The sequence below is a fragment of the Silene latifolia genome, chromosome 5, assembly GCF_048544455.1.
Source record: "Silene latifolia isolate original U9 population chromosome 5, ASM4854445v1, whole genome shotgun sequence".
NCBI classification, from domain to species: Eukaryota; Viridiplantae; Streptophyta; class Magnoliopsida; order Caryophyllales; family Caryophyllaceae; genus Silene; species Silene latifolia.
Genome location: NC_133530.1, coordinates 86117776 through 86188821, shown reverse-complemented (window position 1 = coordinate 86188821; position 71046 = coordinate 86117776). Strand labels below are relative to the sequence as shown.

Below are 71046 nucleotides of genomic sequence, written 5' to 3'. Positions count from 1 at the left end.
GGAGCTCACAGGGGACTCCCAGCCGGTCAGTAGACCGGCTGCCGGTCCACCGGCTGGGAAAACATGCCAAAACTCAAATTACACAAAAACTTACAGGGAACTCCCAGCCGGTCAGTAGACCGGCTGCCGGTCCACCGGCTGGGACTACGGCCAACTTCAAAAATCAACTAAAACCTTCAGTGTACTCCCAGTAGGTTGGATGAGCCACGGCCGACCTACCAAGTGGGACTACTGAGCTTTCTAAAATGTGTTCAAATTTACGAGGATCTCCAAATGGCCAAGAGACCATTCACGGCCCAATCCTACTGGGACTACAAACACGCGGATTCAATGCAAAACACTTCCAAACCATTTGAAACCAACAAAAATCGTTTCTCATCAATTGTTTACGTATCCTAGCATGATTCTAACTCGGAAAAACAACATATTTGAGACGGAAATCCAACAATTACGAATTTAAAGCAATAAAGAATGAAACTTTCAATGAAACATGTGAGAAATTCATATGAGGATACAATCCAACCAAAATTCAAGTAGAACACAACAAAAATCAGATTTCAACATTTGAAAGGTTAAATTAACAAACAAAGCACATAAATTTTAACATAAAAGTCGAGTAACCCATCACCGTTACCTTTTTGCACTTCAATCTTCTAAAGACTCGTCAATGATGTAGCTATCCTCCTCCGGGTTGTCCAAGTTCTCCCCTAAACACAAAAAGAAAGGTATTAAGTCAAGAATCCACATCCTTGTAAGATGAGAATTTCGAAATAGAGGAAAAGATGGCAACTTTCTTACTTAGAAAGAAGGGAAATGAGAAAAGGAAGAGAATGGCGCGAAAAGGAACGAGATTGGTGAAGAATTGAGTGAGTTATGGTGATTTTAGGGTTGAGAGGAAAGGGTTTAACAATGGAGATGTGTTTGTTGGGAAATTTCAGAAATTAGAAGTGAGGGAGATGAAGTTGTGAGGGTTTAGTTGAGGTTTTGTGTAGAGAAAAGAGGGGGAAAAGGCCCATGAGTCATGTTAAGCCCAATAACTCGAAGTGAGTCGGTATCCACTAGGATTTTCGTCCCAAATCTACTATAACTCGAGACGGAGAATAATATTATTATTATCATTATTATCCGACCAAAATATTTATTTTGTATAACTTAAGTTTTAAAAATATAATATTTATAAAAATCATGTTTAATAATGAAATTAATTAAATTAACTAATTTAAAAATATAAATGAGACAATAGAACGGTTAATTAAATTATAATTTGTCAAAATGGAAAATTCGCGGGTGTTACAATCACCCCATCTTTTAAAAAGTTTCGTCCTCGAAACTTGAAAATAGAAATGAAAAGTCATATAAAAATAAAATCGGAGTTTTGAAATCGGTAACCAAAACATTAAAAGGTTACTTATCGTAAGAATCAAAATCCTTTCAAAAGTTTCAAATAAAATTTTAAAAGAACGATTCTCATCAAAGGAACAAGTGCTCTCGTTGCGCATTCAAAAACATCACATTCCAAATCGAAGATATGGTCAAAAGCAAATCATTTGTATAAATCGAAAATCAAAATACTTTCAAAGACATTGATGAAGAGTTTTCAAAAGTATAAGTCTCATTCATGGAACGAAATTGCTCTTGTCGTGCACACAAGAACGCTAACATTCCAAGTCAAAGACAAATTCAAGACTCACTCGTTGACAAGCGTAGAACAAGTTATTAAACGTTTCAAATAACGAGTTCTAACATCCGATCAACGTCAAAATCGAAAGAAAAAGGTAATTCACTCAAATTTTCTTTTGCCAAAGCCAAATTAGAGATAAAGGTTTCACTTTTAAATTCAAAAGGGAGTCAAATTTCCGAAAATATAATATTAAACTCTTGACAACGAAATCATAAGTAGATCAAAGTCAGTTAGAAATTGAGCAAAGTTAAAAGTAACTCGGGTCTAACAATTAAAAATCAATAAAAAGAAGTTATACTCGTAGAACAAAAGGAGAACTAAATCAAGTTCTCATTTTCAAACCTTTAAAATAGGGAGGGTTTTGTAAAAGTAACATAAACTTTTAACAATGGATCAAACTGGTAGCTTGAAATGTTTAGAAATAGTACGAAATGAAGAAAACTTTGACATCATGAAAACAAAGTACGCTAAGAGGGTTCAAACTTGACTAACAAAAGAGCTATGATGAACTTCCTAGGAGAAGAGTTGAAATCGAATCTACAAGGATATCAAAGATAGAGTTTCACAAGTTACGAGTATCACATTTAAAGGAGGAGCATGATGAAGCGAAGAAGAGAGGTATGAACGGAAACGCTTATGCTTAAGGAAGGAAGGAATTTAAACAACAAGGAAACGCCAGAAAGTGAAATCTCAAATGACAACACGATCCTAGACGGCTTCTAAAACTTCCTAATAAAGTAAATCTCACAACCATATTACCTCCAAGGATTACTCAATATAACTTACGTCACTCTACATCTAAGCTATTCCATAAAACAAGGTACTTCACCACCTTTGTGATTCCATAACTCTCAAATATAAATCATCTATAAACGATTTCCAAGAAAGATCAAAACTACTAAAACAGTTACACACCTAACCAACTATCGACTACTAGGAGTTCTCACTATGTGGAAATCCTCAATCAAAGGTCAAAATCTCAAGGTCTTTATACTTTCTAATACTCCAAACCAAACTCTTATCCACACCCGAATTCGCAAGCATAGATGATCACATTCCCCAAATCATAAAGACCACCAACCAAAAGTAAATAGGTTTGTCATACAATTTTTCCTACCCAACTCAACTCGAGTTCCACTAATCCAATTTTGACGAAATCAAGGTTCACAAAGAATCCTCAAAGAGCATCTCACTCACTCTACAACGTAGCCAACAAAGCCATCACTCCACTAAATAAGCAAGAGCAATAACTAGGTCAAGAAATGATAGAAAATTTCAAGGGGATACATGAACGTTGACGAGGTGTGAGATTAAAGGAGTCAAATAATAAAGATAACTAGTTAACACCAGTAAGAGATATTAGAATTAGGGAAGTATTCAAGGCAAGGAAATGACAAGTAAACTTTTATACTTAAGAATTAAATACAAGCAAGGTATGAACGAAGGGAAGGAAGATGATTAATGGTACGAAGGAGGATTTCAAGGCTTAACCCCTACGCTTCCTAAGACTTAAGGTTCTCTCTAACAAGGTCACGCCTATTAGGATATTGTACCTTTGTGACAAAACGACCAAATTCCAAAACGAGGGTCAAGGCAATTCCTCTCATTCCTTGTATGCAAGTCTCTCTTAAAGGATTACACCTCTATTACTGATCAAGGTAAAAATAAACGCTCGCTTAAGGGTTGATAAATTGGTTAGATTCCTCGTTCACCTATCCTATCACATATTAGGATTTCCTAAGGTAAATCTACCACTCAAGTATAACAGCATCTCTTTATCTCAAGTACTCGACATAACCTCAAAGTTTTAAAAACCAAAGTGTGCATTAACAAAGACTTCTCAACAAAATCCTCAAGGGACAACTAATATCAAATCACATCACCATTCTATACGGAATCATTAACATCTAAAAATGGGTTTTCTTCCAAAGCTCCTATCATAAATTTATCTCATGTTTACTCCTAAGGTGACGACGCTCAACCTACTAAGCTTTCAAATCCCAAACATAAACAACAAAGCCAAGTTCTATAACTTTAATCACATAGGCAACTCATTCCTAACACAAAGAATCCACCAATCAATTATACTCACTTGGTCAAGGCACTAGGTATAAGAATCACTAAGTATTTATCATCACATTACCTAAGTCTTTCTAACATCACGACCTCTCAAAACCGGGATTAAGGGTCAGACACAAACAAACTCCACAAAAGCCAACTTATCTGACCGAAGTTAACATTCCATAAGGCAAAAATGAAGGTATGCAAGAGGGGCATTATAAGGAGAAAAGGTACAAAGACAACTCCCAAGATATGGAATAAGAGTTGCGAAAGGCATAGAAGCGCAAAGACAAGGGAATATGACAAGGTTCTCGAAGAGAGGGAGGTATCTTCAAGACGGTAAAGACATTCTTCAAGAGAAAGAGATCCATCTGCAAGATGTTAAGTAAGGAGAAACAAAAACGAAGAATAGGTCGAGTGAGTACTAAACTAGTTCCCAAGGTTAAGCAAAAGAGAGCTTAGAAGGGAAGGATAAGCATCACGGGATAAAAGTAAGGGAAGGTGGATCGAGGATAGAAAACACACCCATAGCGGTGTCGGGAGGAACAACGGCTCCGACTTGATTCTCGACAAGAATGACTCTTCTTGGCTCGGCATCCGGAGCATGAGGGAGAGGAGGAAGGGTAGTCTTCTTCTCGGGGCAATTCTTGAAGAGGTGTTCGGGCTTCTTGCAATGGTAACACTTCAAGGGCATATCATAGCATCCAATCCCGGGGTGATAAGCTTGCCCACACTTGAAGCACTTGCGGTTCTCCTTAAGCCTATTAGTAGATGTAGGGACTTGTCCTTTCTGCTCTTGCACTATTGGCTCTTGTCCTCCATGGTCTTGTACTCTTTGTTCTTGGACTCTCGGCACCAACCTCTTCTTGTTAGGAGTTGACGAAGATGAGGACACAAAGGGTCTCTTGCCACGGCGGTTAGGGCGAGGATTAACTTGAGCATCGACATTTCGTTGATTCCGAAGAATCAAGGTAAGGGCTTCCATGATAGTATTCTCCACCTTGGTTGGTCGTACCATCTTCTCAAGATACCAAAAGAGTCAACCATGTTAGCACCTAACAAATAGCATGCACAAAGAGACTACCAACTTAGGTCCTTAGTTCTACCCATCTCTCATTCATTATTCAGGGTCAAGTTCCATTTAAATTCGGGGTACACGTGTGTGCGTCGGGAGCAACATATGCTCTGATACCAACTGTGAAACCCCTCGATAGGGCATCAAATTTAAAACGGAATATACGAGATTTTTGAAACATTTAAAAGCTTAAAGTGCGAAATCCACCATAAGTGAACAAACGAAAATGAAAAGAAAGATAATTAAGTTTTACAATTAAAAACGAAGTGCGTTGGGGAAAAGATATCCCACGAATAAACACCAGTTTAACGATAGGTGAGTCTAAGCAACTATAACTAAGGTCCAAGGTTCAACGTTCTCGCTAGCTCACACGTCTTCCCCCTAATCTGCATCAAAAACCTGTCATTCATGTAAACATGAACGCCACAGTCAGTGGGGAGTAACTCAGGGTTCTCCCAGCCACCATATGTTGAAATGCAAATAAGCAAGAACTTAATTAAACATATTGATCATACATTATACTTGAATAATAATAAACAAGGGAATATAAACGATAATCATAGTGAGATAGACATATTGCATTCTTAATGAGATAGGCATGGTACATCATATTAAACATGCATTTAAGGAAACTAAACATGGATATGAGATTAGGCATTGAATCATATGGAGAAGGTAAACATCGGATCAATTGAATAGAGAATACATGGATGGAAACCAATAGCCATTAATTTGAAAACCTCTTAACAACCATAGCACGGGATGTGGCTACTAATGTCACATTCATACTTATGGCTTGCATCTCACCATAAGAACGAATGGGAACATCAATCCCGGCGATCATATCGCAACTAGGGGCTTACATCTCACCACTAGTATCCGATAGGACCAAGACACTCACAACAATCATAGAGGACGTGCACTCTCGTATATAAGAACACGCCAATGACCGTAACAAGCAAGACATTTACAAAGGATTGACTCAAAACAAGACAAACCCCTAGACTCCAACCTCCTGGTAGGACGACGATCATAATACAGTCCTAGTCTAAATCTGGCGGACTCTCGGGATGGACGACACCCGGTCGACATACAATCCCAAATCGTATCCAAGACTCGATCCATGACACTAGCCGTGCCCCAAGGTCGAGTAACCCCAATCGGAACAATGGTACCTAGCCGTACCCCAAGGTCCGAAGAGGCGGAAGGAAGATAGCCCAACTCGGAAACAATGGCACCTAATCGTGACCCAATGTCCGAGGGCAAATAAATAAGGAATGTCGAGTAGTCGCACAATGTAAAACGTCACACTCCGATCACAAGTACGAGTAACAATAGTTTGCATGAACATAACATCAATAAGTCTTATATTAACCAAATACCAATAAGGAAGAAGATACATGCATAAACCATTGATCATTTAGAGGTTACAAGTGAAAAGGAGCTCACAGGGGGACTCCCCACCGGTCGAAGAGACTTCACGGCCCACCTATTTGGGACAACAAGCCAAAATCAGAAATTCAATAAAACATACAGTGCGCTCCCACGGTAGAAGTAGGCAGAGCCATTGCCGGTCCACCTGCTGGGAAAACATGCCAAAACTCAAATTACACAAAAATTTACAGGGAACTCCCAGCCGGTCAGTAGACCGGCTGCCGGTCCACCGGCTGGGACTACGGCCAACTTCAAAAATCAACTAAAACTTTCAGTGTACTCCCAGTAGGTTGGAGACCGGTGCCGTCGGTCGACCAAGCTAGGACTACGAGCTTTCTAAAATGTGTTCAAATTTACAGGATCTCCCCCGGTCAAAGATGGGCCACGGCCCACCTACTGGGACTACAAACACGCGGATTCAATGCAAAACACTTCCAAACCATTTGAAACCAACAAAAATCGTTTCTCATCAATTGTTTACGTATCCTAGCATGATTCTAACTCGGAAAAACAACATATTTGAGACGGAAATCCAACAATTACGAATTTAAAGCAATAAAGAATGAAACTTTCAATGAAACATGTGAGAAATTCATATGAGGATACAATCCAACCAAAATTCAAGTAGAACACAACAAAAATCAGATTTCAACATTTGAAAGGTTAAATTAACAAACAAAGAACATAAATTTTAACATAAAAGTCGAGTAACCCATCACCGTTACCTTTTTGCACTTCAATCTTCTAAAGACTCGTCAATGATGTAGCTATCCTCCTCTGGGTTGTCCAAGTTCTCCCTAAACACAAAAAAGAAAGGTATTAAGTCAAGAATCCACATCCTTGTAAGATGAGAATTTCGAAATAGAGGAAAAGATGGCAACTTTCTTACTTAGAAAGAAGGGAAATGAGAAAAGGAAGAGAATGGCGCGAAAAGGAACGAGATTGGTGAAGAATTGAGTGAGTTATGGTGATTTTAGGGTTGAGAGGAAAGGGTTTAACAATGGAGATGTGTTTGTTGGGAAATTTCAGAAATTAGAAGTGAGGGAGATGAAGTTGTGAGGGTTTAGTTGAGGTTTTGTGTAGAGAAAAGAGGGGGAAAAGGCCCATGAGTCATGTTAAGCCCAATAACTCGAAGTGAGTCGGTATCCACTAGGATTTTCGTCCCAAATCTACTATAACTCGAGACGGAGAATAATATTATTATTATCATTATTATCCGACCAAAATATTTATTTTGTATAACTTAAGTTTTAAAAATATAATATTTATAAAAATCATGTTTAATAATGAAATTAATTAAATTAACTAATTTAAAAATATAAATGAGACAATAGAACGGTTAATTAAATTATAATTTGTCAAAATGGAAAATTCGCGGGTGTTACACTTAAAGTATTTCATTTTTTTTTGGTAAACAATATCACACGTTTGTTTTAACAATATCACAAGTTTTAGTAAACAATATCACATTTAATTATAAAAAATATCACCTTTCATGACACAATATCAAATGACTTTGAGAAAAATATCACACTATTAGTTTAACAATATCACAAGATGTGGTAAACAATATTACACTACTGGCTTAACAATATCACAAGATGTGGTAAACAATATCATAAAACAATATCACCATTATTGTGTTAATAATATCAAATAATTTAGTTCTTTTAAAAAAAATATCAAATGATATGGTGAATAATATCAATAATATCACACTATGCTATTAACAATATCATATATTTATCTTTATTTGCTAGTTTCCAAACAGTTATAAGAAACAATATATATCTTCATAAGTATCACGTCATATTGTTCTAGAAGCATTACCGAACAATATCAAACTTCACACATCCCGGTATCACACTTTATCCAAAACAATATCACATTCACTAGGAATCTTGAAACCCTCAAACTTTTTGCTATTGAGAAACAATATCACAGCATATAAAATAAAATATCATTGCTGATTCTAAACAATATCACAAAATTACAACAACAATAATATTAATTTATAACGACTACAACAGATTACTATCCTTCCAAAATTACATCAATCAATGCATATTCAATTAAAGTTCTGTCAACACAATCTGAGTACACAGATTAGTTCCTTTCTCTTCCTCTACATTTACCAATTTCTTTTTATTATCCTTTTTGGCATCTTTTTCCAGCATAATCTTCAACTTTCACATGAGTCATATATATATAGGCAAGGTCAGGTGCGAACTAAAGTACGGTACGAACTGTACGAACTACCCCAGATACACATGTTATTACTACTGGATACACATGGTATTACTACTGGATACATGTGTATCTAGTAGTTATACGAAGTGTATCTAGGGTGGTATTTTGTGTATCTACTACTACCACCACCATCACCACCATCGCTGCCGCCACCACCACCGTCGCCGCAGCTACTGCTACCACCATCACCACTGCCCCCACCACCATCATGGCCACTCCCCACGACCACCATCACTGACCTCACATTTCCACCACTCCCCACGACCACCACCGACCTCGCCATTCGCCGCCGACAGACCCAACCCAACTAGCTGAAACTTGACACCACATAAAAAAGTTGATCAATAGTACTCCGTATAGAATTAAGTTAATGTTAGGAATCACAGAAGAATACCATACCATTTACATTTATTCGAATGTCAGTCAACTTGACACCACCACCGACCTTGCCCTCCACCGACTCTCGTCATTTCTATTTACATCTCCACCTACCACATAAAGCTGCCCACACGACCACCACAAGCCCCTTGGGAACTCCGACGAATTCCCTCGACCACGCTGACGCCTGCGAGGTGTAGATCTAGGTCGTTACTATCCAGTTTCAGCCTCTCTTCTACTCGGAAGGCCCGACCCCATGCTAATCACCATCATCCTGTATTTTCTCTCGTAGCCACGAAACCACCATACCCCAAGAAAACTACCAACACCGGAGAAGAAACCCAAGGCCGGAGTTCCGACAATGGCGGAAAGGTAAGGAAAATTGAGAGAGATTATGGTTGGTAATGAGAAAGGGGACGACCAAAGTAAAAGGGATGGTCAGAGTCATCGGTTGGCGTTAGTGGTTGTCGGAGTTTCTATGACGGCGCAGTTAGTTGGGGATAGGACGATAGCAATGAAGTTGGGGATGGGAATAATAGAGTAACTAGTTTTTGAACCCGTGCACTGCACGGGTGGAAACGGAAAGTATTATTAAAAGTAACAACTTACATATTTTTTGGATTTAGTAAATTATTAAATTTTAGAAAATTTCACTTTGTCTACTACCCATACACTTTTGATACTATGATTTTTTTTATTCGAAATACTATGATTTTTTTCTCGACTTTTGATAAGTTATTGACAAATAGTCGAAGTAGGCGACTGAGGTAACTTAGACTTGTCCAAATTGAGCGAATCGAATAACCCTACGATACCCAAATTCGGGACCAAAGCTTGATCTCGAACCCGAATTGTGTAAAACAATGGATAAGTAACTTCTTATATAAAACTCCGTTTGTCCCACTCATTTGATTGCTTATTCTATTTTGGGTTGTCTAAATCATTTGTGTGCCTTTATATTTTGGGAATACCTTTGATAAACAACTAGTTTTTGAACCCGTGCACTGCACGGGTGGAAACGGAAAGTATTATTAAAAGTAACAACTTACATATTTTTTGGATTTAGTAAATTATTAAATTTTAGAAAATTTCACTTTGTCTACTACCCATACACTTTTGATACTATGATTTTTTTTATTCGAAATACTATGATTTTTTCCTCGACTTTTGATAAGTTATTGACAAATAGTCGAAGTAGGCGACTGAGGTAACTTGACTTGTCCAAATTGAGCGAATCTGAATAACCCTACCTGATACCCAAATTCAGGACCAAAGCTTGATCTGAACCCGAATTGTGTAAAACAATGGATAAGTAACTTCTTATATGAAACTCCGTTTGTCCCACTCATTTGATTGCTTATTCTATTTTGGGTTGTCTAAATCATTTGTGTGCCTTTATATTTTGGGAATACCTTTGATAAGCAATTTGATACTCCACACTCAATTTGATTAACTTGTTATTTAATATTTGACCCCTCCTCTTTTCTTGCCATTTGTGTCCAAACCAAAGGCAAACGAATGAATGATCGAGACGAAAGAACTCAAGGGAGTATGAAACTTCATATTTTATTTACCGAATTGTTATTACCCAAACTGGAACTATTGCAATGCGACACATGTTATTTTCCTACCCCGTTGACGTATCAATGTTTACGTTCTCATATGCATTTAAGTAAAGATGTATAAAATGGTTTTCGTATTCTCGTTGGCATATCAATGTTTACGTTCTAAATTCTAATATCTCGTCTTAAACTTAAAACGGATCAAATAAAATACATAGGACAAAAGCATAATATCTAGGGATTAATAATAAGCTTGTCCGATCCATTCAAGTACGGTGTTATTTAACCCCATCTTAAGAAATACCAACTATGCATTTATAACGTGAAGTATCAAAATGGTGGTAAATACAACCATAACCGCTGTGAATGTCTACGTCATTGGTTAGTGTTGTATTGTCACTTGTGTAAAATTATATGGTACTTCTAGATATATATTTTTAAACCAACCTTAATTAGAGTAACTGCAAGTTAAAAGAAGTATTGTGAAGAGTATATTAGAGCACAAAAAAAGATGAATCAAAGGATGATTTATGTAACATATAAATTTATACGAATCCAATATTAACCTCTATCTAACTCGTCTCCAATAAATTGTTCAATCAATTTGTGTTAGCTACATACTTACATTTCTTGAAAGATACTCTCTTCGGCTAATTCATTTATTTTTGTACATTTGAATAAAAGACCTCTCACAAAGAATATCAAAGATAAATAAATGATTTTGAAGGAGGGAGTAATATGGAGTACTCCAGTCCAATCTACTCATTGGAATATTAGTGGGAAATGAATCCCTTTTTGTCTTTTAGACATTAATGAGGATAATCATAATTGGAATAATCATAATCCAAATCATTTTAAATGAATTTGGCCAAATTAATATGCCAATTTTCTAATTGGAATAATAACACGGGTGGTATGAAAAGTATCATTAAAAGTAAAAAACTAACGTATTTTCTTATTTAGTACGGCGTAAATAACTAAACTTTAGAAAAATTAATCACCCTTATTTGTCACACACTGTTTATAAGTTTATATATGTTGCTTAATTTTATTCGAAGTACTCATTTTTTTTTCCTTTCATTTTTTTACTTATGAGAGGTAAAAAATGAATATAAAATTAGTGTTGATTTCATATTTATTTATCACGCAATATACATTTAATTATACTCATTATTGTATTTAAGATTTTGAACTCACTCGGTTATTTTGATACATCGGGCGATAGTCATCTTAATTAAAAGTCTTAGTTATTGGTTATGATCAAATTAACAAAATTACATATCAAATAATAATATATTCAATTTAATTTGACTAACAAATGCCAAAATTTAAAAAATAAAACCACATGAATTGATCGAGTCTAAATTGTTACAAATAACCGATATTCAATAATCATAATTTATTAAAAGTTATTTCTTATATTAAAAATTCCAACAATTATCAACTCCGTAATTATTTAACATTGATTTGTAACTCACCTGACCAAATTTTTATACCAGACCATTTCTTTCAATGAATGAATGATGATGCTCAAACCTCCCTTAGATTCCACCTTTGTCTCGAGACGATGAAGTATCATGTCATAGTGTATATCTATAATTTATCTGTCAGCAAAAATGTTATGTCAATGAATAAAATTGATCGATGTTTCTGGTTCAAATGGTCAATAGACAATATATAAAGTAAACAAATGATTGAGATAAATAATATAAAAAAAAAAAAAATTAAATCTTCAAAAGCCATTATACGTACAATCATTTTGGCCTCAAACTCTACACTGAAACTACAACCCATACACTCGTAAATTATTCAACGAAGCAGCAATCGAATCGTCAAGTCCCTAGAAAATCGAATTATAAAATAGATATTAGACGAAATATTTTAAAATAGAGTATGTAGTATTAAAATCAAGAAAAATCATTTACCAAAGGGAAGAAGATAGGGGGTTGAGATATTCTAATAGTAGAAGGTAGGTTAATAGATTAATTATGATCAAACATTATATGCAAATTCCTTTACGCCTAAGATTGTAAATAGTTGACCACATCTTGTTCAACTGGGTACTCATTTTAATTTTGAGAAGATTGATTTTATACTTTCCATGAATGCGGGCTTAAATCTTGGATTTATTTATTATTTACATTTTTAAATAATTTTAACTAAAGATTTGTTATAACTGCTATAAATAGATTAAGTATTCAATGTAACTATTAAACTCGGAGTTGACACGTGGCAAAATTTCTCAGCAAATGACATGTGGCAGACTGGTTTCTGCTTTAATATAATATATGATGATGTAATGTGGTACCTTGGTTTATGCGTGAGAGTGTTTTGAGGACTTAATTGTGTCCATTGATTTATTTAATCCAACGCTTTTTGCTTAGTTCGTAAGTTCGCACGAGATCCTATTTCTATATATATATATATATATATATAGAGGCGGGATCCGGTGAGAACGATCACTCGGTGCAAACGGTGAGAACGACCTACAATAGTAATTTAATCAAAAAATCACGCGTGATTTCGAAAGGAGCTAGCACACAGCTAAACCCGACTGTTTGACCAAAAAACCCAAAAAATCTCTTTCTCTCTCTACTTTCTAAAACTTTTCCCCCAAATCTAATCAAATATTTTCCGCGAAAACACAAGAATTCCGCGAAAAAACACACAGACTATAGCCGCCAAAATCGTCGAAATTGATCGTAATCAATCGCGTTGATCATCTAATTGATGTACTGATATAATATTTTTCTGATTGTTTTGGTGTGATTGATGCATTAACAATCGATTTTGTGATTTCGATTGGCATTCCAGAATTATTTCAATCGTAGAAAATTATGGATGTTGAGGGTTCTAGCGATTTGGGGGAACATACTGATGCGATTGTTCCAGCTGCTAGCAATGATATCGTGCAGTCACCGTCTCATCTAGGTATGTATATCTGAAAATCAGATGAGATGAGTCTTTTATATTAATGCGTATTCATACTAATTTAAACATATGAAGACAAATTATTACGATTGCTGCACGTGTATCGTTAGCCTGATTGATATTATAAATTGATGAGTCTGATGGATATGAACAGTTATCTTACCGGTCTGGTTAGTGTATGTGATATTCAGTTTGTTTTAGAGTTGATTATTACACTTGCTGATCAAATTTCTTATGCACGCTATACAGTATTCCGTTTGTTTCAATATCATGAATATTAGTATAATTGATGTATCTGCCTTATATGTAAAACGTGCCTGGTAGAAGAACGAAACCGCCCTTTATAGACCAACGTTTATGAAAGACATGTATATTAGTATAGTTGATGCGTTTGTGTTTTGTCAGCAGCGTATCTAGAATTATAATTAAGGGATATACCGATTTGTGTCATAATAAACATTTGACTTTCTGCCTGTGACAAAATTATAAGACATGATTGATGTATCTTGACGTCTACATTAAGTAGACAGTAATGAAAAATACGAAATTTTAGCGATCAGGCACAACTTTCTGAGATAATTTCTGTGGTTTTTTGTTTTCTAATTGATTTCGTGCTTTTGACTAAATTAGCGTACCTGAAAATTATATTTGTTGTGCATTAATTATTTGAGCTTGCTGCTTATACCCTTATTGTTCTACTGTGTAGCGTGCATAGATGCAGGCTCACCAATCATTGAGACAAACCCGAAGGAAAGAATACCCGTATGTGCGCCAAAATTGAAGCCTGTTTTGGGTATGATCTTTGATAAACTAGATGATGGGCTAGAATTCTATAAGGTTTATGCTACTAACTCTGGTTTTAAAATGAGGAAGTTGACGCAACGAAACGTAGATGGGGTTGTCATGACTAAGTACTGTGTGTGCAGTAAAGCTGGAGAAAGTAAGCCTAGAGGGAAGGTAAAAAAGAGACAGAGAACTAGAATTTGATGTAATGCAAAAATTTTTTTCCGAAGAAATGAAAAAGGTCAATATGTAATTGTTGACTTTCATGAAGGACACACCCATCTCCTCTCAACACCAAACACCGTGGTGCATTTGACTGAGTCACGAGAATTAACCCTTATACATAAATCCATGATTGTTGAGAATTCTAAGGTGAATAAAGGGTCTGTGCAAAGCTTTAGGATGTTCAAAGAGTACGTGAAAGGGTATCAAAATGTAGGGGCATCACTTGAGGACTTCAAAAATTTTTGGAGGGATGTGAAAAAATTTATTAAAGGGTATGACGCGCAAATGATGATTGAAAATTTCATGCACAAAAAAGCCATGTGTAGTTCGTACTACTTTGATTTTGATGTTGACGATCGTGGTCGACTATCTAGGGTTTGTTGGTTTGATCCTATAGCTATAAAGAATTACAGTCTTTTTGGTGATATGACGTCTTTTGACACGACGTTTAATATGAACACGTATAAAATGATTATTGCCCCTTTCACGGGGGTTGATCATCACAAAAAATGCGTGTCATTTGGAGCAGGACTTATAAGGAAAGAGACTGATGAGGATTTCGTATGGTTGTTTCAGAATTTTCTAAGTGCAATGAGCAATAAGTATCCTGTATGCATAATTGCGATCGGGATAGGGGCATAAGATCGGGGTTAAAACAGTGTTCGGGGACAAAACTCAAGCCACGAGATATTGCATGTGGCATATCATGAAAAAGTTGCCAGACAAGATCGGAACTACGCTATATCGGGAAACTAACTTCATGAAAGAGTTGTGCTCTGTGTTTGGGCGAGAAGATATCGAACCGTCCGAGTTTGAGGAACGGTGGTGCTCGATTATATCTTCATACGGGTGACCGGCAATGAATGGTTAGATACCATGTTTGACAAAAGGGCTTTTTGGATCCCAAAGCATATTTCGAGGATTTATTTATGGGTGGACTAATGAGAACCACGTCAGTGTCCGAGTCCGAGAATAGCTTTTCGGAAATTTCATGAACCCACACTTAACTTTGGTTGAGTTTCTTATGAGGTATGAGAGTGCTATGGATGCTCAGCGATGGAAACAATCTAAATTAATAGCCGAGTCAAAAAACTCCTTCCCTGATCTAGAGACGCCTCACCCTTTGGAAAAACACGCTTCTGAGTTCTACACCCCAGTGATGTTTTCTGAATTTAAAAACGAGTGGGTGGCTGCTTGTTTCACCTGTGGTGTTAAAATATTAGGGGTTACTACCAGTGACAACATCCCCATTATTGATCGTGAAAAAGACAAGGTTTACTATGTTATCTTTATCTCTGACGAAATGAAAGTGAACGCACTGTAAAAAGTTCGAGAGACATGGAATTTTGTGCCGTCATGCGCTTTACGTGTTGAAAGAACAAGGCCTTGACAATGTTCCGTAACAAAGATCGTTAAGTCGGTGGAGCAAATTGGCAACATGTCACCGATTTGTAGTAATGTGCCACATACTTTAATTGAAGATTGTAACTCATTAGATGTTAGACGGCACAAAATTGGTACCTTATGGTCCGAGGTGTTCTCGTGTGTGACGCTCATTTGAACAAAAAGCGAGTATGTTGACGAATTGCTGGGAATTTTGAAAGATTTTAAAGATAAGATAAACGCACAAACCAAGACGTCGAGAATGTAGTAGTAGTAGTACCACGGGTGATAGGCTGAAAAAGAAGAATAGGGAACTTGAGATGCTCTTAGGAACAAAAAATACCAAAGGAAGTGGTTGTCTTACCTCCTATACAGTCAAAAACAAAAGGGTCTGGAAAAAGAATGATGTCCCAAAGGGAAAAAGCTACAAAAGAACAGAAGAAAGCGGCCAGGAAATGCAATGCTTGCGGAGAGTTAGGATTCCATGATAGTCGGAATTGTCCTGGGAGAGTATGATTCCATGATACAGGTACGCTATTAATTTTGGTGCATTCATTATTAGAGAATACTGGTGCAGATTGAATATGTTTAGTTGGTGCTTCATTAAGGGATATTATTGTTGTATCTAATCAAATTTGTAACCGTTAATGTTTTATAGCATTTGTTCGTTTCAGGAATTAACAACGGAAAAGAGTTGCGGATCACATACCCAAATATAATGAATAATGGCGGGAGGAATTGAGACTTCATTTTTGCTCTGTTATATGGGATTTTTGAACTTTTTTTTTTTTTGATCTTTTTTTTTTTTTTTTTTATAGCATTTGTTTTATAACACAACCTAATAGCGTATCCACATGGATTATATGTGCATCTGCAAAGAAATTTGAAAGTGTATCGTCGAGAATTGTGAATGGAAACACTTGTTATATCATATACAAGTGAAAGTTTATGGAAGGCTTGCGTTCTAGATATTAAAGAGCTAATGAATCTGCTCATTTTTTGATATGTGAATGGTAAAAAGTAAACTTTCAGATTTCTTCACAAAAAGCGTGACTATTAACACGACTGTTGCACATGTTTTTCATGAAAATCGTACATATTAGTATTAATTGTGAAAAAACGCAGCGTAACATATTAATAAACAAAGATTCGCGAACTTAAGTTACATAGACAAAATCCTAATATTGTATGACATCTAATTATCTATTACCTGATGATTTCATTAGACACGATTGATTTCAATAGTCACAAATGATATTGTATGACACTAAAAAAAAAAAAAAAAAGGTTGTTGGTGGGTTGTTAAAGAATATAGTATTGGTATGGTATCACAATTGATGTTGTGGTTATTAACACGATTGGTGCACATGTTAACACGATTGGTGCACATGTTATACATGATGAGCGTGTATATTAACACGATTGATGCACATGTTATACATGATAAGCGTACTTAGTAATGAAAGAGGTTGCCCGATTCCTAGCCCATTGCCACATAGACACCACCATTTGTCTAAACACAGACAGACGGAATGGGATGCATATCCTACATATTATCCACACAAAGTAGATGCCCTTCCATTACAAACGGTCAAAGCTATCAGGATTCCATATCCAACGGGATGCCACAAATGAAAACAACATGAACCAAAGGCGTTTCAAAAGACACCTTGTACTTAGAAAACCAGATACACAAATAACGTAAAGGTAGTTAATACAATGCAACAAAACCCCAATTACACCATCACAAAGTCCATAAGATGTACATGACGTTTACTAAGCCTACATGTCAGCCACAATCCTGCCAAACGCAAAGCCGCTCCCATGACTTTTAGTAAGCCTACATATCACACATGAGAAAAAAAACAATGTAAACCTTGCACTTGTACAGATGTGATCAGTTAAAACTAACGATAAAGACAAATGAAAAATGAGATTTATTTTGAATACCTTACGATTGTTCTCCTGCCAACGTAACAATTTGAGCGCGACGTCCTTCCTAAATCCAGCCAACGCCTTGAAGTTGCTTTTGTCTTCCCCGAGACTCGGTTGCGGCGACTTCTAACCATTTGAGGACATGAACGCCGCAATCAAACCTTCACCAAACAAAACTAGAATAAGTACCAACACAGGCGGCCTTACTTTATCATCCGTGCACAAAACACCCCATGTCCAAAGATACAAAAATCAAATAAAAACATGGGACATATCGCCGCGACGCACGTCATCGCATTAAATGTACCTAACAACAATCGACCTAGTGTGACATACTCGGTGATAAGTAAATAAAAAAAGATGAGTACTTACAGATTTTGTGGCGAGGAACAGTCAGAGTCGAAAACTTAGCTAGAGGCACCCCTACAAGATGCTTGTAGCCTTTGGACCGGCATAAGATCTGGAAGACATTAGTAACCTAAAACAAAATGATACATTGAACCTATTAGTCATGAATCCTCAAGGAAAGCATTATCTGAACGAAAACAATTATAATATTTTTAAGAATATACCACTTCCGCAACAAGTTCAGTGTCAGCCCGGATATCCTTAGGACGTAGTGAGTTCAGAATATAGTTCGTCTTCATCTCCAGATCACACACAATAAGAAACCAGTGTTCGTTATCAATGATGGGTATAAAAACCTGTTGACAAAAATAAAAGACGTATGGTATGAATGAAATGGGTTTGATCTTCATAAACGAAAAAAATACATACCCACAGGTTAGAAAAAACAGAACAATATACTTACAGCTTTCACACACACCCCATCTGTAGGCATATATGATGTTTTGATGTAATTGCGACCAAGATTTTTATCTCGTTGAGGATTGAGATGCTAGAATAGACAAACATATCGATTAGTAAGACAAACATTCAAATTGATAATATTAAGTGAATCACGGATGAGAAGGGTAACACTCACACGTGCAGTAGATGGGATATACAACAAATCTGGCTTTAGCATAGTTGAATAGATCCCGAACATATCGATCACCTAAATTGAAAAAACGAGTGTTGTTCTATACTACATAAAAATAGAAATAAACACGTACGAAAATCAAGTAGTCACCATACCATATCCGCAACCCACTTCCGGGGTCAAAGAGCACATGCCTTCCTTTGTTACTTGACCAAAGCTTGTCTCGACGACTACGTCACTACAAAAATAACGTATACACCAACGAAAAAAAGCTTATTATGTGCTACTTCTAACAACACAAATAAAGTTGACAAGGTAAACATACTAAAAAGGATGAAACATTACTCTTTAGCTGATTCTCCCGCACGTATAAGGAACACATAGTCTAACAGGTGCGTATCAGTATATTCCACTTCTTTTACAGCCGCTTGTTTCCTTTAAAAAACGAAAAAGGACAATATATTTAGTAAGGTTAACGATCACTTGCAAACAAAAAAGAAAACAAAAAAAAAAAAAAAAAAAAAAAAAAATGGGTGCTTGCCTGATTTGACGTTGAGACGCTCATGACCATCAACACTTGTTTTGATAATTCGTTACGAGGAGACGACAAAACCGCAAAGCAGTACTTCATCTTCTGTTTAAGAAGGATCTTGCCGATTCTGCACCCCGATCTAGATCTGGATGGTTCAATATGTGAAACAATTGTTAATGAGAAAGTTGTGATTGCTTATTTACTAAACGTACATAGCCAAAAAAAAGGACGTATCTTACATTTATGAACTGAGATTTGAGCAATTGGCGGGACCCCGTATATGTCTCCATGTAACACATCAGATAAATGCCATCATCAACGACGTCAATCACATGCGTTTTGGGGACGAGTTCTTCACATGAGAAAAATGGATCTGTCTTAAATCAGTATGATTTGGAGATCATGTCACATCGAACAAAATCCCTCGAAAAAGTCGATTACAATCGAAACGTCAACGAGTGAGAAAACTAAATTAAACGTTTGACAAAGTGAACTGGTATGCGCAAAAATCATATTCTCACCACCATGCGAACAGAATCAGAGAAGTCCACTGATTTAGGAAGCATAGGATGAATGACTTCAATCTTTCGGGACACCATGTTAACACAGACGGACGGCTCACGGAGTGTAAAGGGAACAAAGATCCGGTTTTGAAACACATATATTAACCTTAGTAGAAACCTAAAGAGGACAAAACTGACAAATGATACTAAAAATAAAAAAATACAGATGCTGAAAGCTCACCAATTTGACGTTCTCGTATTCGGTAATATCTTCACATTTAATACCCTGAATTTCAACATATTTAACAACCAAAATAAAGTCAGGTAGGACGATAACAAGAATATCTATATAGGAAAACATAACATTGATTAAAACTGAAGGTTAAAACAAACATAAATCAATCATAGGGAAACTTACATTATGAGTCACAAAAGCGTATAAACGCAAAGGGGATGAGGCAGCTTTTAACTCCTCTCGCTTGTTCAATAGATTAGCCCATGCATTTATCACATTTGTAGAAATCTTTATGTCTGAGATAAAGGACACTAAATCGTACCTTCTTAGCTGGAACAAACGATTCCGAACAATACCTCATTTGAAAATAACAAAACAATGAAAAAGAGACAAAAAAATATAGATACGTTCGATATATTAACGAATTACCCCACTAATCGATCACGATTAAACATTTAACTTGAGATTGAAATAGGTTGTAAAAAAAAGATTATAAATACCTTTCATCAGATCCTTCCTCAAAAACCAAGTCAGAAACATCTTTCTCCGGTTGGCTCAATTCAGAAAACATAGATATATTCCTTTGAATAAAAGGTGACTTGTATACGTTTGGAACAACTACACCTCTCTTGGTCTCTATGTCAGCAGCATGGTGGACTACGTGAACTGATTCAACGGGTTCATTAGGATAATCGGGAGAAGCAACAGGTGCATTAGGAGCAAAGCAGACGGAGGGGAAACAACGATTGCGATAGGGACAGTCCGGAGAAACCGGGGCTGCGATTTATCTTGAGATTGAAATAGATTGAAGGTCGGGAACCCGGGAGCAACTCGTCTTTTCTTTGGTATGGTACATCCACTTTGGATCCTTGTTGAACGCGTTACCCAACGCGATGGCCGCTGCCACAAAGGTAGGATCGTTCCAACAAGGGTCGTCATTGCTTCCTTCTGGTGTAGATGGAACACGACCGCCATGAACCTCAGAGGCTGACCTACCCCCTGTAGTAGACGTATCCAATAAAGTGTGTGAATCGCTCCCGAACCCGGGGGCAAAGCAGATTCATCGATGCGCTTGTCATTGCCACCAACAATCGGATCACCCCGTCCGCGATCCACTTTTGTCCCAACCTCATCTTCAGGTACACTAGGTGGTGTTAATCGGAAACCCCTAGTAGAGAGTCGCCATGGCGGACAGTGACAAACAACCGCAGAATTCGGCATTATACGCTAGCGTATTAATAGAATCTGCGAAATTTCGAAATGCGAGTAGCAAGGGCTTTATTTGTGCTTGCCGGCGTTTCAATGCAAGAACTGACGTGTGATCTGTTGGCATCGTGCCCATCACGTCCATTGTTGTCAGCCGCGTCATCTTCGTCATTACCAACAATATCATCATCCTCAGACACAACATCAAAGTCTTTGTTACGCACGGCTCTCCACATACCAGGACCAAAGCAACTGGGTGCTTCACCAACGTGAATCAATGAAACGAGAACCAAACCGATGAGCTTCCCTTTTTTCTTTAGATATTCGCAAAGAAATCGCTTCCTTCGTCCATGTACATAATGTTGGAAACACCCGCTTAACTGATCTAGCCTTAAAAAGTGTCCTATCGAGGTAAATGAAAATTAAAACCATGATAGGACCTTTATAGATCTTCTTGCAGCTCCCATTGGCCTCCTTCTCCTTATCATCTCTCCACTGTTCGACACTTGCAATTAAGTTTCTTCGGGTAAAATCGCACCATCTTAGTTTTGGAATCAAGGAGACATCGCTCAAACACTTGAGTATTCGCACACTTGGAACACTTCCCTTAATTCCCATAAGAAACGCAGACACAACATATACGATAAAATTTCTCTTGAAATCAACCCCACCTTGTCTCTGTTCAGCCATCTTATTCAATAGGTGGGTGTAGGTAACTTTGTCAACACCCTCAAACTGAGACTTCCATGCAGTAACCATCTCTACAAACACCTCGGTCTGATCAAAACGAGTGGCTTGCACTATTTCTACCTCACCCATAGGTAACCCTGTGGCAAGATGGACATCTTCATCCCGAATAGGCAACTGGTTGTTTAATAGGGAAGACGTGAATGGATCAAATCCAGGAGACAAGCCGTGTGCTAAGCGCCGGAAGCATATCCGTTTTAAGGCACAAAGGTATACCACCAAAGCCCATCTCTTGAATGTCCGAGATTTGATTGTCGGAGAGGCCACTATTGATGAAATTTAAAAGACCACTAGGACTCATCCTTGTTTTCAATACCAGGAAAATCTTGAAGGATCACATCCGACTTGTTGCATACTTGTGACGGGGACTTCTCGAGGTCCGCTTGTCCCTTCTCCTTTGGTGCCGACGTTCTGAACGTGTTCTCTTCATAATGACACCTGTTACCATAAAAAGTGTAGTTGTCAATGTAAACAATGTACCTAACCAACAACAAAATGCGTATGGACATATGTGATAAACTGAACCTATATCTCACGATGCAAAACACATAGTAGCCTCATTGAAAATGATCAAGCGAAACAAAAATAAGCCATGAAAAAGGTTTTTAAACAATATGCATAAGTACATTGATACACACAACATAAACTAAAAGACGTATCCAGCAACTCATTCAACGTACGTATAACCCGTATTGACGTACATGACTGGCACATAACCCAATAAATGAACAAAACTCACATCAACACACAAACAAACCATGAGAAAAAAACTCTCCCTACATACCAAGGGCATCACAGTTACGTTACAGCGGGAAAAAAATGAATTGCAAAACAAATGAAGATGTGGTCCCCCTCTTGAAAAGGGCACTGATGCATTCATTATTATTAAACTCATAAATAACGTACGTATGGGCTAAAAAGACGTGATTAACGAGTATTACAATGCACTTACACCCTAAACTACTCATTAAGTGTAAAACCCCATCTGAAACACACAACAAAATAAAAACAAATAAATAAATTAATGCAATCAGTCAAAAAAAGCATATACCGCACACACAAACTTATGCCAAGCATACAAAAAATGCCACCAATACGTAGGACATATCAGAAAGTCAAACAAACCACATGAGTGTACCTATGAACTGACAAAGTGTGACTGATAACAGTTGTGACGTACCTAGCTGATACGGAACCATCAACACGTATGAAAAAGACAGAAAACGCACACACAAGCCTAATTCGGAAGTAAACACAAGGACATAACGTGAAAAACACACATACAATTAGCTCAACAAGGAAAAACAGCAAATAAAAAGGTTGTAAACAACACAAATCTCAGAAATAAAAACTTCAAAACTACAATCATGATAAACTTAGAATGCTAACACAGAAAAAAAGGAGGGAAAAAAATGTAAAATCAAACAAATAAAGTAGGGAAAATATAATACCTAGTTGAGAATACACCAAGACGACAATGCTCTTAAATCGAAACAAAACAAAAACCTGCATGCAACCGAACGAAAGTAAGTATCAAATAAAATCAATGAATAAGCCGAACATAAACATAAATAAACCTAAAATTAATCATGACAGTCATAACAAATACCTAATTAACCAAATCTCAACCGTAAAGCAGATAAACCTGCATTAATGATTTCAAAAGACAACAACGAAGTTAGAATCAGCTTATCAAAGGATAATTCAGCTTAATAAAACAAAATACCGAAGAAATAGGCATTAACAACTACAAGGTGAAGATCAAAACATACCGAAATACTTGCGAATTGTATAGAAATAGAGCGATTAACTAGAGTAGAACGATAAAACGGCAGACGAATAATAATCGATCATTGTTATCAACAATTAATTCACCGCAAATTGACGAACAAGCGATTTGGGGAAAAATTAGGGTAAACTCGCATTAATGATTTCGAAAGACAAATACGAAGTTAGATACAGCTTATTAAAGGAAAACTCAGCTTAATAAAACAAGAAAACGAAGAAAAATACATTAGCAACTAAAAGTTGAAGATCAAATCATACCAAATTACTTGCGAAATTCATAGAAATTGAGCGATTAAAGGAATTAGAACGAGAAAACGGCAAACGAATGATAATCGTTCATCGTTATCAACAAATAATGCACCAGAAATTGATGATGAAATGATTTGGGGAAGAAATTAAAGTTTATGGTAATTTGGGGGGAAAAGGAAGAGAGAAGAACGAAACTGAAAAAATGAGAGGAGAGAGAAGGAAATGAAAAAATCTCACAAATTTATATGAACCGCGTAAAAATAGAAAAAATATAAAAACCGTAAACAATCTGTTATAAAATCCTACGATTGTAGGTCGTTCTCACCGTTTGCACCGAGTGATCGTTCTCACCGGATCCTAAATCTATATATATATATATATATATATATATATATATATATATATATATATATATATATATATATATATATATATATATATATATATATATATATATATATATTACTCCGTATATGAAATTAAACAATACGGCCCAATTTTAGATATGACATAATGAAGCCCAATTATAGAATAATTTTCATTTAGGCGGGAAAATATTAGAGATCTCTTATTCTTCTAGTATAAGGGGTCATGGATGTAAAAATAATTAATGACAACACTAGTGGAACCCGCGCACAAATGCGCGGTTTTTTAAATAATACTCCCTCCTATCCACTCTTTTCTTCCCTATTTCCTAAAACGGATTATTCAAGTTTTCTTCCCCTTTTCTTTTTGAGAAAGTTTTTATTAATATTATACTCTTACCTCTTTCCACTCACCAAACCCCACTATATACTTTATTAATATTTAATTCTAATTATTCCTACCTCTCTCCAATAACCAAACCCCACCCATCACCTTTATTAATATTTAATCATAATTATTCATATCTCTCTCCAATTACCAAACCCCACTCATATATTTATCAATATTATACTCCCCAACCTTAATCCCCGTGCCCACTTCAAAGGGGAAAAAACGATGGATAGGAGGGAGTAATATACAAAGACGTTAAATATTATAGCTTGGTAAGAGAATCAGAGCGAAAATTTGATAGTTTTCACACCAAATAAGATTGATATTTAACTGAAACTAATTATATAAATTATTACGTAATTATTAAAAATCCCTTATTTACTAAAAGAATAGGCGAAACTCCAAAATTTCCCACCTAAACATATTTCCCAAAATAAAGTTTAGTTATTTTTAGCATATTTTATAAGTATGGTGGGTTATAATACACATAATCTTTCAGATTTATATAGTTATGTCATTTAGTATTTTACATCAGTTAGGATTCTATGATATATAAAAAGAAGTTCTTTTTTTTTGTTTAAAGAATCATACGAAAAAAATTCATTGATTTTCTATGATAAAAAGTTGCGGCTAAAAATATATTATCAGTAAAATTTTATAAAATAACACCATTAATCTCTCGCTAATAAGAAAAACTTTCATTGAAATACTTATTTCATGATTAATATGATTTCGACTTTGATTTTTCAAATCAAAATATAACGATGAGAAACGTAAAAAAAAAAAAATTAGTTAATTTAAATTTCATAAATATATTACACTAAAAAAAGTAAAACTTTATATATATGGTGCATACATTGCACGGGAGCTAAATTAGTTGTTTAGTACAATCTAAGTTTTGAATGAACATTTTCAAGAATACCCAATGTTAATTCATATAACCTTTTACGAGTAGATAAAATAAGGGATGATACACAGGGCCGTCTCTGAGATTTTAGGGCCCCGTGCGAAAATTTAAATCGGGGCCCTATATAGTACTGCTCTAATTATAATTTAACTGATACTATATAATTTTAAGTTGATATACGTGAACTTATAACTTTTTTTAATCCCAAATTTTAAAAATCATCTTTTTTTATGTCATCTTAAAATTTGTTTTGAGGTTATGTGAAAGTCGATTTTCTTTTACCGTTCTCATCTGAAAGGATGTTATTGGCTATTCTTGGAGCAACTGGTTTTCATTTCCATTATAAAAGGGGACATATCATATTATCAACATCCAAATGAAAAAAAATCTTATTTTTATATTTTAAATTATTTATTAGAAAATAATAGTTTTTTATTAGTATTTATTAGTTGAAGACTTGAAGTGAGTATTAATTGGGTGTAGAAATACACATGGAGAATCCAGCAAAAAAAACAAATTAACATAAAAATAAGGTGGAATAAAGGAGTGTGCATAAAGGATATTGCTCAAATTATTAAAGTTCCAATCAGTAGGAATCGAGCACGTGATTCAATGCTACCTCAAAAGTTTCCTAGAAAAAATACCACTAAACCACACAGCACAGTATATGTTTGTATGTACTCTCAAAATACTCTTATATAAACTTTCTTTTTTTGTTGGGCTCGCAAAGACCAATTTTGGGCTAAAATTTTGGGGGCCCTGTGCAGCTGCACGGGCCGCACACCCTCAAAGACGGGCCTGATGATACACATACACATTGTGTATAGAATTCCATAACAAACCAATAGCAAGTGGACACGTGGCAAACCATAGTTAGTTAGGTTTGATTAATTTAGGGTTAGGTTAGTCATATAGCAAATGTAGTTAACTAATTAACTAGTTAACATCATTATGGTTAGTTTTTTTTTATATTTGATTTATTTTCTACATTTAGCATTTAGATTTAGTATTATCAACGAATTTAGGGATTAATTAAACGACTTTCAAAATTAGCCTAAATATTTGAAAATTATTCAATTTCGTCAAACATTTGCCCCTTATTTAATTCGATTTGTCTAACCCTAATTCAAACAACTTAATCAAATTGATGAACTCTAAGTCAATTAATCAAAATTTGATCAATCAATTGATGAACCCTAACTTAATTCATTAATCAATTCCTAATTCAATTCTATTAATAAAATTGATGAACCCTAGCTTATACAATTAATCAAAATCGTTCAAAATAGAGACTAACTCAAGATCGGTCTAAATTTAGCCCTAATTCGATTAATCAGAAAAATCGATCAATCAATTGATGATAAACCCTAATTCAATTCGTCAAATTGGATGAACCTTAATTTAATTCGATTTTTTTATCAGTAATGATGAATCCTAATTCAATTTTTGGGTGAATTACCGAATGTTAATTTGATGCAAAATCTAGGAACATACGTAAATTCACATGACCACCAACTTCTCTCACCAAAATGTGAAAGTTTTTAGCCCTAATTCCACACTAACCTATGCCCCTAATTAAATTTTTATGCGTGTTTGAGAACATGGTCTAAACAATTTAGCATCGTAATTAACGTCGGTTATTAATGCAAAATTCGAAACATAGAACATGGTCTAAACAATTTATCATGTTCATACTACAAGATAAAGAAAATTTACTCATGAGTGCACTAAATTTGTACAAAATCACAAAATGGTGATCAATGTGATTTAATTGCCTATTAAGAAAAAAAAACATTTTTGGAAATGTGTTATGTGTATCAATTCATGATAATAAAATAAATGTTCTACGTAAGTTGTAACTATAAATACACCATTTCTTAAGTTGAAAAAATCATCAACCAAAACAATAATACACAAATTAATTGAAACAATTAACACACAATTAAAAAAATGAAGGCTCCTTCTTCAATCATCTTACTTTCCTTTGTCCTTGTAATCTTCCTTTCATGTGCCTCAAGCATTGACGCAATTGTTGGTGGATGGAAACCCGTCAAAAGCGTCATTGATCCTCACCTAGTCGACATTGCTCGATTTGCGGTGCTAGAAAACAATAAGAAGATCGGGAAGTCATTGGAATTGGTGAAGATCAACAAGAGTGAATATCAAGTGGTTAATGGATTTCAATATCGTCTTATCGTTGACGCGAAAACCGAGGGTAAAACAAAATCTTATCAAGCAACTGTTGTTGAATCAGGGAAAAAGTTGGAGTTGATAAGCTTTATTGCTCTGCTACGTATTACTCCCTCCTATTCCCGATAATCTTCCCTATTCATGGGTGGCACGAAAATTAAGGGTGTTTGAATTAAATAAGTTAAAGTATTGTGGTGGGGTGAGATAATTGGAAAGAGGGAAGGTATTGTGGGGTATTATTGTGGGGGTGAGGTGATTAAAATAAGTATTGTTGTGGGGTAAGGTGATTAAAATAAGATAAAGTATGGGTATTGTGGGGTATTGTTGTGGGGTGAGTTGATTAAAATAAGTATAAAACTTTACTAAATAAGGAAAGAGGGAAGATATTGTGAATAGATGAAAAAGGAAATAAGGACGGTTATGTAGAATAGGAGGGAGTACTAATTAGTTTAGTTTTGACGATGTTGGTAGTTTCATAGTCACATTGTTATGTTATACTTCCTCTCATCCAGACCAAAGGTTACAGTTGCTTTATCACACTTGTCGAGACACGTTTTGTAACGTGCATATCTTTAATTACACATTATTAAAAATTATAAAAATTTGATATTCTTATAGCATTCATGACGATAAATCAAACAAGATCTCACATGACTATATTTTGTCTTATAGATTAAGAATAATATCAAAGATTCTCTACGACCATGAATAGTGCCAAAAAGCAACTGTAACCTTTGGTCTGGATGGGAGGGAGTATGTGTTTTGATGCAGAAAGTTTTGGTTTGCTCAAATAATAATCTTATTTCGAAATTATTCACCTTTGTGTTTCATGTTTTTACGGTAGATTGATTTGTTTATCTACACACCTTATTCTAAATGTCCCCAAGGCTGTTTACTGTTCAAATGAACAGTGCAATACGACGCTCCCTACTGTCGTTTTGGCTTTGGTCTTTTCTCTGCGTTGGGCTACTTATGTGGGCCTTTTTCTTTCCACTATTTTCTCACATTTGCTTGCTCTCTTCGGTAATCCCCACACAAATACGACGGTCTCTCTCTTTATCTTTCTCTGTGTTCCCTTTCTCCTCTCATCACCACAAAAATAATTGAGGAAAGCCCAAATTTTAGGGTTCTTCGCTCGACTCTCAACTCACACTCAGAAATGCTACATCAATAATGGCTGAAATTCAAGCTTTCTATTTATGTATTCTGAACCTTTCGTTGTGTTACAAATCATTGAGTCACTGATCAACGATTCTTCATTGAACTCAATTCCATGGAAAACCAATTTTGTAGGTGCGTACGTTTCTATATTTTGTCGATTCTTTACATTTTGCTTCGTTGGTATTTTTAATCAAAAGTTTAAATCTTAATTTCATGATGGATTAAAAAGATTACATCTGATCAGATGTGTTTTAGTCCCAATCTTTGTTGGGTTCTCTTGTTTAAGTGATGATATAATTACTCCATATATATGATAGTGTAATTTGCAAAATTTGGGTTAAATCTTTCAAATAATCTGCGTTTAAATCATGTTACTAGGAGTATTAATTAATTTCTATTTTACTTGAGAAATTTGGAATCTTTTTTCTGATTAGTGGTCGAAAACTTTCGGTTTCCAATTTTATTAGCTACTATATGTTGCCTGACTCATGCACGGGAGTGTCCATTATTTGGAGTTTTAGAAGCTTAGAACAACATAACTATTTTTGCTTCTTTGTATCATTATACATAGTCGGTACATTTTGATAGGGTTAGATTTTGAGATTTACAATTAATTTACTTATGATTATTTGCTATAGTTATCCTTATATGACAATGTAAATGCGAATTAGTGATAATACTCCGTATATGATATTGTAATTTGCATAATTGCTGGTTTGTTATTATACACTTAATTGATCGCCGTTGACATCTCAGGCCATTTATCAGAGACTAGAGACTGCGGGTCTATTGCAGTTAAAGACCGTGGATTGTCATTAATCTCGCATTACAAAATACAAACCACGGTCCACACGTGGCGGGAACCTGACTGCAGAGGATGATAATGACATTGGATTTGATAATGATAACGGTGATATTAGATAATGAAGAAGAAGAAGAATGTGGGTAGTAGATTCGCAAAGATGGCATTAGATGATAAAAAAATAATTTAGTGGGAGTTTAATTGAGACTAACAAGAGTAATTATAAGGAAGATCCTCAGTTTATTTCTCTTAAGGGATCCTCCTCCTACAAATCTACAATGCTGCTACGTAAATTACTGCTCCAATCTCTTTAAAACGATTAGTTTGTTGTCAATCATCGTCTTAAGTTTTTGGTTAAGGAAGTCGTTTCACATTTGTTCATTTACTGTTTGTATTTTTAGTTTGATTTTGGTTGTTTTCTGACTTTGGTGCTAACAATCTAATGACTTTTGCAAGAAATTTGCCTTCTCTTTTCTTTTACCTGATATTATACAATATTACAACATGTGAAGTTTAACTTCATAATTATGTGATTTTTACTCTAATTTGTTTACCACTAAAACTTAGGAGAGACGGTCTCTCACTAAGTTATTGAGAGATCAATCTTTCGTACCCTTTTATTTGTATTTCGTACCCTTTTTATTGTTGATCGTGACATAGTAATTTCGTACCTATTTACATAATAGATGTACCCATTTTATCATTAATCGTGATTTGTATCTATTTTATTACCTTCAGTACCACTTTTTCTTAAAATTGTTCAATGGTCTCTCAATAAAGCTTATTAAGAGACCGTCTCTCAGGAGACCTACTCTTTGTTTACCATAATTTCCCCTCCTTCTTCCCTCTTCGTCCCCACTGCTAATTCTGTACTTTTTTCAATTACAAATGTTGTTGCGTTGTATTCTCATGCTTGATTTAATTTTTAGGAAACAATGGGGACAAAAACAATAAGAGTTACAAAAAGGGCAAGAGGAGGAAGAAGATTAGAGTTTGCAGTAACGTCAAGACAACGACGAACAGACAATTGTTTATCAAGATCACTATATTAGAAAGGTATTAAACCTGTATCATATACATTAACTCCACCTCACACTATCATCAAGATCTTACTCCCCTTTTGATTTGATTCAGGTGCTTTTTTTTCCAGCTTAATTTTGATGGGTGGTTGCCCTTCACTTGATTTAGCCATTATTATCTGTTAAGGTTTTCTTTTTCTTGAATTCACCGAGGAGTTTGTTTTAATTGAAGCGGGTGTTACCTTATTTGTTCTATGTGTGTATATGTAAGGTATAGTGTCTTTGAACGGAAACAATGGATGAGGGTTAGGAAGGTTCTTTGGCAACGAAAATAACGATGTTAAAAAAAAACCGATGGGTTTTGATAAATTTTTCAATTTTATGGTTGATTTATGATAGATTTCCGCTTATTTGTGAGTTTTGCTTATGATTCACAATATCAAGAGCTTCCTCAAGAAAAGCACGAAGACTAAGAGCCCGTCAATTAAATCACTTTTCGGTGTGTTTAAACATGTTTATTAAAGTGGTGTTTGTTTTACTCTTTTACTCTATGCCCAATTTGTGTTTCATGCTCTGATGATTCTCTGGAGTCCTGTTAAAATGTTTTGACATGCAATTTACAGTAGATATGGAAACTTTGGGGTTAACATAAGAGATACAAAGTACAATATTTGCTTTTACAGTTACACTTGAATAGAAGACGAGTTGAACTTGAATAGAAGAGCAAAAGACTTGAATAGAGAGGGATAAAACGATAAATAAGTGCAGGAGATGGAGAGGAGGAAGGAAAAGGAAATGCGTGTAATAAGTGAAAACAAAAGGGAGAAGAAGGGGGGGGTCTGAACAAAAGCGAGGGAGACGAATAGGTATGGAGGAAAAGAAAATAAGTGAATATGTGGCGAAAGAGAGTGAAGGATATGGAGAGGGAGGAGGAGGAGGAGGAGGAGGAGGAGGAAAAGGAAATTAGTCAATATGTGAACAAAAGGATCGATGAGAGATAATGATGGGGAGAGAAACCAAGGGAAGAGATGAATATGTGAACAAACAAGGAGATAAGGAGATGAAGGAGATAGATAAAATGATGAATGATCAAGTTGTCCGCAATAAAAGAACACACACGACAACCAACGAGAGGACAAGATAGCGAGTTCATCATTTAACAGCCTAATTTTTTATTTGCTTATGAATAATTGAGATTATATGATATGCTAAATGATTGCTTGATAAAAAGAATGATTTTTATAAGTTATTTCAAGTTATCTTGGTTTGATGGTTTGTTAGTGTTGCTGGGCAGGTGACTACAAAGGCCAAGTAAAGAGGAAAGAGAGGCATCAAAATGGGGAGACCGAAAGCCTGAAGATAGACGAGCTAGGCTTAGAAGATTAGGCTTCTTTAGAGCAAGTAATTTACTCTCCACTTAGTCTACATTACTTACAACAGAATTCAAGATGACGTGATTCGCTGGCACGTGTCACGATGAAGGATTGCAAGCACGTGATTCGTTAGCCGATGAAAGAACTTATATATTAGTATTAGTATGAATAGGCATTACACAGATTTGCGTGAACAACTTTCATTTGTGTTTTAAGACATCGAGTTATCCTGGCCAAGATGACTTGATTTTATAACTGTAACTACCCATTAATTATTGAAACTCCTTAGAGAAATGGGAAAATTGTTGAATTTCTGTTTAAATCTTATTTTCCGTCCTACGGTCCCGGTTGGTTCCTATCGCCACGGTTAGTTCTTATTGTCATAAGTCAGTATTCATCCACTACTTGCAAATAGAGATTGCTTCGTACCCAATTTTAAGTAGTATGAAATAGTTATTTTTTTTAATGAATTAAAGTTTGCCATACGAAGTTCAAGAGAGGTAATCAAAAGAACTTTGCCAATTAATGGCAAACTACGCCGATTTAAAAATTTTAGGGTATTACACGCGCCGTATCCCAAGATTCTTACAATGTTATCGAACAAAACAAGGCATTTCTAAAAATGCACACTTAGTTACATAAGTAGTTTTTAAGAACTCTTGTTAATTTGATGTTTTGCCAACATTTTTATAAAATTTAGCTACAACATATGAACTACAACTTTTTATGTAATTCACACTTATTTTTTGGTCTCGGACTGGAATTGGAACATGTGCATGTTCACCTATAGTTACTTGTATTGAATTTCAAACTTGAGTTTTTTCGCGCAATGATACAAATCAGGGACTTTCTTCTATTTTTATTCCAATTACGTCAATAAAAAAAGGAATCTCGGGCTTGATAAATGTTTTTCATAGACAAACATCTATAGTGTATACCCCGAGTAGAAATTTGGTAATGATTATGACCTCAAAATTGCGTTTAGAACTTTGATGGAGATGGTCGAAACTCGCAAAGAAAAAAATGATCTTAAATGCGTGTGTTTTTTTGGTAGTGAATCTCGTGATCTTGCTACGGTCAAAAAATCAAACTACGTTGATATAAATATCTTGGGGTATGGCGCGCATCGCGCGCCATACAACAACTAGTAGTAGTAAAAGATTACTCGTATTTCATTAACAATGATAAGTCGTAATTCTATAAACAACGATAAAACCAATCGTAATACAACTAGATAAAAATCAAATAAAGTAATTTTTTTTGAAAACAAGGACTTTTGAACATCTTCAAGAATGGTGATGTTAATTTATACAGAGTACAACCTTTTAAGAGTTGATAACTTGATAAGCATGATAAAGTGAAATTGCCAAAATTTGTTTTGTTTAATTAGAGACATAAGCATGATAAAGTTGGGCTAGTTCGCCATTTGACTTAAGGTTACTTTTGGAAGTTGGGCCATATAATTCAATCCTTTCGAGTGGCTTATTTTGGCCCATATCAAACAATGGAGACATTTGAAAGTAATGAAACACGAGTCTCATTTTAATTATGCCATATATTTTATTTATTTGTTTACATTTTTTATTTATTGTTATGAGTATTTTTTTTTTGAGAGATTTTTTTTTTGAGTATTTTGATTAAATTAAAATAAATTATTGAGACGGAGGGAGAATTACATTACAGTATCTTATTTAACTCAAAAAGGCTAAAAAAAAGTTAATACTTCGTAATAACTTGAGCAAATTTTAAGAAGGTTGAAATAAGACTATTAGATATGTAATCACAAGTATAAATGAGTGAGTGTTCATCCAGCTTCCTATATATGATCTTAATGTGAAATTATGGTTCTAACATTTTTGAATTAATGTCTTTTTAACGTTTATCCTTAGGCACACAATAAGAAGTTAAAGCCCTGTTTGGTAAAACTAGCTAAAAAGTTACCTGAAATTTGAAAAGGTACCTAAAATCTGAAAAGTTAACTGAAACCTGAAATGGTAACTGATAAGGTAATTGATTATAAAAAACAATGTTTGGCAAGTACTACCTAAAAAGGTAGCTGATTTTTGGTAAAATGACGTAAAAGAATATGATAATTATTAATATTATAGATTGAAAGGGTAATAAATGAAAAATAATTTATTCCAGGTATCTGAAATCTCAAATGCTACTCTAGGTAGCATTTCATTTCAGGTAGCTTATTTGACCAAATAAGTTACTTACCAAACACGTGAAAAAAAACCAGGTAGTTGAAATTTTGCTCAAATAAGCTACCTGAAGTGTCGTGCCAAACGGAGCCTAATTAGAGGAAGATATACAAATTATTTCATCAATCCCCCAACTACTAAGAGGATAAAAATTCTCTTAGTCTTTCATCCAAAAAACATCTAACTAAATAAGGTAACAAGTAAATTTTGTTTTCATTACATTATTATCTTTTCAATTAATATATTCTTATAATTAAACTCTAATCTTTTAATTAAAATTCATAGTTATGAATTTTTCATTAAAATCCATAATTTATTATGCAATCATTTCCATTTTCATAAATATTATTCTTTATCAGTTACACTCTAAAATTACGTAAACCTACTTCTTATGCAGTCTTTAACATAATTATTGTCATCACTTACACCTTAAAATTACGTAAATCTGTTTCTTATATTATCCTTCATCAGTTACACTCTAAATATGGTGTATATTTTAAAGGACGTAACAATTCTAATGATTTTTTTTTAATTAAAAAAAATATATTAGTCTACTTATTAATAAATCGTCTTTTTAAGTGCGTGGTATATTGTTTTTACCTGGGTTTTTACAAGGTTTATATGCGTTTTAATTACATTAAATTTTTACATCACTTAATTGTAATTTAATGTCATAAATTAGTTTCATGCAATGATATAGTATTATATAGCTAATTTTTATAGTAAAGTAATATAAAAATGGTTTAAGACAAAAATAAATAAACTTTCATTTTCTACCTCTTACTAAGATTATATTAGTACATTATAACATTAAAGGTACAGTTAATTTATGCAATTAATTTAATGAGAATGTCTATTTATAAAACAAAACTAAAAAATACCGTGCTGTAGCACGAGGATCTACACTAGTAATATTATTATACAATTACATTTATCAACAGAATAACCTCAAGTGAGAACTTAAATATACAATAAAATTAGAGAAATTGCAAAATGAGATAGTCAACTTGTAGAGAACCTTTGTAGCAAAAAAAGGAAAATAGAACTATGAAAAAAATTGTGGTTATTAAAACAACTAGTAATAGTATCTCCTATTTATGGTATATAATTAATACTTGTATGATATGGTGCGAGGACCAATACAGAACACTTCACTTCAGCAAAAAAATTGAGTGACATCTTATTCTTTTAGTAGAAGGGAGATGTGTTAAGTTACTTTCTAAAGTAATCATTATTGCATTATGAAAAAATTAGCAACTTATAGTTTATAGTTTAATACCAATTCTATTTTATTATAATGAAAAAAAATCATAATTTTGAATTTAATTAAAAGATTAGAGTATAATTATAATTATAATAAAATTATATTTTAAGGAAAATATAAATAGTTTATTAAAAGAAATGTTTAATTGTTTCCTTTAATAAGACAAATGCATTTTGGAGGGAAAACTAAGAGACTTTTTATTCTCTTAGTAGTAGGAGAGATTTTGTAACATCCTGACCTAAGAAAACCGTACATTCGCATGGAACGTTACTAATTTTCTATAGGGATGAGCAAATTTAGGTCCGGACGGACCGAAAAAATGGGCCGGACCTGGACCATTTGGTCTGGACCAAACCCGGACCGAATTATTTTTGTCCGGTCCCCGACCCTTATTTTTCAAGTTCTGGTCTTCGGCCCGGTCCGGTCTAAAACCGGTTAATTTAGGTCCAGACCGAATGGACCAAATTTCATATTTTTTAAGACTAATCATTAAAATATTATAAAATTAACATTTTATTTTAAAAGACATTATAAATTTGTATTATCAATGATTTTCATAAAAAGAGTCGTCTAATTATTTACTAATCAATAAATGCATTTTATTTAGCGGAATTAAAATGTAATTATCGTATACGAAATATAGAAAAACTAGTTTTAGGTTTATTTCGGTCCAAGACCGGATCAGACCAAATATTTCGAGTTTGGTCCGGTCTAACTCCGAAAGTTTAGGTCAAATTTTCGGTCTACTAAATTTTTATTTTTGGTATTCGATCCGGTTTTAAACCGATGTTCAGCCCTAATTCTACCACCTGATTACCCCACATCCTAATCACGAAACAACCAAACCTAATCCAACTCCAACTTAACTTTCCGAATGACCCGTTTACCAGATCCGCAAAAAAATGTTGTTTGATGACGACTTGATCCATTTTGTTAGGAAGAGCGTGGACATTTACCAGAAGCCGAGTATTGAGCATCTCTAGCCACAAAACAACTCCAAACATCTAAAACCTCAAACAACAACAACAATGGCGGCCGCGGCGATAAGGAGCGCAATCCTGAAACAGGTTCGGATCCCAGTATCCTCAAACCCTAACTCTTCATTCTCACTTTCGTCTGCCGTCAACAACCTCGTATTCAACCGACATCTGTCGACTTCCGAGGATGTACGAGGTTCCTTTCTCGACAAATCCGAGGTCACTGATCGTGTGGTTTCTGTTGTCAAAAACTTCCAGAAAACCGATCCTTCTAAGGTCCTTTGTTTTTATCCCTCTTCTGTTTCGATTGTTTCGTCGTAATTTTCATCTTAGGTCATTTGGAAACGGTCTTTTTATGTTGTTAGTTTTAGTAACTTTAAGTCAATGTTTTGTTTTATACTCCCTCCGTCCCGATTATTTGTTTACTTTTGACTAAAATAACCTTGGCTATGAATATAAAGGTAAACAAATGATTGAGACGGAAATAGTAAGTGATTGTGCCTTTTATGTTATAGGTTTGATGATTTGAGCCAATTAAATCAAATTGTGATATTTGTTTTTTTTGTGAACCATTGATTAAATTGGATTAATTTGAGTTTTGACGTTTTCTAGATCAGTACTCCCGCTAACCATTTTTAAAGATCCTACATTCCCTTCTGAATGGGTATTTAGTCAAATGTAAACAAATGATTGAGACGGAGGAAGTCCTCCGTAGTAGGCTTAAGAATTAAGGAGTTTGATAATATTTGTGGGAAATGAGATTTGAGAAAAGATGTGGGGTTAGAAATCGTAATGGCCAAATAAACACACAAAGGATGGTCAAAGATAATTGTTGCGATTGGCATCGTGGAACTGCTAATCATTGATGGGAATATAGGATGGTCCTTTGAGATAGAGTATATTTTCGTTTGACGGTTTTGGCCAGTTTTGTTGGTTATGTTACTTAATTGATATAGGTTGAAAATAGTACTTCCCCCTAACCATCCATCAATAATTAGGCATAAGAATTAAGGAGGTCGATGATATTGGTGGAAATGAAATCTGAGAAACGATGCGGGGTTGGTAATGGCCATAGATAATGCACAAACAATGGTTAGAGGGAGTAACATATTTAATTGTTGTGGTTGGCGTCGTGGAAATGCTAAACATTGATGGGATAGTCCTTTGTGTTGGATTATATTGTCGTTTGTTGGTTGTGGGAAGTTTCGTTGGTTTCATTTCATATTGATATTGGCTGAGTATAGTTTGCTGTTGATTCTTTAGTTTAGCATTTTGAGGTAGGACATGAACTTGAAGGAGAGAACTTTGCCTATTGTGGAAGGAGAGGTGGATTCCTTTTTAAAGATGAATTATCCCGTCGGATTATTGAAGGGCTAACAAACCCAACATATATTATCGTACTCGTTCGTCTAAGCCAGTGGAGGTGTAATGGTTAGTAGCACAGCACATGTACGATGTTTTGTTTTCCCGGTCTTTGTTTTTCTCTCAATACCAACTCCCCATCTCCTCCAGGAATGCTGTTGCTTCCACCATATTTTTATTTTCCGTATGGTTGTCAATTGGGGGTGTTCTTCCATTATTATCTTCCGGACCAGGAGAAAGGACGTGTTTAGTGAAGTTGGATGAAAAATTTTGTGGGCTTTATAGTCATTCTGTAGTTATTTCACAGACTGAGTGTGCTTGATTTTCATAAGTCACATCTTCCTAGGACAATTTCTATTTGTTAGGCTCTTATGATAAGGGACCTGGGACGATTTCCCTTTATTCAGTAGTACTTTTGCTTGTTTGCTGTTCTTTTGGGTTACTGTATATTAGGCTGCTTCTAGTGACGATGATTTATATAGCACTTTTATTTTCCAAAGTTGGTTGATGTTGTTTTTGGATGTGAAGTATATCCCTCTTCCAGGATTGGGTTATAAGGGATGTGCTTAGGGAAGAAGGTGAAATTTTGTGGTTCTTATTGCTTGCTTTTATTTAATGCAGACTAAAGAAAATATACGTGAGGTCATAGTACAGAGGTTCAGCGTGACCAGAACAATTACTGGACCCTTAAAAATTGCCTTATAGATGACATGTCTGATTTGAGTGTAATTAACCCTTGTGAGTTGCCTTAAGATGACATGCAATTTGAATATGCTAGACTCCTAATAAGTTCCGACTGGTGACTTCGTATTTATGAATTCTTATATAGGTAATATGATTTCTAAATGCCTATTTCTATATATGATGCACTTTCAAGCTTTATTTTATTTCCTTTTTTGTTATCGAATCATCTTATACGCTCATATGGTTAGCGCTACTTTATGTTGTGCTCCATATTCAATTTTCTTCCTTAGCCTTGAGTCTTAAAACATCTTCTAATACACAACTACTTTTCCAATTCTGCAAGTGCCCCACAAATAGCGAGCAAAAGGGGGTTAGATATAAAGAGCATTATATATGTGTTAACCAAGTGAGAGGCTATTTCTGGAGGACCTGTGACTTAGTTCAAAAAGCGTCTACGCCAGCCAAATTTCCTGGGGGTGCCTAAGGCACGTAGGATCGAAAAGGCGTATGAGGCCAAACTAGCAGGCACACCAAGGCGCATGAGGCAACATGACTACGCAATTCTACATTTTTCCCCCAATCTTTTAGTTTTTACCCTTCTCTTTTCCCTTTTTATGCTTAATTTTCACATATAAATACATGTTAGCCCTCTTTAAAAACCTTAAAGGGACTATTGTTGCATAAAATTCCAAAATATACATGTTCTTATTGCACCTCGTTTCCACAAGGTCCGCTTTCACCTTTCGCTTTGCGCCTCATCGCCTTGTGACCCCATTGCCTCAAGGTGCCTAGAGCCTTCCCAAACTAAGAGTCTAAGACACATGATGAAAAATATATCAAATGAATGCAACCTCACATTAGTAGAAACCGCTGCCACTTTACTGTCCATTTTACTTTATGTCGCTTTATATCATCATAATTTAGAACCAAAAATGCGCATCTTTGTGATGGGAAAAAATGGCTTATAATTTCTACGTCACCGCGCACTCATTTAGGTATTTGATAAACAGGTCATAGATAGGGGACAATGTAGTAGTCTGTAGATGCTGTCAAAGGCACTTGATATTTATGCTTTTATCTTGGGTAGTAGTAGTCTAAGATAGTCTTTCTAATACAGAATTATTGTTTATCTTTTTTCCCTTGTTTGTCCACAGGTTACACCAAATGCTCACTTCCAGAAAGACCTTGGACTTGATAGTTTGGACACAGTAGAGATTGTCATGGCACTTGAAGAAGAGTTCCGTTTTGAAATCCCAGATAACGAGGCAGACAAAATCAGCTCTATTAACATGGCTGTGGATTTCATTGCATCTCACCCTCAGGCTAAATAGAGGCTCTTTCTCAAAACTTCATCTTACTTCTGGTTATGGCTATTTGAGGGAAATCTTAGGGGCTTATGGCTGTTCAAGCGAAATCTTAGGACCATTAATATTTGACTTGGACACTGTTTTATGTACTCGTTTATGTTGCGCTTAAGAGGATGATGATTTTTTCATTTTCGTGTTAAAGAAGACTGCAACCTTTTGTCAACTCTTCCTTGGGGTATCGAAGATCAAGGTTTTTAATAATCTTTTGTATTTCTTGAATGATAACGAAAATTGAACTCGAGTTTGAGCTTTCATTGTGGTAATCTATACTGTGAAACGGTGTAGCTGATATTTCAATCTTTATTCACAGGACAACGGAATTTTCGGTTCTTAGGGCTTCCAGTGGGGTAATTACTGACTCGTTGAGGGGTAAAAGTTACCCACCGCGTCTAAGAATCATACATTTTCTTTGTATTAGAGACTGATAAATTACTCGCCATCCTTTCAACAACTCCTCGGTTCCTGTATTATCATCGAGTTTCTCATTTTGTTTTCCTTTAGTTTTTAGTTCAGTTAACTAGTAACAATTACCCTTAATATAAAGGGACCAAATCCTTCCTGGGATGTCATTTGATTTGGGTTTTAGCAGAAGCGATGGACCCCCCCAACAATGCATAGGGTTCGATTTTTCAGCATAGGTCGTAGACTATATAAGTTGTTTCCCCAGTCGTTGAGGCGGAGGTGAACTCGCCGTAGTCAAGAGAGTTTGGCGGTGGGCTCGAGAATAGGAATGGGGATGGTGGCCACTTTAGTGATTTTTGTAGTTGTTGTATTAAAGCACGTGGAGTGTGCGAGTGTGTCATTGGTCTTTAGATAGTCCAACCGGTGGGTTAGGGCGGGGGGTGGCAATGGTCATGGTGGGATTTGGTTAGGCTGGTGGTTAGAAAGTGGTTAATGGTGGGTACCGAATTCGATCCGAATTTATGATCCTCGATCCGAATTTTTATAATTTCAAATTATTTTAAGTCCGGAGTTGATGGACCAAATTTGTTATTTTTAGGACTAGTTATTAGTTATTACTGTATAATATTATGGAAAAGAATGAACATTTTATCTTCAAACGCACTATGAATCAATACTATATATTAATTCCAGAAACCAAGGGACTTTAATGTAATTAAAGAAAGTTATACAAATTAATTATACTATATAGTTTTAAATCAATAGCACCGTGTGATGGACCCGATTAAAAGATCTCAAAGCAAATATTATATAGTTTGGGTTAAAATTAAATTATATAGAAGTTTGGTAATTTTCCTAAACATGGTCAATTTCCTTAAAATAAAATAATTAATTAAGATGATCAATTTCCTTAAAATAAAATAATTAATTAAGATGGTCAATTTTAAGGAGACTAAAAGAAACAAGATGCTTGGTAATTTTCCTAAATATTTATAGAAGACTAAAAGAAGTTAATTTCCTTAAAATAAAATAATTAATTAGTATAAACATGCACACTTATGGTATTAATTATTATCATCATAAAATTATATATTAAATTTAAAACCTATGCAATTTTATTAAACTTTATTATAGTTTATTAGATGTATAGAGATGTTAATTATTTAACATACAAAAATATAATATAAAGTAGGTTATAAATAATTCAAGTTAGATTCCATAATATATAATATTGCATAGTTCTTTCGATTTGATTTAATGCATATAATATGTAATATATTTATATAAATATAGAATCCTCTTAAAATTGCAGTATTTCATCAGTAAAGAAAAGAATTGTAGTAACATTGGATATAGTTATATGATAGTAATCACTCATTTGAATAATAAAAGTAACAATATTATCAGCAAAATTAGTGAAAGTGGTAGAAACAACGGGAGTAGTGAAATAATCAATATTAATGCGACAATAGTGAAAGTAACAATAATTACGGCGGGAGTAATGAAATTATCAATATTAATGTTGCAGTAGTGACAGTAACAATAACTACGGCGGGAGTAGTGAAAGTAACAATGATTACGGGCAAGTAGTGAAATGTTATTACTATTGTTTCATTAATAAGAGTAAAATATTAATAACGGGAGTAGTGAATTTGTCTCAAAGTTTATTTCATCGTAATTTTAGGACATATCATAGAAAAATATATTAATGATAAATTTATGAGTTATACAACTTTAAGTAATTTTGTTTAATTAAAAAAAAATTAATGGTAAGTAGAGGTAGCCCGGGCGAAGCCGGGCACCAATACTAGTAAATAGTAATTTGATTATACTTTATTTAGTGACACTTAAAATCAAATAATATCCTGCAACTGGTTGTATAAGAGCTATGTACAAACGCGTCAAAGTTATCGAGCTTTCACACAAAGTTGTTGAGTTGTTTTACAAGTTATTGAGCTATTTTACGAAATTATTGAGCTTAATAATTATTTTGTTAAGCTCAACAACTTTATATCATAACTCGATAATTTTGTTAATAGAGCTCGACAACTTTGTAACAAAGCTCGACAACACTGGATAAATTGTATAATCCATTAACTGTTACTTCGTATCGTTCAAAAAAATTAAAATAAAAACGTAAAAAAATGATCGGGAGTAGGGAGTCGTTTGGTTACATACGGGAACTTACAATGCCTAGGAAGTGTCATATCACATGATTTTAGAATTCATGTGAATTAGAAAATGTTGTTTGGTTACATGTAGGCATTGTAATTCATGTAGGCATTCCCACTTACCTAGGGGGATTTAGGTAAGCAACTTCCTCCATTATGGAGGAATTGGAATTCATGGGAAGTTCCAATTCATGTGAATTGGGGTAACCAAACAACCTACCCATTTTGCAATTCACATGAATTAAAGTTCCTGTGTAATTTAGTGGGCAACCAAACGACCCCTAGGTATAGAGTTTAGACAAACACAAAATGCTCAACCCTTTAAGGCAGAATAATTACCTCCTATTTTATTACGCGACCGAAGCTGAAAATTACTCCGTATTACATTGTCTTCATCGTTACATAGAAATCCCTCTTTCCAAACCCTAAAATTTGGGGACAAAAAAATCACACTTCCAATTCCTGAAGGAAATCGAAAGATGGACGCGCTTCGAAAGCAGTTAGATGTATTAATGGGGGCGAATCGAAACGGAGATGTCACAGAAATCAATCGCAAGTACTTCGATCGTGATGTTTGTCGTTTTTTCTTATCTGGTCTTTGTCCTCATGAACTTTTCCAATTAACGGTACAATTTCCCCCCTTTTCAAACCCTAATTATCACTCCATTTTATCGTCTATGATCATATCTTCTGATTAATTGATTGATTGTATGCTTGTCGCTATTCGCATATCGTAAGTCGCAGTTATTGTGCTATGTTTATAGTAAATTCAATGACTTGATTGTCGTGAGTTCGATTAGTCTAAAATACGGTAATTGCTAATGTGGTTTTTGATGCTGATTAGTGTAAATGATAACCGATATCTTAGGCCTATTCAATGTAGTAGTGCATAGTGTGTGATGAATGACTAGCATTCTGAATTGCGCTGAATTTGTCGTAAATTCAGTGATTTGATTGTCCTGATTTGGATTAGGGTAAATGCTAACATACCTATTGGCTATTGATATTGGTTAGTGTAAATGATAGTAACCAATATTTAGGCCTATTTAATGAAATATGATACTATCCTTTTCCTTGGAGGAATGGATGATTGGAGGGTTCATCACCGAACCAACGGTCCAAACAAATTAGGTAATTGATAGAGGAAATTGAGGTGAAGTTAGTTTTCCTATGATTAAATCCCGACCATTGATTAGGTAATGGTGACTGAAGAGAGATGGAGAGAAAGTAATGTAGAAGATCATTTAATGTAGTACAGTAACTCATAGTGCGTGATGATTGACTAGCATTTTGAATTGTGCTATCTTTGTCGTATATATGGTTATTTGATTGTCTTGATTTCGATTAGGGTAAATACTAATGGTTGATCTAATTCTTAGGCATGATTATTTAAACACTCACTGTGTGATAATTGACTAGCTTTTTGAATTGGCATGCCTTCCCATGATAACCTAACTCACGTGGCTTTGTTTCATCAGAAAATGGACATGGGGCCGTGTCCGAAGGTCCACTCGTTGCATCTGCGGAAAGAGTATCCTTTCTTTTATGTGTTGATGTCTTTGTAATATATCCTTCTTGAGTTTTTAGGGTGAATTTGTGAACTTTGACCGTATTTATATTGAAAAGCATATAAAAGTGTATTATGAATTATGATACAAAAATGTTCACGTATGCTATCAAGAAATTTTTCATAAATTTATTTTTTAAAAGAAAGTATGCAAATGCAAAAAACTTGGGTCAAAATGTTATCTTGAAGATCGAAAAGGCAAACAGAAAGATTATAGTGAAAATGGAGCAACTTTTTTTGATGTATTGAGCAAATAGTATATACTTTTGGTCGATACTTAACTCTTTTCAGATATGAAGAGGCAAAGGCCAAAGCTGTTGATAACTATGATCGGGAGTTAGAGGATGTTATAGACAGGCTCATTGTTGAATGCGACAGAAAAATTACTAGAGCTCTTAAGCGTCTGTCGGAGGAGGATGCTAAAGCTGCTATTGCAATCTCTGTGTCTGAGGTCACACTGGTAATGTTGCAGCTCATAACATTCGTAGATTTGATTGGTATCTTTGATGTAGCAATGGTCCCTTTGTGGATTTTATCTTTTTACTTCATTTACAGACAGAAGAAGTTTCAGAGTTGTCCAAGCAGATAAAAGAGAAGTTGCAACAAGCAGATCTACTTGGTAAGTTCGCTTTTCATTTTTGAAAATTCTGGCTGTACTCTGTGTGTCTGTGTAAGTAGGTCATTGATTTGTATTCTGCTTCTTTTTTTTCTCTCCCTTTTTGTTGTTTCCCATTTTCCATAGATCCTTTGATCCTTTTTGTTTCTGAATTCAGTCATATGCTGTTAAAATCTGGGTTAGTTTTTTTTAATCTAGTGTAAGTGGTTTTTGTTCAGTTGTTTGATGACATATTTCCTTGTGTTTGTTTAGACCTTGAAGGCAAAACAGATCTTAAAATTCGAGTTATGGAAGAAATTGAGGAGCTGAGAACTAAAAGAGCTGATAAACAGGTTTGTCAATATACATCATACTTTATTATATGAAAACCTGTGTAAGAACTGTCAAGGTGGAAGTGGAGGCTGTAATGGTTATGTTTTATTTTATTGACAACCTTTCTCCCTTTTTGTTGCAGTCTATGCTTCTCTTAGATGCTTTCAACAAAGATAGAGCCTCTCTAATACAGTCGCTTCCTAATCCTCTTTTGGCACCCCTTCCTGTGGTTCCCCCTGATGCTCGTACACAAGAACTGATTAATGAGAAGTTGAAGAAGGCAGAGGATCTTGGTACGCTCCATATATTTTTCTTTTGTGTGTGTGTGTGTGTGTGTGCTCGCGCGTGCGCGCGCTCTCAAATCTAAGATTAATTCTGAATTATGTCGAAAACTTGTGTAATATACGGGGGTATTTAAATATAAGCTTATAGTTGTGGCAATTGTTACATATTTGCCTTTTATTGCATTTGAATTGAGAAAGAGGACCTGAGAGAATATTTTTTTGCTCTTTTTGTGTTCAAACTCCTTCTGATCACATGTACATTTTGCTCTACTGCTTGGTATAGGATTCTTGCTAGAAGTAGGGTCATGTCGGCTTCCACATTCTAATAATTTTGAACCTTATAGGTTCCGCACTTAGTCCTTTTCTCTTTGCTATAGTTATGGATGAGTTGACAAGGGATATTCAGGACGACATCCCTTGGTGTATGATGTTTGCTGATGATATTGTGTTGATTGATGAGACAAAAGAGGGGGTGGAGAGAAAGTTGGAATTGTGGAGGCAGACTTTAGAGACTCGTGGGTTCAGCCGAGCGGAGTAAGACCGAGTATTTGAGGTGTCAGTTCACTAAGGTGGCGGGGTTGAGATCGACAGAGGCGGGGAGTATTATTTTCGATGGGAATGTTGTTGAGGGTTCGGATTTCTTCAGATATCTAGGATCTATTATTCAAAAAGATGGGGAGTTAGACGGAGATGTGGCTCACAGAATTAAAGCGGGATGGTTGAAATGGAAGAGTGCTTCAGGGTTTCTATGCGATAAAGATATGCCCCAAAGATTAAAGGGAAAATTTTATCGCACGGCAATTAGGCCTGCCCTACTTTACGGCTCCGAGTGTTGGGCCGTGAAACATTGTCACATTCAAAAGATGGGTGTGGCGGAGATGCGCATGTTGAGGTGGATGTGCGGACATACAAGGAAAGATCGGTTAAGGAATGAGGTGATTAGGGAAAAGGTAAAAGTGGCGCCAATAGAGGACAAGATGATGGAAAATCGACTAAGATGGTTTGGCCATGTGAGAAGGAGACCTATGGGCCTTTTGATTAGGAGGTGGAGACTTGGAGAATAGAAAAGGTCCCTAGAGGCAGAGGAAGACCGAGACAGACATGGTTGAGAGTGATAGAGCACGATATGAGAGTTCTGGGGCTTGAGGAGAGTATGGTGACGGAGAGGGCACAATGGAGGGAAAAGATACATGTGGATTTTTAGTATTTGATGTTTTTTGACAGATTTAGTGTTTTATTTATTTATTTAATTTAAAGAAATTAATTTATTTATTTTTCTCTCCTTTATTACACACTTTTTCAACAACCACTTTCTTATAAATTTTACCTGGCCGGATCCTTAACTCTATTTTGGTTTTTAAAAATCGTTTTAACCTTTTCTTTCGATTTAAATTTTAAGTTTTTATAAAAGAAAGACGGAATTCGATTTTTAAAACCCCTAAGTTCACCTTGACTTTCCATTACATTTTCGTTCTCCCTTTTGTTTTTTATCTTCCCTTTTTTTTATTCGCATTTTGAGGCGTGCGTTCACCCATGGACGGTTCGAAAGGATGATTCATGTCAGCCGACCCCAAATCATTTTGGGATTAAGGCTCTGATGTTGTTGTTGTTGTTGTATAGGTGAGCAAGGCATGGTCGATGAAGCACAGAAAGTCATGGAGGAAGCTGAAGCATTGAAGAGGGTTTGCATCTAATAATTGCTTTACTAACTGAGTATTTCAGCTTTATTATCTTCTCTTTTGTACATGTCAGCTACCCTTGCCTTACTATATTACTATAATTTTCAGCTTGCTCCGAGACCCGAGCCTGTTGGGGATCCTACAAAATACTCTGCTGCAGATGTTCGTATCGTAAGTCGTGCTTTCTATCCCTGTACTCTCTTCGTGGCTGGGTCCCTTGAGGCAATGGCTTTTTTTCTTTGGACTGACTAGCCTGAGAAGTTTTGGTATCCCTTGTCACTGACAGACAGCCTCCAGTCACAGAGGACGTACTTTGTATCTCTAAAATTTTTAGCGTGTTATAGTGACATACTAACATAGTTTGGATTGAGATTCTCTGGTGACTTGTTGTGAAGCTTCTCAACTATTTTAAAATAAATTGTTTTGTTTCAAGATGTGTTTCTAGCCTATACGTATACATTGATTTACAGAGTATACTATTTCCTGATCTTTTTTTTGTTTTGTTTTGTTATGTTTTGTTTTATGTAGACCGATCAGAAGCTCCGTGTCTGTGATATATGTGGAGCATTTTTGAGTGTTTATGACAGGTAATGTAAATCCTTAAGTTTTCCATCATCTATGGAGTTTTCCTTCGGAAGTCCAAACTGCTTTCTTCAATGCCATTTTCTTAGGATAACATGAGTGTTTTTGGCACTGAAAATAATATGGCACTGGAGAGGGAGTTTGGCCCCAGTATTATGAGGATATATTTTGCAGCTTAAGAATGGGGGATTTTTATTTTATACTTATAGTTCATGCAGTTATTAGCTACATGTTGTGGAGAACTGTCTACAGGGCTTGCTTTGTATTGCTGCGTTTGTTATTTCTTGTTTGGTGGTTTTATAATGTATTGTTGTTTTCAGTGATCGTCGCTTAGCGGATCATTTTGGGGGAAAGCTTCATTTGGGTTACATGCAAATACGTGAGAAGCTGGCTGAGCTTCAGGTATGATAATATTCATAATCTCATTATTAGTTATTTCACATTTTTAGGGTGTGCAGTAACTTGGGTACTATCGTAGTATTAGCATCTCAGTAATGATGGCCTATGCATGGGAACTGGTAATTGTGAAGGCCTCAGGACCTATCTCGCCATCCTTCTATTCCCCCTCGTTTCTTTTTGTGAATTTGTACCATATTACTACAGCTTTCAATTTGAAATTAATTGGCGGAAAGGTGGGTAACACTTCAAATAGTAGGTGAATAGGTCGTTAACATCTAGTGTTGATCTAGATTAGTTGTGAATTTGAGAAAATTCTCAAGACTCTGCGACTATGTGATCCAGGTGCTGATTTGTGTATCAATTGTTCTTCTGTAAAGGGTTTCGGTTGAGCCATCTGTGAGTTCTTCTTTAACTTAGAAGAGTGATTATCGCATTATTTTAATCTGACTTGGCATTTGGCAACTGTTTAGATTCTCTGAGGTTGGTTGGGACTTAACAGATGATGGGTTATCAGTGCATTTGCTTTTGTCAAAAAGATATCGAATAGAGGATTTGAACTTGCAGCTCCAATTTGTAAGTGATGTAGATGTTATGTTTGAGTCTGAGGTTTACTGATTTGTTGAATTGTGTGTTTGTGGACTGTGATCTGTGATCATAGCTGCTACCTTCACTATGTTCTTAGTGTTATTTCAAGTTGCACACTTACACTTCTATTTGAAGTAGATCTCGTGTCATTCTGGTGTCTTTTCTTTTTTTTTTTTGGTAATCTTTGCAGAATGAGTTCAGTTTAATTATTTTTTTGCCTCCTGCATTTAGAATTTTTTAATCAAGGGTTACACTGTTAGATTTCATTCGAATATTTTAACTGGACCGTTGTCAATACTCAATAGGTTTATATTGTATCTTAACACTATGGCTTTGGCTTACTCTGAAGTCTGAACTAATGAGTAATGTCTGTGTGGCTATGCTCAGGTTTAGTGCTTTTTATGTTTTACTGGGTCTGATTCTATAGGTTTCTTATCCTAAGGATCTTACGGAGTACATTACAAGTTGTGAAGTTCATTATCATGCTTTCTCTTGCTTTATTTTTGTATTCATTTTATGCAGCTATTTTTAATTTTTTATTCAGCGGCCACAATGTGTAATACATGAGTTAAAATCAAGGCTGTTTGGTGTATGATGGCCGATATTTGTCAACTCCCAACCCTTTTTGGGCATGCTTCACTTTGTTTGGGTTTAATGATTAGGCTTTGATGCGTCTAGTCTACTAAATACTTCAACGTTTTTTCTTGTGTGATTTGTTCGGGTTGGATGAACTGCTGCTCTTTCTCCTCCCATTTGTTTTGAAGTGACTTATATAAATAAATGTGTAATCGCTTTTACTGCATCTTGATGATTGGGATTGTGTTCTGAGCCAGCTTTTTGGAAATGTACTAGTTCTTTGAAGCATCAATGTAAGTTTATATTTAAATTTTTACCATAGATATTCAAAGGTATGTATACTTCTATAGTGAATGTATATCTACTATTCTACTGGCAATCAATCTTGTATGTAGACTCAAGGGGTGATTATTATGTGAATGACTCGTGTTTTCAGGAAGAAAAGAACAAGAAGCGCAAGTTGATTGATGATGATAGAAGGTGAAGTTGCTCCGTTCTTTTCATTATTACTAGCCTTCACATCATTATTACTTGCCTTCACATTCCAACATTTGGCCTGATACTTCCACTTTAAAAATTCATAATTTTTCCCCTATCTTAATTTTTAACACCTTGTTGACAGGTCCAGAGAGCGAAGTCGTGACCTTGAAAGGGCTTCCAGCAGGGATAGAAACAGGGGCGATAGTCGTGAACAAAGGGACTATGACCGGAAAAGTAGAGACTATGGTAGGAATAATGACGGAGATCGTGGTTATGACCGTGATCGTGAAAGAGATAGGGAACGCTCCCGCAGTTATGACGCAAGAAGTAGGCGTCGGTCTCGGTCCCGCTCCAGGGATCGCACTAGGGATTATGGTCGTGATTATGACCGGAGCAGGTATTACTATATTCCTCTTTTTTTTGGTGATATAAATCTTTCATCTGCTTGAAACTTGTAGTATTGAGTTCACTTTGTGGCTCTCTTGGAATGGGAGTAACAATTACTGGAGTAATGGGGGTTAAGATAAGAAGAAATGGGAGGAGATGGGTGGTTAGTGGTGGTTGTAAAGGGTGGAAATATTAGGTGGGGAGTAATTATTACCTCCATATGGAGGTATTATTACACTATCTTCCCGATTTCTATCTTCAACCTCCACCACTTTCCTCCATTTTTTAGTTCATTTAAGGTCCATTACTCAAGTAAAAGTTACCTCCATTCTAAGCAACCCCGTAGTTGTAAGACACTCAGGTGAAGTTGAACAGTATTCTCCGTGACATTTTTTTGTGAATAATGTATCTGCTAGTGAAATAGTGAACTAGTGATTCATGACTGCAATGCGATTGCGGGTCTTGCTTGCATCCTACCACATTGGGTTTTTTAGGATTCTTGTCCCTTTCTCCTTTAGTTATTTCAATAAAATCTTGCGCGAATCTATGGGAGATTCTTTGGATTATACTCCTTGGCCTCATTGAAAGTGTCGCTTGGGAATCAACTCGAATGTATGCAGTCTGACACCTGTTAAGTCTAAATGACTTGATGTTCTACATCCTTACTAGTTACTACCCAATACCCATGATGAAATCGCATTGGCGCTTTCATGGCAAAATGACACGTGTTGACGTATTTGACATTAAAATGAAGCACAACTAGTCTAGCGATTCTTTTAGCATTATTCCTTCGCAATCTAGAATTTTACCTTCTATGCTGATGAGCGGTGATGATCTTCAGCCAAGGTTGTCATGGTTGTTGATTAGTTACTCTTTGTTTAGTTGTCTTTAATTGTAATTCTGGTTGTTGCGTTTGCAGGCGGAACGATCGAGAGCGGTACTAAATACTAGATGTGTATCCGCTTCTACATCACCTGCCCTCTACCCCCCTCCCCCCTCGCTCCCTCCTCCCCTTTCGTTTAGGCAAAACGTAGCAAGACGATGGTGCCTTGAACACATTATGTTGTGAACTATGACTTGTATGAAGTAGTTTTCTTGGTTGAAAAGAGGTTTAACGTTCCTCCAGCCACTTTCAATTGTATTCGTGGAGACTTAACTAACGACACTTTCAATGTAGAGTTTGAGACTAACGACACTTCGATAATAAAATGTTATAACTAAAGTTGTCATTTTTAACATAAAATTGATGGCAACATTTTATCCTAAAATATTTACATTTTATCATAAAATAGTCACATTTTTATTCGTCTTATTTCAGACGGAGAAGGTCTTTGAAACAAGAATTTGCCATTTTCATTTTTTTGTCATCACGATTTATATTCCGATTTAGTATAGAAAGAAGATGAATCATGCATTTTTTTTTTTCTTGGAAAAATGAAAAGCTAATTCGTAACCTCACGCCTTGTAAATCACATGGGGGGCATGCACACAAGATCATCATTGTGGAAATGTGTGGCATGCGTGATACTAAATTTGCTATTGAAGAAAATCCAATGTTGCCTTCAACAACTATGTAGCCTTGATTCTACAACTACTAGACAAAGCACGTGAACACTAACAATTAGTAGAACCTCTCCATTTCTTTTTACAATTGGTCTTCCTTGTGACGGGTTACCATTTGTGGCGGATATTTTGTGAGTTAAAATGGTAACAAAATGGGTTAGTGGAGAAAAGGGACCACATGAATAGTGTTGCAGAGAGAGAAAAAGTGGGTACTTTGTGAGGTAAAATGGTATCCGTCACTCAAGAGTGACGGATATGTGCCGTCACAAACAAGAATTTGTGTTCTTTTTAATGAAATTGAGGCTCCATTTCTTTTTAATGGTCAAGAGTTTATTGGATATGATCTAACGATCCGAGTTTTATCACGAAAAATAAAGGAAAAAGCTATCAAGGAGAGGAATGCAATATAATATTCCAGAGATGGAAATGAACTCTCCATTTCTTTTGGGAAATTGAGAGGATTCATACTCAATTCAAATGGTTTACTGTAGCAACTAATCGAGATGGCAAAATTGACCATATCCAATCGTCGATTGCCACTTCGGCCAGATAAAATGAGACTACTCTAATCCGAGTTAATCTGATCTAACCCGGCTGGTTTTAAAACTAACCCGATCATTTTAACATAATTATCTGTCTCGGTCATTTGTTTATCTATCTTTTTTTGGGGTCTTATTCATTTGTTTATAATGTTTCTAATAGGTGTCTTGTTCACCTGTCATTCAATATTTCAATGTCAACCGCCACAAATAATCTTCTACTTTTTTTTTTGAGGGAAAATAATCTTCTACTTTTTCCCTGCTATGGATGATAAACTTTTTTAGTGCAATAAATATCACGTCAATCTTGTTTTAAAGAAGAACAAAACTATGGAAAGAAAATATATTATGGTTTCAACATCAATTATATTGTAATGCTACCCATCTATTATAGATGGGTGGAAAGAAAATATGTTGAAAGAACTAAAGCAATGAAAGGTTTTAGGGGAAAAAAAAAATCTTAAATGAGTACTTTAAAAGAAAATTATGATAACTTTAAAATAATCTATTTTACAAACTTGTGATTTTATATCTTGAATCTAATCTAAATATAATAATTACTCGTAAAAAAACCATAAATTTAGTTTATAAAGAAATATTTGTAAATAATTTTGAAAAAAAAAAAATCTATAAACATAAACATATTCTTTTTTTACAATCTCGTGATTTTATATCCATATCGAAAAGAAAACCTATATATCATATAGTATATTATTAGTATCATACAGAGTACAATATTCGCCAATTTTTTTTTTTAAAACAACACTATCCGTTTTAAGTTCAATACAGGTTAAGTATAAAGAATAACAAAATGTTTATCTTATGCGTGCCCTATGCAAGTGGATGCATATTTGATCTGTTTAATCTCAAAACGAATACTCATCCCGCCTTAAGAGAAACTTATACAATACTCCCTTCGTCCCGACAATAGTTATCTATTTCCATTTTGGGGGTATATCATTCAATTGTTACGGAGTATCTATTTCCATTTTTGGCAATCTTTTGTGGATCACATTTCATTACATGTGGGGCTATGCGATTTGTGTGGTACAAATTCATTCTTACTTCTTTTCTTAATCTTTATGCAAAAAAACAATAGATAATAATTGACCGGAAGTATTTGCTTATATTTTATGTTCCCACAGAAATGCTATAAACGCGTATGCCACATGGTCCAAATCACATTTGGTCATTTGTTTACATTCCAAAAATACATGGTTGCTTCCTAATACGTTCGTTACTTAACCAAGTCTATTTTCTTCTTCACTATTTCTTTTTTCTTCATTTCCTCAAATCAAATCCAAAAAAACTAAAAAATAAAAATAAACGGAAGCTGGTCAAATTGGTCAATCAGCTTCCTCTCCCAAAAAAATTTGAAAAAATTTGAAAAAAATTTGAAACTTTGAATCTGGGTTTTTGTGGGCAATTCTTAAATCACAGAAAGATTGAATTTTGGAGGTAGCATGATGAATTTAAGGAAAATAATGGTGATGGGTTTGTGTATATTGCAAGTAATTTCAATGGTGTATGGTAATGCTTTATTCAAAGTTGAGCATAAATTTAAAGGAGAAAGGAAAACAATAAAAGAGCTTAGAGCTCATGATCAATATCGCCATCGCCATGGTAGATTTCTTGCTACCATTGATCTTCCTCTTGGTGGTAATGGTCAGCCATCTGATGCTGGGTTTGTGCTTTTTTGTTTTAATCCTCCCTTTTTTTAATTTTTAATTTAAGCTTAGTTTGCAAGTTTTCTGTTAATTTTGTTAATCTCAGAATTTGCGGGAGCTATTGAGGCACTGTGGTAATGATGTTGATGTTATTGTTGCTGTTATGATTGTGTTAGTTTGCAAGTTTTCTATTGTTTTCTGCTAATTTTGTTAATCTCGGAATTTGCGGGAGCTATTGAGGCACTGGGGTAATGTTAGTTTGTGCTTATGGTGAATTGGGTTGAGTTTCAATTTTGAATGCATTGATGTATTAAGGATTTAGTTATATCTTCCAATGGTATTACCATTTTCATTTAATTTTTCTGGTGTATATCATTCGGTTTAGTCCGGATTTGAGCAGGGTAGGACCACTTGGGTGGTAAAGCTCTTGCTCATGAGTTTGTTGCAATTCTAAGACCTCTGCTTAAGCTAGAACAACCCTTTACCAGTTGATCTAAGTGCTCACTATTTTTGTGGTAGTGAGGTGTATAAGGAGATGAAAGTTTTAGACATGTGAAAACTTTGACGAAATCTGAGATTTTAGGGGCTCTAGACATGTGCTGGGTTTGTGCTTTTTGTTCTAATCGTCTCTTTTTATTCTGATTTTAAGCTTAGTTTGTAAGTTTTCTGTTGGTTTTTGCTAATTGGGTTAATCTCGGAATTTATGGGAGCTATGGAGGCATTGGGGTAATGTTAGTTTGTGTTTATGGTTAATTGGGTTGAGTTTCAGTTTTGAATGCATTAATGTGTTTAGGATTTAATTATATCTTCAATGGTATTACCATTTTCATTTTATTTTTTGGTGTATATCATTCTGCTTAGTCCGGATTTGAGCAGGGTAGGACCACTAGAGCGGTAAAGCTCTTCCTCATGAGTTTTAACATTGTTGCATTCCCGAGACCTCTGGTTAAGCTATAACAGCTCCTTACCAGTTGATCTAGAGGCTTAACACTATCGTTTTATTGAGGTGTATAAGGAGATGCAAAGTTGTAGACAGGTGAAAACTTTGATGAATTCCGAGATTTGTAGGGGCTCTAGATATCTATTTTTGTGTGGAAGGATTCATGCTTCATGATATAGAGAGACATGTCCATGCGAGTTAAACGACCAATCTTGGAAGTAGTACTCACTGATTATTGTCAACGCCTAGGAGCAGTGAATTAATTGCTGGAAGCCTTGAGTTATGCTAATCCGCGAAAGTAGTTATTAAACCCCTTAAGTTTGCTAATCCAATGGAGCTGTCAGTCAGTATCTGGGATAGCAGTTACATATATAAATGAGAGAATTTATTTTCCAACTTATTTGTTTTCCTAGATTGATTTAGTTTAGGAGAAGTGTAATTAACTGAGTCTGGCTAATGTGTATCTAGGCTCTACTTTACCAAAATTCAGCTTGGGAATCCTCCTACGGACTATCATGTGCAAGTTGATACAGGAAGTGATGTTCTTTGGGTTAATTGTGCTGGCTGTAATAATTGTCCGAAGAGAAGTGGGCTAGGAGTACGTTTCCTGACTTTTACCCGTAATTACTTGGCCCATTCATTGTTCATAGTGCTTTCAAAATTTCAGTAAAGCTTGTCAACGAGTTATGAAATCTCTATCTGTGACTAATGTTAATGTTATTTTCATGCTACAGATAAAACTAAATCTTTACGATCCAAAGAGTTCATCTACAGCCAACTTAATTAATTGCGATGAAAAGCAGTGCGCCATGATTTACCAGGGCATCTTATCTGGTTGTGAGTCACATATGCCTTGTCTGTATGAAGTTACATACGGAGATGGGAGCTCAACTTCTGGTTACTTTGTTGAAGATACATTTCATTATGATAAAGTAACTGGCAATCAGCAAACTACAACTGGAAATAGCTCTGTAACATTTGGGTAATTAAAACTTCTTTTACCGTTGTCCCTTTATCATGAACAGTTAAGATGAAGCAAGTTTTGAATGTAGTTAACGAGCCTTCCGGAAAAACGAAAATCATATCTATTTATCTGGTGAACTTCTGTACATTTTTTACCTTAGCAACATATACTTTGGAGGGATTGCCATGTCTTGTAGCTGTTTCTTTCAAAAACAGTTTAGCCATAGGAGCAAGAGGAAGCTTAGTAGTTAAAACTCGGGTCTATCATAAATTTTCTTGCAGCTTTGGTGATAATACAATGCTTCGTTTGTACTGAGACATCATCATTCTTGTATCATCAGTTTTACCTTTTATGAGACTCAATTGTTGGGTCTTAAGGCTATGCGTGGAGTTATGATCTTGTAAGCACTTTTATTGGGTTATAAACTTTTTATATGTTCAAGTATTCCAACCCTCGGGAGCTCTCAATCTCGAGTAACATCTCAAACTACCTAGTCCAAGTTTTTTTTTTTATCCCCAACTACATTTGGTAAATAAACAATAGAACTAAAGAATTCTTATTTCTTTAAAAAATAACTAAGCCAAACTACACTGCGTTGAATGTCCCTGATGAAGTCACCTATAAATCCAAGGTTTAGCTATAAATGTATTTGTCTTCAAATTTCTTATGTTTTCAATCACTTCCACTGAACGCTAAAGTCGGATATGTTTCTCTGAACATGGTTTTGTTTTCTACTTTTATGTTAAGCTATATAATGCTGTTGGTGGTTTGAAATTACACCTTTTTTCTTTGTCAGGTGTGGGTCTAAACAATCTGGTCAGTTAAGTTCCTCTGATGAAGCACTTGATGGGATCATTGGTTTTGGACAAGCAAACTCGTCTGTGATTTCCCAGCTTAGTGCAGCCGGGAAGGTTCAAAAGAGTTTCTCTCATTGTTTGGACAATGATGACGGGGGTGGAATCTTCGCCATTGGGCAACTCGTTGAGCCAAAGCTAAATACTACTCCGTTAATCCCAAATCAGTATGTGATGTCGTCACTCACTTTTTGTTTTTTGCTTAACAAATTATTTATCATTTATGCTATCTAAACAATTGTGTGAATTTGGATATTTTAATGTTTTAGTTTGATAGTCCGCGTTTTCTTGACTTACATATACATGCTGTTACTTTGATTCCATCTTCCTAGGACAGTAGGACATAGTCTGGCCTTATTTATAGGACTGAGATATTATGTTGGATGGCTAATGAGGAGTATAAACTATCAGTGGTAGGTGGTGCCGTGGTGGTTATAAAAGCATGCTTGAGAGTTCCACTATCCAAAAAAGGATATTGATATTGGCATATATCCACAAGCTAATCATTTATTGCAGTAAGCCTAGGAGTCAAGAATTGTGCACAACCAGACGACTTATGAAATTTACTATTTGCTAAACGTCTGGGAACAACTTGAAAACGAAACAACGTCTCTCATGAACAGCTTGGTTCTTATTTGGCATCGGAACTGAAAAATTCTCTTCTAGTTGTCAGGTTTTCTAATATTTTTTTTCACGGTCTGGAGACTTTATTAGTGCAACATTTCATTTTTTCTTGTTTACAGTTTTTAGTTACGAGATTGTGACATCTTGTTAATTATGATAGTGTCTTATTATCATTATATGTGGAATGCATGTCAGAGTGGTCACTTGACTACCGAGTTCTGTTTTTGATTATTTTTTTTGCATGTTTAGTTAAATTCAAGTTTCATGTTAATATTGTAATTAGACTGCTACTACCCTCTTAGGGCGCATTACAATGTTGTCATGAAGAGTATAGAGGTGGCTGGTGATGTTCTAGAACTTTCTACAGATTCCTCTGGGAGTGATAGAGGGGCAATAATCGACAGTGGTACAACTCTGGCTTATCTTCCAGATGATGTTTATAACGCAATGGTTAAAAAGGTGCGTGTCTTAGATGGCCTTTGATGCTACTGGATATGTCATATGTCATTTCGGGGGTTTAATGATCATCTGCTTCTGCGTTTTTCTCTGTTAAAAAAAAGCAGATTCTTTCCAAGCAATCAGGACTAACGTTACACACTGTTCAGGACCAATTCAAATGCTTTCGTTACACTGGAAAGTATGTTTCTGTAACCTTTTATTTTGATTGATAATCCCTTAGGCTTGCATTGAATACACATACTCTAGAATACGTTTATTTGGCTCATTTTCCGATACTTTGCTGCCCCTACTCTCCATCTATGCAACCTAAACCAGCTTCTTTTGTTTGGCACGTGTCCATGAGTTAGGGCAGCCAACGAGGCATGGCTCGTATTGTCAATGAAAAAACATTTTTATAGGACACGACGACTAAAAATTAAATGTGTGAGACCGTAATTTGTGTTGTAACTTGTAAGAGGAAATTCCTTCTAACATGGGAGAGATCCCAACTTGTATTCAAGCAGATATATGTAGTAAAATGGGTTACACACTTACACCTCTGTGATGCTCCTATGTCCTACACAGATCGCTTTTTGTTGATTAATTTCACGGGTTACAGTTCTTAAATGTTTTATTTAACTATAGATTTATGTTGCTTTCGTGCATACTAATCTATCTTTAACCTTTTTTTTTACTGTGTTGCAGTCTTGATGATAATTTCCCGAGTGTTATTTTCCATTTCGAAAATTCCCTCAAATTGACTGTATATCCTCACGAATATCTCTTCCCGCTCGGCGAGGATGTAAGCATACCACCTTTCTATAACTTTTAGGTGCAAAAGAAGATATCATGTGTGTAGAGTTAACAACTTAACATATTAATTGATAAAATGTACTAATTGATGTCCATCTAAATTTACACTTTTACAGGATCACAAGTGGTGTTTTGGTTGGATGAGCAGCGGAATGCAGTCTCGAGATGGAAAGGATGTTACTATTTTGGGAGGTACAGTTGCTCAACTAATTATAGAACTAATGTGGTTTTTTTACAAACGGCAAGTGAAAAAAAGCGTGTTCTGGAGAACCAAGAGGGATGACAGAATTGATCGTATTCTCTTTTCTTTTCTCTATGAACTGGCTCATTTTTGGTTCCCACTTTGCTGCAGATATTGTACTGTCTAGCAAACTTGTATACTACGACCTCGAGAACGGAACTATTGGCTGGACTCCATACAACTGTAAGCATACAACAATTTTGTTGATGATTTTTCTGGTTAATGAAATATAAAAATAAACTAATATGACATGGCCAAATAATCCTTTGACGCAGTATCTACGAGTAATCTTTTGTTGTTGGTCATTAGGAAAAATAAGGCTACGTATATTTAGGCCTGGAAAACGCGTAACTTGTGTAGGATCATTTCATTCATGCTTCGATTTGGGTATGCGTTGGGTCAGGTCGGGTATGTTTCTGGTGTATTTATCATCAGCTTATTTCAGGAGAGGTAGTACCATTCGGCTCCTGTCAATTTTGACAGGTTTTTGTATATCCGACCCCTTACCCTGTCAATGCTGCCATAGAGTCATAGACGGGTAGCTGTCAGACATTGGAGTAAAGTTCAAATGGTCCATAGCTTTTACAGTTGCCTCTCGAGCTTAAACTAGTGAACGGTTTTGACTCAGTCGGTTGCGTCTTCGCTCTAACGGTCCAAATGCTATATTTCAGGCTCATCCAGCATCAAAGTGAAGGACAAAGTTACAGGAGCTGTGAATACTATAGGCGCGCATGATATCTCCTCTGCTAACTCGATTTCGAGCATGAGTTTTTTGTTTCTGTTTGTGCTATTTAATCTTTTTTTTACAAGTCATTGATCTTTACTCTTCTAACAATTTTTTTACACCAAATGGTATAGAATTGTAGCTAATTCGACTTTCGACTTCATTCAAATTTACATGTAAGTATAATGGTTTCCTCATTATACATCTCTGCCCTCGGGTGTAAATGTGTGACAATATTATCCTCGGATATTCAAAGAGAATATGACCAAAAGAAAACCTCGGTATGCATTTTAAAATAATGAGGAATCATTTTAAAAGGACAGTATTGTCAATTATGTCAAATATACAAAACGATTATAGATGAAATGTCAATTCCTGCTTGTGGCTGTTGCAAGCTTGTGACGATTTACAACCCCTTTTCTCTTTTGCATTATTTAAATCGGTTGTGAGATGTCGCAAGCTTGCAAATTACAAAGTTGCCCTCAGGTATTGTACTACGAAGTACACTATTGCAAGGAATAGTCCAATCTGGTACACATCCCTTTGGAAGTCATCGTCCCTTTGGAAGAACTGAATACACAAAGCAAATGAGTCATGTCAGCAGATTGCATTGCATTTTGTATTGTGTGTCGGGTACTCGGGTTTGATCTATCAAAACTTGACTCGACACGAAAAATTTGTTGTGGATGTGACCTAACATAAAACTGGAAAACGTGTAGAACCTAACCAACCCGACCATGATTACAATTCGAGTACATCTCAATGTCGGTTTGTCGTACCAAACTCGACAAGATAATCGAACCTAATGCTGAATTTAAATATCTATTTATCGAGAACGCATCAGGACTAATAAAATGATTAAATACAAACATGCTTCAACGCCTCAACAATAACAAAAATCACACCCACTTAGAAATTGACCTGAAATGACCTGAACTAAATCCAATTGATGCAATGTGTAATGTTAACATGAGAAGATGTGAACCTAATATGACACAACCTGACTTAACCCAACCCTTCTGAGTTTTCACCTTAACATCTTAGCATGAGATCGTCTTTTTACTTTACGATAATACTTAAAAACATAAAATTACCTTAGTAGGATCACCAGAAGGGTCAGGGTACACCTCAACATCCTCCTTAGGTATCGAAAATTTGCTCCCAATCGACTTGATCGAGTCAACGACATCTTTCCCGGCTTCTTTGGTGGCAAACAGGCGGCGTGACGCCCAAAAGTACGCTTGAGCAATAGGCGACGACTCGGATAAATCCCATGTTTCTTCATGCTCAATTACTTGTCCACTAATTTGGTTTAAAGTGAATTTAGAATTCACCTTAATCACTAATTCTCCTCCAATGCTACCTAAGATTGATTTTGGTTTTCCTTTGAGAGTCCATTTAATGTTTAGGACACTAGTTGATAACATCACCATTTCTTGAACTCCCTATTGTATAGATTAATTAAGTAATTAGAGAATGTGTTAATTAAGAGTACTTACTGTTTGTTCGCAAATTCTAGAATAAGACGGTCTCACACCATAAGACAATCCTCTTCTATGAAAATTCATTCAGTTATTGCTATCAATAAAAGAGTTATTTTTATACAAATGGATCGTCTTACCGTATAAGACCGTCTCACACAATAATTACTGTTGATTGAAATGTAATTAGTACTTAGTAGTAGATTGAGCTTAATTACCACTTTAGTATTCTCAAGTGTTTCAGTAACCCACAGTGGCCTCTTGTATTTCTCCCTTCCTGAAAAACTCCTCACTGGATCCTGTAATTAAATCACTCAATGGATTAATTAATCGGACGATATAAAACGGTCTACTAATAATTACAGTCACGATCAACAATAAAATGGCTTTCCTCAGAAAAAAAAAAGGTAAATTGAGTCAAATTAGGTAGAGATAGACCAATATCCCATTTTAGCATGACACAGGATTGGCACGATCCAGCACAGTACAGCACGCCATAGGCTGTACCTAGGCCGAAATTTGAGAAAGACTAAAGGAAAACACATAATCAGGCTCGAAAAAGGTAATCTTTCAATTCTCAATAAACTTAGTGAGAAACCGTCTATTTGTGATTTAACAAATAATTAAGTCTAGAAGTTGAACTAACAAATCAAATTCAATTACACTAGAAAACAATCAAACAAAAAGGAATTGTTTTTTTTTTTTTTTTTGGCAACGGTAAAGAAAGGTTCATTACATAGTGCTTAGCCGACTCTGAGCAGACCTTTATTAGTACATTATCCGAAATAGAAAATAAACTAAGAATGGGGTTAGCAAAAAGAAAAGGCTTCTTGAGGGGACGATCCGGGTTTGCCAAATGAGCGAATTCTTCTTTTCTCTTCTTCGTCAGCTGGGCTTCAGAGGAGTACCTGCAACAAGACACACTTACGCCTCGAGGACGTAGAGATTTACGGGAGAAAGACCTACTTGTAGAGCAAGTAGATACATTGTGTCTCGGAGATTCATCCCCTAGCCTATGATTCTTCTTGATGTTAAAAATTCTCTTCGTCTCACTCACTTGACGATTACCTGAGGGATTCCTGCAAACCCTACGTGTAGGCGAGGCACGTGACTGTTTACCAAAGAGAGGAATCTTGCACTTCTTACTTGGATCTTTATGGGCTTGGAAACAAAAAGAGGTGTTGGCCGTGTCATGCACCAAAGAAACGGGTAAGCAGAAATTAGGGGCGACAACCGTATGGTCTCCTTGGAGGATTTGAGAACCAGAAGGAGATAAGTCGTCACAAATAGAGGAGGAGCTCGAGTTAACCACCCCAATAAAGGACTCCCTCGAATTAACAACATGAATCCCATTGATGGCTCCAGAACAAGAAACCGTGTCTTCAATTACCGTGTCTTCAATTACCGTGTCTTCATTTACCACCTCCGTCTTCGGTTTCCGCTTTTTAGAGCGTCTCCTCCTCTTCTTTCCCTTATAATGATCTCTTGCAATTCCTCCCTCCTTTGTGACGTTGTTATTAAGGATCCGAATTGTCATAGTAGACAAGTCTCTTTTATTGTAAAAGTTCACCTTACTACCTTGAAGCATTTTTTGATAAGCTTGTCCGGAGATCCTTAGCCTTGAATTTCCTCCACCTTTTCTTGAGAACTCATGAACCGAGTTTTTAGGAATATACTCGTTTTCACCTATTTGAGAGTCTTTGTGATTGTGATCCAACTCAAAAATAGGAGAAGAATTTCCTTCGAGATTTATAGGATTACCATCGTCCAAAATGCAGGTATCCATGAAAGTGGAGTCAGAAAGGGGAGAAACACAAGAGCCACAAGAAGACCCCCCATTATCCTTAACTAAGGTGTCCACCGTATTTTCATCAAGGACAGGTCTTTTACTTTCCCTAGCCACCTCACATGACAACTGGTCCTCTATACTTCTCTTACCGTTATGATTAATAGCCCGTAAATTCTTGACAACATTCAGTTCTCTAAGGATATCTTTATTCTTAGGTTCAAGCATTGACGCAGTTTCAAGATCAGTTTGCGCTTCCATGAGCATATTAGTCTTCATACAAGCTATAGCTCGACGAAAAAGAGCCTTTACATTTTTTGGGAAGGACGACAAAACCAAAGAGGAGAAGTTTATAGCCGCCTCATACTCATGGAGTTTATTAGCGCAAGCCGCTAGATTCAAATTTAAAGATATTGCTAATTGCAATACAGAATCAGCGTCATAGTCCTCCATTGATTCCAAAACCAAACATAAAAGTCGACAAGCCATATCATAGCAGCCGCCAGCAGAGTCAAACATATTTTGCTTAAAAAAAGGAATTGTTAAAATATAAAACCGATCACGAGACTTCGATTGTACTCATTCCAATTACCAAACTCAAAGTCAAGAGTCCGGTATTATTTATTGTCACTACCTCCCCGTGTCAGGATTGGTTGGAGTTCCATGATCGGTTTTAGATTCTAACAGGAGTTAAAGAAGTATTACCTTATAAATGACATTAAGAGCATAAGTACCAAGGGCACGGTTGCCTTGTCTAAGCTCTAAGATGTCACGAACAAGTTGTCTAGCAGTCGATTCAACCAACGGACTACTTATGCATTCAAATTCATTGCATATTTCTCCGAAATCCATCTCGTCGACTATTTTATCGCCTTCAAATTCGTCATCCATTATTTTTGTCGACGTCTCTTTGTTTGCATCATTCGCAACTGAAACAATTATAAATATATATCGTCAAAAAATTAACGACTAACATTAACGTACATCTAAACAATAATTTTTATGTAAGTCGGTTCGCTAGCATATATGGTACGTACCATGTAGTAGGGGTAATGATCGTCGACAAGGGTTGACATGATTGGTCGAGACCGGGAATTTGTGGCTTGGGCGATTGTTGGAGGCTAAGAAAGTAGGGGTGGTGGTAGCGGTGACGGTTGAGACAAGGGTGGTAGTAAAGGTGGACATTTCTAATCTCCATTCTATTAAGTATAACCTAGAATAAGTTTTGTGTTTGCATGGCTAGCTTTTGGTTATGTGATTACAGTTTTTTTGGTATTTCTTTTAGATAAGGTGGGGGTGTCTAATATTGGGACACAATTTGATTTGTGGAGGGAGTGCCCTTATCTAGTATTTGGTGGGTCATAATTAGACCCGACTCGAGACCCCGAGAATGATTCAGAAAATGTAACCTAAACTTGTCCCGATAGATCTGATTTGAAGACTTGAAGTGACCTAAAATGGCCTGACAAGCCCAAAATGACCTTTTTTTTTTGGCAAAGACCAAAATGACGTAGGCCTGTTTTTTCGGCTGAAATAAGTTGAACTGAACTGAATGAAGTTAAACTGAACCAAAATCAGCTGAAATTAAGCCATAAAAAATAGGGCCTTAGTTAAAGCAAAATCCTGACCCGTATAACCCAAAGTAACCTAGAACGCCCGACCTAACATGACCCATCCGAAAATGACCCGACCCAAAAATGACCTGACCCGCACCCACTTTCTTCTCGGTTAAGCAACCGACCACATTCTAGAAAGAGGCAAGTAAATGCAAAACTTTTTAAAATGGATATTAATACTATAATTTTACAAAATTCATTGCTAACCAAGCTACTTGGAGAGGATTGCTTCCCAGGACAACTAATATAGCTGGGCAAGTCTCTCCTACTCAATTACAAATTCTGAGGACACAAATAGCAAAAGAAAAGCAGAAGCAGGAGTATAGGTTTTTATAAAAGAAAAATCTGAAAGCTTAGATCCAACCCGACCAATCCGAATGTGAACCAGTTGGGTCATCGTCTTGCTTGGGGCATTCTTAACCATTTTTCCCGGGTGTGAATCTCGGCAGATTCAACAACGTATTAACCCGAGTAACTCCTTCTAATGCTGAATAGTCCTCGAGTAATAACATGTCATCTTCTCTGGCATCCTCATCCGCGTCGTCGCTTGTATTCTGAAGAAGGATACCTCTTACTGTATTCACGGGTATTGTCCGGTCAACGCCAGTTGGTTCAGGAGCCACTCTCTCAGGTTTACCGATAAGTGCTTGCTCTACGGCAGCTGTCTGCTCTTTGTCTTGACCGTTGGATGCAGATGATAGATTGTTAGTGTCGGAGTCGAGATAGAGACAGACGACGGCACAATCATCGATTTTGGAAGTCGGGTATTTTAGTTTCCAAGCTCGAACCGCTGTTTCAACCAAGGATCTCGCAGCAGTGGATCTTGAAGGGGCTGCAGCTATTATTTCAACAACCTCCTTGTTGGAAAGCACATCCCAAATCTGTCGACAATTGCCACAGTAACGGTTAATAAGCTCATCCTTGTCAGTGATATTTTTAAATTGGATCGCGCCATAGAATACCGAGGTGGAAAATTTTCAAAAAAAAGAAAAGGCTTGTAGTTGAGTCTTACCCCATCGGTAGCCAAAACAATGAACTCATCCTTGTCAGTGAGGCGCCTGTATGACACATCAGGAACTGCTATAAGACCGAAATCCTTGAGGCAAAAGTCTCCAAATGCTCGAGCCATAGCAAGTCCAGGGGAATCGTTATTCGGCAGCCAAACACGGGCAACATCGGGTTCATCTCGAAGTGCAAAAACTCGCCCTCTGCATTTCTTGATTCTCTCTTCTTCAGCTGTTGCCAATTATTTAGCACAAGTAAAAGATTTAGCAGCAATTTGACAGGAATACCAGCCAGGTAATAATTAAGCCTAAATTACACGGTAAAAAAAAAAAAACTATAGTTGTGGCACAGCAGAAAAAGCAGAATGGACAACCAAGGAAACCGAAACTGATCAAGGCAAGTAAACATCATTCCATTCATATTCATGACGACAATTAAGAACTAAAATAAAACAACTAGCTCTTACAGTCTACTAGTCTTAAAATGTCGAAAATCATGAGTAGATAGATACTTTTGGACCATTCGTGTAGACAGTCTTGACTGGACAGTTCAAAATCTGAATTCACGAAATGATGGAAAAATATATTGGACAGGAACCACAATAGCAGGCTTATGCCTTACCCTATTACCGGTCCTAAGTCCTAACAAAGATGATTTAAGTCTTCCTATGCTTGACTAACCTGCTGCCTCATTAAAGTTCTTTTGCCATAAAAAATGAATAATAATTGATAATGGATATATAATAATATAGAAGGAAAACAAAAACTAATGCCTCTATACTGGACAAAAAACCAGCTAATAGTTTGATGCTAGTTGTTCATGAAACACGTCTGCGCTTACATAAACAACAATCAAGTCTAAACCATTTATTTCCAAAAAGATCTGAGTAAGAACCATACAAAAGCAGTATGGCCAGGACCCCCAAAAAAATCCAAATCCAGGCAAAAGTAAAAGACAAAACAGGCAAAACATGGCCTGTTTTGTGATTATGAAACTATTACATCCAAACTGAAGTACAGAGGATTGTGGTTTATACGACTATAACACGTAAAAGCTTGACAAATGGCACAGGACAAAACATTAGTTCTAAAATATATTCCCTTTGCCAATGAAAAACTTCCAAATTCTTTTGCACCGGATTTAAGCAACAGACTAAGAAGACGGTGTAATTGCAAATTGTGTAAAGATGAGGATCACGATTCACGAACATAACGACCCAAAGAAAAAATTCAAGAGATAAGTTTATTCACCGACACCCAAAAAAGAAAACCAGAGTTCATTTACGGATAGTAAGAGATTGTAGAGACGAACGGGAGACAAACCTGGAAGATTTGGCTTGAGATCTACAGTCAACTGAATAGCACTTAGAGAATTGTCGTTATTTCTTGTCCCTAGCACAGCTCTTGAGTCACCAACATTTCCCACAACAAGGTCTTGCCCCTGTTCATTAGCAATTACTGAATTAGAGTTTTAAAACACGTTTTACAAGATGCTGGATAGTATTAGCAACTTCCGCCTGAATTACTAGCTTAAGGATATGTATATGGTAAACTGAATTTTTTTGGATATTAACTCCGCAAAGGAAATATTCCTCACACCTGCTTGATAAGGGTCACGGCTGTGGTTCCACTACAATAGCAATCAACACTTGGATGTACTCTCAATTCCCGGTCCATGATCTTGAAAGCTTTCAAAAACGATTCTTTAAGAACATGGAAGATGTCCGGTTGCTTGTCAATATCCTCGACATCAACTGAAGGCCGGGATTCTTCATCGATAGATATGAAAGAGGTATCTTCAGAGTTTAGGCTACTTGAATTGATGCTTACTTCCCGTAGAACTTCATCTTTCACATTTGCTTCCCACTGAGAATTTAGTTTCTGAGGAAGAGAATCTCTAACTCTCTTAGCAACCATATGGCCATAAGGCCCGTGGCCATCGAAAACCCCACAGAAAATGGTGTCACTTCTTGAGCAAAAATTCTGAAAATTCAAATCATCTAGATGAATTAGTAAGCATGGCATGTGAATAATATATCTACCACGTGACAAAAAAAATTAAGCTCCCGAGAACAAATGGAAGTATCTCATACTTCATTTCAAAGTTCAAACGAGGCATAATAGCAATCCCAGGTTTCTTTAGGTATTCAGAAAGAACAGACAGCATATCCAAACAACAAAGAGGTTATAAAGATGGTAATGACAAAAGCATAGAAGAAAAGTAAAAAAGAACACTTGCAGTCTACAGTAACAAGGAGGCAGTTCAAGGAAATAGTCTGTGTCTGGAAGATGATGCGGGTAAAACCGCCACTTCAAATACAAATGACAAGAATCAACATTTTTTACTTAGAGAGGGAGCGAAGTTGCTTCGTAAAAACTTTTTTTTAACCGTAAATTCCTATAAGCTACCGGGTATATTTACAAATCTAGTGACAATTACATCTTAAAATTTCACAAGGATACAGATCAGATTGAACACCTATTAAAAAAAAGAATCGTCCAAAAGCATGACTTTGTAGATTATTGTTAATATCATCTACCACTAGAAAATGTAAGATAATGATAAATACGTCTGATAAAACAAATTTTCAAGATAAAGCTATAATTTTATGAAAAATATAGAAGAGGCTCAATAAACACAAATAGTTTAAAGGTACCTAATTATGGATAAGGATAAAATCATTACTCATACTAAAGAAGTGCTCAAATAGACAACTTGGGTTGGGGCCTTGGGGGTGATCACTTGACACCTTTACAATACCAGCCATCCAAATCAATCAACAATCAATAATACATTTAAAATACTACTTAAAAACGACGCTCAAAATATCCTAGGACGAAGGGAAAGAGCACAAACAAAGAGCAACACTAATATTGTGGGCTGATGAAAGCGATACCAAGTAAATGAATAAAAATGATTCAATAATCTCAGATGCCCTTCCATGGAAGGAGTCAAAATGTTTTATTCCGACTCAAAATGATTGGATAATCTCAATAAATGAAATCTACTTATCCGGTAAGCCTTGCAAACCGATAGTACTCAAACAAATAAAGACACAGGAAACAATAAGGATAACTCTCGCAACCGCATTTCCAATCTAATGCAATGAAGATCAACAAACATCATAATGGTCAAACAGGCATTAAAAAATTAAAAAAATACATAAATAATAAAATACAGGTAAGGGATGTTGTACCTCCCAAACAACCATGGCATCCTGGTTGGTCCCTTTTCTACCCTGCTGAGTAAACAATGAGGCAATTTCGGACGAGCCATTAAAGAACAATCTACCAGGAATTTTAAGAAGATATTCATCCTTCTTAAGATCAAAGGAAGAACTCCGAGAACCCCATCGTTTCTTAGAGTTCTTCCTCCTTCGTACCCCTAAAGAAGCCGAAGGAGAACCCGAGAGAGGACTCCTGGGTTCTGATGATAAACAGGAACCCATTCTCAGGGCCCTGATTATATCTACTATGCACTCCAGACCAGCTATACAATCACACCCTCTATTTTCGATTGAGGAAGCCGTCACAACGAATTCTAAATACCCTATTCTTCCTTTTTATCACCACCAATTCCACAATTCAACCCTATATACCACCAATAAAACCACAATTATACTACCAAATGTTCAAATTCTCCGAAAATCGATACGCAATAATATCAAACCCTATAGAGAATTTATGCTTAAATTCCTAAGAATAAACAAAAGCATATAATTCTCAAACAATTATCACAACAACAACAAAGAAAAGAATCCAAGTAAACACCCTTTTTTCTTTCTTCCTTTCTTTCAAAAGATACAAACTTGCATAAAGTAAGAGATCTAATAATCTAAAAGCAGCTAACTTTTAGTACTAAATTCACAAAAATATGCAACAAAAATAACCCTAATCATAGAATCATAAAATTCCCCCTTTCTGAATCAAATTCCAAACCCTAATCACAGAAAACAACAATAATCAAACAATTAAGCATCTACCCATTTCAGACATTCATAATTCATTACAACCCAGATCAAATTTAGATTCCAAAAGTGTGTGATGAGTGTAATTCGCTCAAAATTAATCCATTTTTTTTTATCTAGAGAGAGAAAATTAAGGAGAATTTGGTGAATTGTGAATATACCAAAGAAAGATTCAACGATTTTTGAGAAAATTAAATTGAAGATAGAGAGAGAAAGAGGAAACAGTGATGAGTGATGACCATAGAAACGCAATTTTAACACAAATTTAGTAGGGAGAAACTTTCTCTCTCTAAATAGTATCCTCTCTCTAAATAATGTTTATTTTTATTTTTTTTATTAGAACTAAAATAATGTTTATTAGTAGTATCAACCATTTTAATATAAAATCGTTTTACATAAGTAAAATCTAGTGATTATTTACCGCGAAAGTGGTAATTAGGCCCCTTAACTCTGTTCAATTGTGAAATTAGGCCCCATAAGTTTTATTTGGAGCAATCAAACCCCTTAAGTTTCACCAAAAGTGAAATTCAACCCCATTTTCATAATTTTCACCAAATTCTTATATTAATATCACTTTTAATACAATTTATCAAATATAAAATATATTTTTTATAATTTTAGAACTTTTATATTTATATTAAATATTGAGAATTATTTTATTTTGAATTTTATAATATATAGACAATTTATTATATATGTATGAATGTTATATAAATTATAAATAATTTACTAAATATGTATGTAAAAGTGTTCTTCAATGATTAATAAATTATGTAAAAATTCGTAAAGTTGCAATTAGTAATTTTTAGTTATTTAATAAATTATTTAATACCAATATAAATTGTTTTTAATTAAAATTCTTGTGTAAATTTAAAAAATGGGGTTGAATTTCACTTTTGATGAAACTTAAGGGGCTTGATTGCTCCAAATAAAAGTTATGGGGCCTAATTTCACAATTGATCAGAGTTAAGGGGCCTAATTACCACTTTCGCGGATTACTTACCTAAAAATCCTTATTTTTCATAAAAAAGACATTAAGGTAATTGCATTTTGTTAATAAGATAAAGATTAAATTAAATTTAAAGGTAATGATAATATTGAGATTAAGGAAATGAATTTTAGGATGAGAATTAATAAGGATAATTGTGAGGATAAGGATATATCTTCAATATATTTGTATTATTTTTGTTGATTATTAATGGGAAAAAAATCTTATGGATTGGTCTTTATCATTATTTTATCTAGTTTTTGGGATGAAATATTTTGTTAGAGTAGTAATAGGATCATATATCTCGTTGTTTTATTTTTGTGCTTAAGCTTAATAATACTTCGTAACTTAAAATATGTTTTATATTGAACAAAAATTTTATATCTTTTTTTTTTCTTTTTCCGATTAGAAACCGACTTTGTGCCGGTTGGAAAAATTAACCTCATATTTGACTTAAAACATGTTGAGCAGAAGTAAGAGATTGAGATCAAATCATCAAAAAAAAAAAAAAAAAAGTTTGAGCTTGATTTTATAACTATTTTCACCTTTTCAAATCTAATTAAGAAAAATTGAATTATATGTAGGTTCGATTTTGGAGCAGTGATGTTTGAAGTAACTAAACCTTTTACAGTAGTATTATAAGATTTCACGATTCCAATTTATTGCTCTAAGTTTCAAAATATTGTGAGGGGTTTGAAAAAGTGTTCATTTTATATGATCGAATGTGTAACCTAATCAAATTTCATCAAAGTTAGCAAGAGTTAAAGACATCAGAGCCCACAACGCAACC

The 71046-nt window shown here is 35.4% G+C and overlaps 8 protein-coding genes and 1 long non-coding RNA gene across 11 annotated transcripts; 6 read left to right on the top strand and 3 right to left on the bottom strand.

Moving 5' to 3' along the window:
• The first annotated feature begins 13278 nt into the window (after positions 1-13278).
• On the top strand, positions 13279-15704 carry LOC141655700 (protein FAR1-RELATED SEQUENCE 5-like). The gene is made up of 4 exons (XM_074462765.1): positions 13279-13372; positions 14079-14312; positions 14427-14989; positions 15435-15704. The coding sequence occupies exons 1-4, from the start codon at positions 13279-13281 to the stop codon at positions 15702-15704; spliced, it is 1161 nt and encodes a 386-aa protein (XP_074318866.1).
• A 2120-nt stretch (positions 15705-17824) lies between these two features.
• On the bottom strand, positions 17825-18853 carry LOC141655699 (uncharacterized). The gene is made up of 6 exons (XM_074462764.1): positions 18836-18853; positions 18684-18755; positions 18510-18596; positions 18271-18402; positions 18071-18176; positions 17825-17859 (listed from the first exon to the last, which is right to left on the bottom strand). The coding sequence occupies exons 1-6, from the start codon at positions 18836-18838 to the stop codon at positions 17825-17827; spliced, it is 435 nt and encodes a 144-aa protein (XP_074318865.1). The 5' UTR covers positions 18839-18853.
• An 8700-nt stretch (positions 18854-27553) lies between these two features.
• LOC141655698 (cysteine proteinase inhibitor 5-like) lies at positions 27554-27922 on the top strand. Its single transcript, XM_074462763.1, has one exon. The coding sequence runs from the start codon at positions 27554-27556 to the stop codon at positions 27920-27922; it is 369 nt and encodes a 122-aa protein (XP_074318864.1).
• An 867-nt stretch (positions 27923-28789) lies between these two features.
• On the top strand, positions 28790-32193 carry LOC141657736 (uncharacterized). Of its 2 annotated transcripts, none has more exons than XR_012548845.1 (4): positions 28790-29086; positions 29711-30044; positions 30686-30812; positions 32070-32193. It is a non-coding gene; the product is annotated as an uncharacterized LOC141657736 (long non-coding RNA). The 2 variants fall into 2 exon arrangements; XR_012548846.1 differs by having other exon boundaries at positions 28795-29086; positions 29711-29895.
• A 3821-nt stretch (positions 32194-36014) lies between these two features.
• On the top strand, positions 36015-40269 carry LOC141657740 (acyl carrier protein 2, mitochondrial-like). Its single transcript, XM_074465074.1, has 2 exons — positions 36015-36869; positions 39794-40269. The coding sequence occupies exons 1-2, from the start codon at positions 36645-36647 to the stop codon at positions 39968-39970; spliced, it is 402 nt and encodes a 133-aa protein (XP_074321175.1). The 5' UTR covers positions 36015-36644; the 3' UTR covers positions 39971-40269.
• A 2610-nt stretch (positions 40270-42879) lies between these two features.
• On the top strand, positions 42880-51268 carry LOC141657735 (uncharacterized). 2 transcript variants are annotated; one of them, XM_074465069.1, is made up of 13 exons: positions 42880-43205; positions 44058-44110; positions 44438-44606; positions 44702-44765; positions 45015-45094; positions 45217-45367; positions 46979-47040; positions 47146-47208; positions 47566-47624; positions 47940-48021; positions 49616-49659; positions 49802-50056; positions 50966-51268. In XM_074465069.1, exons 1-13 carry the CDS (start codon positions 43059-43061, stop codon positions 50988-50990), a joined length of 1254 nt encoding a protein of 417 aa, XP_074321170.1. In that variant the 5' UTR covers positions 42880-43058; the 3' UTR covers positions 50991-51268. The 2 variants fall into 2 exon arrangements, with proteins under 2 accessions (XP_074321170.1, XP_074321171.1); XM_074465070.1 differs by lacking the exons at positions 49616-49659; positions 49802-50056; positions 50966-51268 and adding an exon at positions 48361-49061.
• A 2042-nt stretch (positions 51269-53310) lies between these two features.
• On the top strand, positions 53311-59610 carry LOC141657738 (aspartic proteinase 36-like). Its single transcript, XM_074465072.1, has 10 exons — positions 53311-53832; positions 55224-55353; positions 55490-55737; positions 56516-56740; positions 57500-57656; positions 57761-57834; positions 58341-58437; positions 58565-58640; positions 58801-58872; positions 59361-59610. The coding sequence occupies exons 1-10, from the start codon at positions 53612-53614 to the stop codon at positions 59504-59506; spliced, it is 1446 nt and encodes a 481-aa protein (XP_074321173.1). The 5' UTR covers positions 53311-53611; the 3' UTR covers positions 59507-59610.
• Positions 59611-59677: 67 nt separating this feature from the next.
• On the bottom strand, positions 59678-63995 carry LOC141657739 (uncharacterized). The gene is made up of 5 exons (XM_074465073.1): positions 63718-63995; positions 63386-63609; positions 61113-61193; positions 60508-60858; positions 59678-59983 (listed from the first exon to the last, which is right to left on the bottom strand). Exons 1-5 carry the CDS (start codon positions 63863-63865, stop codon positions 59882-59884), a joined length of 906 nt encoding a protein of 301 aa, XP_074321174.1. The 5' UTR covers positions 63866-63995; the 3' UTR covers positions 59678-59881.
• A 448-nt stretch (positions 63996-64443) lies between these two features.
• On the bottom strand, positions 64444-69636 carry LOC141657737 (putative protein phosphatase 2C 33). The gene is made up of 5 exons (XM_074465071.1): positions 68498-69636; positions 66900-67283; positions 66624-66741; positions 65309-65532; positions 64444-65177 (listed from the first exon to the last, which is right to left on the bottom strand). Exons 1-5 carry the CDS (start codon positions 68747-68749, stop codon positions 64713-64715), a joined length of 1443 nt encoding a protein of 480 aa, XP_074321172.1. The 5' UTR covers positions 68750-69636; the 3' UTR covers positions 64444-64712.
• Positions 69637-71046: the final 1410 nt, after the last annotated feature.

Coding starts and splice junctions, on each gene's coding strand:
- LOC141657738 (XM_074465072.1), top strand. CDS start 53,612: ATGATGAATTTAAGGAAAATAATGGTGATGGGTTTGTGTATATTGCAA. Junction 57,835..58,340: donor TGCTTTCGTTACACTGGAAA/GTATGTTTCTGT, acceptor ACTGTGTTGCAG/TCTTGATGATAATTTCCCGA. Junction 58,641..58,800: donor GGATGTTACTATTTTGGGAG/GTACAGTTGCTC, acceptor ACTTTGCTGCAG/ATATTGTACTGTCTAGCAAA.
- LOC141655698 (XM_074462763.1), top strand. CDS start 27,554: ATGAAGGCTCCTTCTTCAATCATCTTACTTTCCTTTGTCCTTGTAATC.
- LOC141657737 (XM_074465071.1), bottom strand. CDS start 68,749: ATGGGTTCCTGTTTATCATCAGAACCCAGGAGTCCTCTCTCGGGTTCT. Junction 66,742..66,899: donor CCGTGACCCTTATCAAGCAG/GTGTGAGGAATA, acceptor GCTAATGAACAG/GGGCAAGACCTTGTTGTGGG. Junction 65,178..65,308: donor TTGTTTTGGCTACCGATGGG/GTAAGACTCAAC, acceptor AATTGTCGACAG/ATTTGGGATGTGCTTTCCAA.
- LOC141655700 (XM_074462765.1), top strand. CDS start 13,279: ATGGATGTTGAGGGTTCTAGCGATTTGGGGGAACATACTGATGCGATT. Junction 13,373..14,078: donor GCAGTCACCGTCTCATCTAG/GTATGTATATCT, acceptor TCTACTGTGTAG/CGTGCATAGATGCAGGCTCA. Junction 14,313..14,426: donor GTGCAGTAAAGCTGGAGAAA/GTAAGCCTAGAG, acceptor ACTTTCATGAAG/GACACACCCATCTCCTCTCA.
- LOC141657739 (XM_074465073.1), bottom strand. CDS start 63,865: ATGTCCACCTTTACTACCACCCTTGTCTCAACCGTCACCGCTACCACC. Junction 61,194..63,385: donor CTCTTAATGTCATTTATAAG/GTAATACTTCTT, acceptor ATTTAATTACAG/GATCCAGTGAGGAGTTTTTC. Junction 60,859..61,112: donor CACTTGAGAATACTAAAGTG/GTAATTAAGCTC, acceptor TCTATACAATAG/GGAGTTCAAGAAATGGTGAT.
- LOC141655699 (XM_074462764.1), bottom strand. Junction 18,597..18,683: donor ATATCCCATCTACTGCACGT/GTGAGTGTTACC, acceptor TGTCTATTCTAG/CATCTCAATCCTCAACGAGA. Junction 18,403..18,509: donor ATGGGGTGTGTGTGAAAGCT/GTAAGTATATTG, acceptor TTTTGTCAACAG/GTTTTTATACCCATCATTGA.
- LOC141657735 (XM_074465069.1), top strand. CDS start 43,059: ATGGACGCGCTTCGAAAGCAGTTAGATGTATTAATGGGGGCGAATCGA. Junction 44,766..45,014: donor GCAACAAGCAGATCTACTTG/GTAAGTTCGCTT, acceptor GTGTTTGTTTAG/ACCTTGAAGGCAAAACAGAT. Junction 45,368..46,978: donor GAAGAAGGCAGAGGATCTTG/GTACGCTCCATA, acceptor GTTGTTGTATAG/GTGAGCAAGGCATGGTCGAT.
- LOC141657740 (XM_074465074.1), top strand. CDS start 36,645: ATGGCGGCCGCGGCGATAAGGAGCGCAATCCTGAAACAGGTTCGGATC. Junction 36,870..39,793: donor AGAAAACCGATCCTTCTAAG/GTCCTTTGTTTT, acceptor GTTTGTCCACAG/GTTACACCAAATGCTCACTT.